Source organism: Salvia hispanica, chromosome 3 (assembly GCF_023119035.1).
Source record: "Salvia hispanica cultivar TCC Black 2014 chromosome 3, UniMelb_Shisp_WGS_1.0, whole genome shotgun sequence".
Taxonomy (NCBI): domain Eukaryota; kingdom Viridiplantae; phylum Streptophyta; class Magnoliopsida; order Lamiales; family Lamiaceae; genus Salvia; species Salvia hispanica.
Genome location: NC_062967.1, coordinates 37,574,904 through 37,636,728, shown reverse-complemented (window position 1 = coordinate 37,636,728; position 61,825 = coordinate 37,574,904). Strand labels below are relative to the sequence as shown.

The following is a 61,825-nucleotide window of genomic DNA, read 5'->3' as shown; positions in this document are numbered from 1 at the left end:
CGAGCGGAAGCGATTGGGGAAGACTGAGAGAATTTCCTCGGACTTTCTTTGGCGTAGTAGCGCAGCTCCAACTCCAAGGATTTGTTTCTCTCTCTTTCCTTCGTTTATGTGTTCTCTATAACGTGTGTGATTTGATGGGATCACCACACATGTATATATAGGCAGAGAGAGGACAAACCCTAATTATAAAACGTTAAAAGCTCTTTCCATCAAAGAGGCCCAAAATAATTAGTAAATACGTTTCTTATTGATCAAGAATATAATTGATCACAATCAATTAATATACACGTTTATTCAATCAATTGGAAACACTAATTGATTACAATCAATTATTTTAATATCAACTATTAAATTAATTGTAATCATGCCATATATATATACTCTCTAATTGAGTAGCCGAATGGAGACTAATCAAAATGTATATATATATTCTCATTTATTGGTTAGTAATAGGAATGAAGATATTCCTTCTAATTCGACCAATTAATGCCTAGTTAAAATAGGCAATATACATTATGGCTAATTAATTGATTGAAGACCAATAATTAATTGATAGCTAATTAATTAGGGAAAAATGTGTCTTGTACCAAGTTAATGTATTATATTAAAAATCCAATTCTATTTAAGATTCTATCACATGTCACATATGTGAGACACAAAACTTACATTTTAATTTTACATATCTAACTAACTTCTCTTGATGTGAAAGGAGGGTTGAGCTTAAAACATTGGATTTTGGAGATTTCCAGCCTTGTAATGAGTTTGTGATTTGTGATCAACGTCAAACCCTTTTTTAAAGACTGAACTAGAGATCAAATTAATGATTATTACCATATTTATCTGAATTTTTTTATTGATTTAAGGGTAATCTTGGAGGATCAAATCTCTCCTTCTCCATCCTTCCTTCATCTCACCGCTGCTGTCTCGGAGAAGGTCTCGCTTTCACTGCTGTGGGCGTTCAGTTTGTGGAACAGCCAACAGTCCGTACTCCGTCCCCTCGCTCCAGGCTGTTCGTCACTGAGCAGCACTCAGCACCACTGCTGTCACGGTGTAGCCAACAGCTCGCCCGTCACGTTTCTGCAGCCGGAAAACAGAAGGAAATCTTCATCCGCCGACGTAATTCAGTATCATTTTTCAGCTTGAATACATGCTGAGCAAATCAACAAAAACAATAAAATAGAGGCAGATCTAATCGAAGAGTCGATCTCCGCGGAAAACAAAAAGAAAGTGCAGCAAACTTTGCACAAAAACTTTACTGTTGTTCCCTCGATGTATTTGGTTGATTTGTTGTTTCTGTAAAATTGTGAGAGAGAATCACAGAGATATACTACTACTACCCTACGTTTCATGGGTTACTGGAAATCCGTTTTAATCTCACTCTACACTGGATGAAGTAATAAACTATAAATGTAATTTGACAAAAATACCTTCGGTTGAAGTAACTTGGCTACCTAATGAATGTGAAAATTCACTACATCATCTCATCTCATCCATTAAAAACTAGATTTGTGAATAATGAGACTCTGATTGTAATTGTATATACATGTTTCAGGTTGCATTTGCTAAGAGGGCATTTGAGAATCCAGAGTTGAGGGTGGCTCATAATGTGCATAAGATGTCGTCGTTGTTAGGAAAGGCGTTCTTCGTGGCAGATGACCTGCTCCCCCGGACCCGTTTCTGCATGCTGCTTGGCACCTTGCTGCTGCTGTTGGAGTCACCACTTGCAACAAGCTCTTAGACAGTTAGACTAATGCAAACATCACCTGCATTCATTTGTTGCTTAATTTTAGCTAAATAAGCTAGTAGTTAGAATTGAATAATATCACAATCAATCTCAAGTGTATTTTATTTAGTTCCAAATGGAATAACAGTATTCTAGATATAACTTGATGCAGTCCAGTTATTTAATCACTACTAATAGTAGACACAATCAAACAAAAATATATCTATGCTAAATCAGACAAGCTCTTAGGCCATGCCAATAATTGTAGGTATAGTATAGTTACTTATACACGTGGATACTAAATCAGACACAAGATTGAATTAGCAGGAAACATAAATTTCATAATAATGTGAATATGTATAAATGCTAACAACCTGAGGATCAATTCACATAAATTGCATCTTTATATCTTTAACTGTCAAATTGTATATATAGAGGTGCATATATGTGTATTCAAATACTGGCTAGCTAACCGTATGATACCTATTATATTTTTCAACTATAATTTTTTAGTATTTATTTGAGTGGTTTCCACATCAAGATTCTTTACTGCACTACAACATCACTAATAAATTCAATATTTATTAAAAAAATGACTTACTGACTACCTAGCTCCAGCTACATTCATGTTGAGGGGGCTAGGCCGGTGCCAAAAGTTAATCACAAAGAAACTTGCAATAATGTATTACTACCTCCGTCCCCCAAAATTTGCTACACTTTGACCCGATACGGGTTTTAATAAATGTAATGGAAAGTGAGTTGAAAAAGTTGGTGGAATGTGGGTCCTACTTTTAAAGTATTAGTTTTATAATAAAATGTGAGTAGGAATGAGTTAGTGGAATATGAGGTCCACTACCAAAAATGGTAAAAGTAATGTATCAAATTTTCAGGGACGGACCGAAATAATAAACTGTATCAAATTTTCAGGGACGGAGGTAGTAATATATAGTTGCTAATTATCTTGAATGGCTAACTTTGCTAACTTGTCAATTATGTTCTCTTTTCGTCCCTGAAAATTTGTCACTTATTTCTTTTTTCGTTCGTCCTTAAAAATTTGTCACCTTTCACTATTATCATTTTTGGTAGTGGACCCTACATTCCACTAATTCATTCGCGCTCACATTTTATTATAAAACTAATATATATAAAAGTAGGATTCACATGTCACTAACTTTTTCAACCCACTTTCTATTACGTTTCTTAAAACTCATGCCAGGTCAAATGGTGGCGAATTATTAGGGACGGAGGGAGTACATATTATCAATATAAATATAATGATATTAAAATGTCAACATAAATTTAAGTAATATATAATATTTCTGTCAACACAAAAGCATAAATATGTCACTTAAATTTCTGTTGACATATTACTAGCATCGTGTTGACATTGATATTATGTTATATATAGTTGACAAGTTAACAATTTAAGATAGTTAGCATTTGATCATATTCCTAATTTCACTGCAGCAAAATTAATCCTTGATGATTTTAGTGACACCACTAACACTATTTAGTTACACCAAACATAAGAATTTGCATAATTTTGTTACAATACTTATAAATTTTGTGACATAGGCGCCCATCACAAAATGCCACAAATTATGTTAAGTCACAGGCTCATAGCCCATCACAAAATCATACTACAGGCTAGCTAGAAATAATAGGTAGTTGGAAACATTGCTAGCAATAAAACTGGGAGATGAAAAAATTAATAATGTGGATTATATACATATGGTTTTGCACGCAAAAAAGCATAAATGTAGCTAGAACAAGTATAGTAGACAGTACCCAATAATTCATCCACAAAATGTACTTACTAATTACTATTGAAGAAGAAGGCATTAATAGGGTTGGAGATAAGTATTGAAGAGACAAAAGATAATTAAACTGTGGCAGGTACGAGAATTAGTTGAGCATTAATAAAAGAATTACTCTATCCTTCCCACAATAAGAGTCACATTTCACTTTTACCATAAATAGTAAGTAGATCTCGCATTTCACTAACTCAATTCGCTCAAATTCTATTATAAAACTAATATAAAAAAGTGGACCTCATAATCCACTAACTCTTTCAATCCACTATTCTTTACATTTCTTAAAACTCGTACTCACACTAAATGTGACTCTTATTGTGGGACGGATGTAGTAATTAACTCAATTCTAAAAAAACACACACAGAGGCAGAATGGAATGTGAAAAAAGGTGAAACAAGACATTGAAGTCCCAATGACACACTCCTCATAACCTCATTATTGTCAAGTCGCTTTTATGTTTCCATCTCCCAAATTCCACCTCAATTTCTCCATTTTTTAATTTTTCACCACTAGTTATATAGTATGGTCAACCTATTCTTTCTTCTTACCAAAACTCCATTCTATCATAAATCGACAAGTCTCCATCTCTTAACCTAACAAACTCTATTTGTCCACATTTCTCCAGCTAAGAGAATTCCATCTATCAATCAATATATAGAGCAAGATATATACACTTTGACTAATAAGCAATATCAATGAGGATGACAACGATGACGATGATGGATAGTAGCAACAACGAAGGCCGAGAATTGAAGCCACCAGTCACTGGCTGCAAGCTCCGACATCTGATGCGACGCCCAATTTTTCCACCTTACGGCCTACGAAACCCTAATTTCGTTCCAATAAGTAAGCCATTGTTTAATTAGTTTTTTCCTTTTTTTTTTGCTTCAATTCAATAGAACTATATCAGTTCGCAAACACAGTAATATTTTAGCTGGCATCATAAAACATATCAGTTCACAGTGAACTGATATATTTTTGTGATGCCAACTGATATTAATATTGTCAATTTAAAAAAGTTCGCGTTCTCACTGGAACGGCTTGTTGCAGGTGATCATGAGAGAGCGGCGCCGCCGTTGGTGAGCACGAGGTGGAACCCTACACCGGAGCAACTGCAGGCGCTTGAGGAAATGTATAGACGCGGGATCAGAACTCCGTCGGCGGAGCAGATTCAGCATATTGCGGCGAAATTGCGGCGGTTTGGGAAAATCGAAGGGAAGAATGTTTTCTACTGGTTTCAAAACCACAAGGCGAGAGAGAGGCAGAAGAAACGTCGTCAGCTCGCCGCCAGAATCGTCCACCCTACGCCACCTGGTAATTAATTCATTATCCATTAATAATTAAATCAGTGTTGATTAACTTGTTTGATAAAATTAGATGCTACATGCAATGATGCAAACATACGTTAATTAACTTTGTTTTAATTTATACTATAATGGTAAATTGCCGGAAAATGATCAAATTTGCTAATTTCGTGTCAACGTTGCAACTTTGAATTTATTGACATGGCACGTATATGTGTAAAAATTAAAGACATGACTGACTAAGTGTATTACGCAACGTCATTAAAGTAGCTAAATATTTTGCCACAGTATGCATAATTTCCTCTAGATCCGAAATTATGGTACAACTAGAAAAAATGTCAAATATAGTAGTATTATAATTGTCTATTTTTTAAAGTTGTGGGATTAACCAGAAATTGACCAACCTTGTTAATTTTCCGGAAATTTGCCTAATTGTATATGCTACAAAAATATTTTTTAAAAATAAAGTTGATATGGTTTTGCAGGACTTATCAGGGGATATTTGGAAATTGAACAACACAGGAAGGTCTTAAACTGCTGCACACCTTCAAAGGTACACTGCAAATAACATTATTTTTTTTTCACCTAGGTAATTAATTTTGGATATGTGACATATGCATAAGGTCAAGAAATTGAATAAAAGAATGAAAGTACTTTTTGCTAGAGAATTCCTCGATTTAGGTGAAAAAATCACTCAGCTTTTCATTAATTATGTGAAAAATTTACAGGATTGTGCATCAATGCAAGGTGCAGTGATTGCTGCAGATGGATGGAATCACAAGGAGGAATTGGAAGCTAAGGCTAAGGTTGTAACTGTAGGGAATGAATGGCAGTCTGATTTGGACTTATCTTCTTCTTCAAATGGACAAGAGAATACCAAACCCTATTTTAATGGCATCACCAATCAAAATCAAACTACTCTTCACCTATTTCCCAGCCCACAACTAGAAGACAGTCACATTCCTCATACATTTACACCTACTTGCTTCTTTGAGTTTCTTCCAATCAAGAATTGAAACTTTCATTCTACTCTAGTGTTATAGATGTAACAATATTAATGTTAGTCACTCAATATATATGTACCATGTTGATTAGCTATCATTTACTTACCTATACTTTGTGTTTCTATCTATCTATCTATCTATCTAATCGACAAAGTTGAAAAGATCGCAGTCTTGGAATGACTTGAAATTCACACGAAACTTGTGAAACGGGCTAAGGTTTCGAAGCCAACACTTTGTTGAGTGTTGAGGAATGAAATTGTCATTTTACTTGTTTTTTTTAGAATTTCTTTTAAATTTTGAATTTTACTATCTTTACCTTTTCAGTATTTAGGGTTTCTGGACCACATATAAAAAGTGAAGAAAGTGTTTTGTTAACATTTTTTGGATTTGTCAATATGGTTAATTGCATTTAAAATCGTAAAATTTGTCAAATTTTAATTTGTCTTGCACCTTTTAAAATTTAAATGATAAATCACATGATGATTTTTTTGGAGAAAATTCGATGATAAATTGATGGTCACATGCAAAATTTTGGTGATGTCAACAAGAATAGTGTTGTAAATATACATTAATATGACAATTAAATAACATCGTTTTGAACCTAAAAACTAAAATTTTAAAAAACAAAACAGAACAAAATTTGGCCTATTTGGCATATTAGGAATTTTTGAAACATCATAATTCGACATTCAAATTTTGAATGTATGCAAACCAGAATTTGATCAAATTTCATAATTTTATAAACAATTAACCCTTAATAATACTACAATACATTTTTAAGAAAACTATAATTTCTGTGAATTCTCTCTTGGTTCGGTCATTCTTCTAGGACATTGACGTTAGTCAATAGTTATATTGATATGCAACTTCAAATGTGTTATAAACAAAACGCACATAACTCTTTGAAAAAGGGAAAAGGGGAATATGGATGTAGTAGTTTTAGTGATTTGGTGGTAAGTAGTGCTGCTATGTCTCACCTAGACAAAAAGCATGACACCACCTTAAAGACTTGTCCATTTTCTTGCAGCACTGCTTTTGTTTTTCATTTTCACCAAATTTGAAATCTGGCATCTTTCTTTGACATGCTCCCTTGTGTGCAGCATTATGTTCACTGTATTTTCTTTTTGTATTTTTCACTGTTTGTACATTTTGAATGAATGAAAAATAGCAACATATAAAACAAACTACTACAAAGTGAGGAACAGTATAAGATTAGAACAAGTAAGAAGGATTATTTGGATTGAAAGAAAATTAAGTCTCCACTTCTTTTACTATCATAAGCAATTTAGTGCAGATGTATAGTTAATATAATGTACATATAATTTTAGTAACTCAGCCTATTATAAAACCTAGAAAACATACAGAGGCTCAGCTTCTACCTTTCTTCTTATCCTGAAATATAAACAAGAAGATTAATGGAAAATCGGGAGAGGAAATTATATAACCAATACATCGAGGCTCATCAGTTGTCATCTAGACAATTAAGACTTGTTCTCGAAACTGTAGACCAAGCACGAATATTAGCAATACATTTTAAACAAGAACTAACATTAGGAGTTGGATGAAGCCAATGGACCTCCAACGTGCCAGCTTTTACTTCGATAGGAATGAAATCTTTCTGGTCGCACGATAGAGAAGGTTTTTCGAAGTGAACACCTGTCTCGTCTCAAATAAATTTTTTTGATGCGGCACTACTTCACTGCCAATTCCGGGTTGCTGAGAGCTCACAATTCATGTAGTGAGGCATAAATATACGTGAAACGCACTAAGAATTGAGATGTCGTATATGGGAAGATCGACAAATATGAGATAAATACTCGTGTCCAACGGATTTGGACTCCAAGATAGTAGGTATCAAGCTGCAAGAGATAAATACAGTGTTCTGAACAGAGAGTAACTCAAATTTGATGACAACAAAGACCAACTCAGTATCATCAAACCAAACCACAGTAACATAACATTATACACTCATTACTATTAAAACAACAGATCACAATGTTGTTACTAAATCTATTGCATCAAACAAAAATAAGAGCACTAAAAGGCTAAGCTACTGCAGAATCAAACCTTCAAAGAAATAGGACTATCTTCTCAGCACTTTCAAAGAATTAAGTAATCATCGGTCGTCTGTTGCTGAACCAAACGAAAAGAATTGATCAAAAATTGAAGAGAAAAGAAATTGGTAGAAGAGGGATAGAACAAGATTGAATCTTTACTTGGTTGGTGGTGGAGAAGATGGAAGCTTTGCTACATTCTTGACCTAAGGGATCTTACCTCATCACCGCTGGCAACCAAATAGCCTTTAGAGCTGAAGAAATCCCCGTAACTGACTTTGTTTAAGCTTTTTCTTCTGATTTCGAAGAAGAGTAGAAGAATTGTTTTCGAGGCCTTTTGCTACTGTCAGTATCTACCTTGTATCCTCATTTACATTTTGTTTTCACCATATGAATAATTGTAGCTACATCATTTATATGTAAGACTCAAATTTGTCTGACTTTTCTCATGAAAATGTGTAATGAGAGTAATAAGAGAATGAGATGATGCTGAGAACTTTGATTACACTACATCTTTGGTAAAAATGAATTGTACAGTGAAAGGAGTGATTTACAAATCAGAAATCAAAAACTCAACTCAGTTAGATACAAGTGTTGATTGTACAAGTAGATGTATTCAACTTCTAGTGTTTGCCTGTGTAGATCAGCTAAATCCTCCATTAAAATTAGGGGTAATCATCACATCCCTTGCTTTACAACCCCTTGAACCAGTCAAAGAATACCTATAGCCACGCCAAAATCGAAGAAAATCCAGCACAAATAATAGGACAAATATAACTCTCTGCTTCTGTATCTACCGTGTACTAGTACTACCACCTAGAGGAATCGCCTTACCGGTGGCCATCTTGCATCTCCGCTCTTGTCTGCTTTGCACATGCAATCTGGGCAGGGGAACGAGTATATTGAATCCTTCGGTCTCTTCAACTGCAAGCCTTTCGAGACAGTATATACGCGCATATTTACCATCTGCCTCTTGAAGTTTTTCCACCTGGGAAAACAACCAACCAAGTAAATGAGTTTGATGAAATCAAGAGGGGGAGGCAGCCAGAAAATAAGACACTTGATTACCCAATATTTGGATTGTCAAATAACAACGCCAACTTCCGCTTGTCTGGCCTGATTGTCCTCGAATGTCCACCATACAAGTATCTTCGATGGCCAAGCAGTAATTGCAGAAAGTTCCCACCTTGAGTTGGTACAAAAACTTCACTGTGAAGGCAAACAGTGTAGTCTATAGCTGCCATTCTGGAAGAGTAATTCTGGAAATATGTAGATAAGTTCAGAAACATACATTGGTTGCAATTATGATAAGTTCAATGAAAAAAAAGTTAGCTGTTGAATCAGGACCTCAAATGGAGCTAGTTCCTCAGGAGACGCCAGTGTTTCTTTGGTTTGTAATAATGGAAACATTTCCAGGAGAGGAGCCATATACTTCTCAGAGTTGTATATCTTTCCAGATGCAAGATAGATAGAAGTGCTTTTCCCAAAGCCCATACCCCTCAGCATAAGACCTAACTGATTCGTTAACATTACTAGGAGTCAAAATCAGCTTTACACAAAATGCAAAGAACAACCTTGTTATTCAAAGAAAATATGAAACTTAATGCAGGAAGGTCATTACTAGAGCTCACTCACATGGTGATGGGGGCTAAACTGAAAGGAATAAAGAAATATGTAATACCTCTAAAGGTGTTAAGGGACAGCTTCCATTTAGTCTGATTGCACCAGGATTTATGATTCGACCTGGTTTGGTAAATTTTCCTTTCCATCCTCTTTCTCTTGCAGCATCCATGTCTACTTTTTCTTGCTCTCCACCATCGTATACGCAACAAGAGAAAGCGACCATATCCTACACAAGAGCACATTCAATACTTCACTGTGAAGAGTTTAATACATTGAAATTCCCTTGACCCACCTCCTCAAATCGAAGATGCACAGATATATATTTTCCACCATTTTTGGCACTGTGCTTTTTCATTCTTTCTACCAAGAGTTTACCAAGAGTTGATATAGGATCTGAAAATCTTAGTGCTTGATAATTTGCCAAGCATCTAAGTAGTTGTACAGCCAGAGGAGCATCTGTCGACAGCCGATTTGCAAAGGGGGACACTCTTATGATCCTGATTAGCAAGTACAGAAGGATTGGGTGCAAAGCCAAGAAGAGAAAAATTAAATAAAGATACTTAGGCATGAGGAGGTAATAAGAAAGTTTACTAGAAGTCTGTAAGCAATAGAGGTGATGCATTTAAAAATGGGAAGATAATGAATCATTCCAATAGAAAAGTTTAAGCATGGACATCTGTACCGGTTTGCATGCAAAAAGACAGTACACATAAGATCAGCATCAGCAGCATGCCATTAGATGGTTCTAACAATTAATCATGCACCACAGTGACCACCCAAGCCCAGAAATGAATAGATAGTATGGGAAGATATTAGATGGATACAAAAAATAAATCATATCATTAAAAAGTCACACATGCATATTGGACAGGTAGAAATTTGATTTTATAACAATAATGAAGTGTGGAATGACATTGAAGAACCATTAGGACTCACTTTTCTTCAAGCAGCTTTGCAAGAACCGTATCTTTGTAGTAATTTATTGATGACCATGCATGTATTCTGAAGTTGTACACGTTGCTCAAGTTATAGTCAAATCGCTCCATTATGTTTCCTGGAATTGTCTTCACTATTCGAACATCATGTTCCAGCGTCTTTACAAAAAGTTCTTCATCATATATATCACTGAATTTGCTGTGTTTTTGAAAAAACTGAATTAGTCATCTCTACTTTCTGAAAAAAAATGCCAAATTATAAGTATTTTTTATCGGCGTGGCTTTGCACAGTGGAGGTCAGATCTACCATGCTACATATGTTTAGTTAGGATACCTTAACCTAGATATCTCATATTTTATCTTCTCATATTATGACAATGACACTACCTCCCACAGTACAGCACTCTCACTACTCATATACAGAATTTTATACTTGTTTGAATATGCAATTCATTGCAGTAGTTTGTTCATAGATCCAAAACACGACAGACGTGATATTATTACTAACCTTGAATCTCTCCAAATACTATGGAAATGGAAATATGGAATTATTAGAGTTGCGTTCAGGTAGGCAGCCACAGCCACAGCATTGCATATCTATAAACACCACAACTATGAGAGAGTGATACTTCTATCCCAATCAATGTAAAGTATAGCAAGGCTCAAGTCAAAAAATGAAGAATGCTAGCAATAGTAATATATACCGATGTTCGCTGTTGATTCAGCCCACCGTTGGCCTCAACATATATATATCCATTTGACTCAGGCAAGCCTACAAGAATAATGTTTGTTTTACATATTTTCATGAATGAAGATAACAAGGGTACACAAAAGCATACGTAAAGTTGTAAAAATATAAATCCTCTGGCTCAAGCTGAAATATATGTCGGTTAACATCAATCCTGAAGTCGGCTGATCATATGTTGCTAGTCGGCTCGTCAAACAAAACATAGAACAAATCTTTCAAAGTTGACCCGATGCATTGCAGATGAATCATGTCTAAAATAACTTAGAAGAGAGCAAATAATTATGAGCAATCCTTACCTCCTGATGATTTTTTGATGCATGGTCTCCATTCACCGTTTTTATAAGAGTTTTTCCATACAGTGGATATCTACAGGTAAGTTAAAGAGAAATCTCATTAATACTCTTATCATAGAAAAGCTCAATATTCAATCAAGTGAACAAAAAGATTCTATGCACTGTGGCTTCTCATCATTCTTAATTCCCTAAGAATTCTTAGATTCTAGAATATATCAGGAGAAGCAAGTGGTGAATTCTGCCTTAAAATAGGTGAAATATTAAGTAAAACACAGAAACAATTCGTTTACAATAAATCACATATCAAAACAACAATAGCTAACACATAAACCAACCAAATATCATGAGCGCAAACAACAAGGAGAGAATCAACAATAAATTCGATGGTTGATCACTTACTAACCGCATCAACAGACGAATTATCAGAGTCCATATCCGATCGGAGCTTGGCGTAGAGCTTGGGGCTCCGATAAACCAAGCCAGGAGTATGCGTAAGCTTAACAACAGCGGGGACGATATCAGACGGCACCGCTCCCATGTAGAACAACATGACCGAAAGGTAAAGCAGAAAAACAACGATGTATACACCCCGGTGCTTGAGCAGTGGCGACAGCAGGAACCACCAGAGCCACCGCGCGAGTGATTTAGGAGCTGGACGGACTGGCTTTGCGGCGCGGCGGTATCGCGGAGAGCGGCTGCGATGCCGGGGAGACGCTGGTGGCGATCTCGGGCTGCAACTTCCGCTGGTGGGGAATTGGTACGGTTTCATCGCTGTTGCATTGGCATTATAGCAAACAGATGGCGGCGATGGTCAATTTTATCGGAAAGGATTCAAAATTGGGGAAGAAATTAGGGCAATTGTGAAGATTGTGGAAGAGGAAGAATCAGAAGAAGAGTGAGAGAAAGGAAATCGTTTAAACATTCCTTAATCATTCAATCATTAAATCAATTACTTCCATAAATCAATTTATATCCATAAATGTTTGAATAATCATTAATTCCGTGGTGTAAAGGGTTGAAATTGTGAAACTTACCTTAATTCCAGTATTTCTTTACTCCCTCCTTTCCATAAAGATAATCTCACTTTGACCCGGCACGAATTTTAAGAAATATAATGAAAAGTGAGTTGAAAAAGTTGGTGGGACGTGATCCTACTTTTAAAGTATTAGTTTTATAATAAAATGTGAGTAGGAATGAGTTAGTGGAATATGGGGTCAACTACCAAAAATGGTAAAAGTGAAATGGGACAAACTTTGTGGGACGGACAGAAATGAAAAATGGGACAATCTTTATGTGACGGAGGGAATATTTAATAATGATCACTTAATAATTTACATCTTGATATGACTGTGTAAATCGAACCCTCGTTCTATTAGTTGGAGAACTATCTTACTAATAGTTGTTGTTGGCAAGTTGGTAAACACGTGTTGCTTCAGATGAATGTACTAGAGATGACCAAAGTTTACGATTCGAACGGTTATTCGCGAAATCGTAACTAGAGTTACGATTTCGAATCGGAACCGTGAAATTTAAATGGAACTAAAATCGACACTTTTTGAACCATAGGCTGGTTTATGTTCAAAATTCTGGAACCGAAACCGTGCCGAAACCGCCGGTTTCAGAGTGCTTCCAAACTGGAACTGCAAAAAATCACTGGTTGGGAACCGAAACATTTGTGGGCCAATACATATAGGAAATAAAATAAGAAAATGATACCCCAAAATTTCATTTATCCATAAGGAGACCTTAATTGACCGCCAAAAACCCAATATATTTGCATAAATTGGATGGGCTTTGAGTTAAAATTGGAACCTTTGTAGCCCAAAAAATAGAAACAAAATAACAAGAGAGGCCCAAAACTAATGCAACATCCTCTGTTTTTAGTTCAGTTTTAAGTTTTAACAACTGCATGTATTTCAAATCGTTTTCTTCACTTGCTTAGCCATTCTTATCTCTTGAACCAACTTTAGTATATCACATAAACTCAAGAATTTAAATGATAGCACTAACATATAACCTTCCCAATTGTCTTGCTTTATTTCATAAAAATGTAGTATAGTAAGTAGTAAAAGAATGGGAAAAAACATACAAAGTTAAAAAAGAATCCCATTACTTACATTTGTGAAGCATAAACATAGTAAGAAACTAACATTGTCTGTTATTCTCAATAATGTACAGACATGACAATTGCAATAAACAGATGTTGATCATCATTGTAAGACATCATGTATGAATAGCAAGTGCGAGGGTTCGTCTACGCATAATAGAGTAGGGGTTGCACTTATATATTGCTTGCACATTTTCTACTTCTCTATTGTGTGATGGCTTATTAAGTCTTAAGCCACATTCCTAATTTATAAGAAATGCTTAGAAAATAGGGGAATCTTTTCCATGTGAATCTAAATACTCCTACGATAGTAGCTACGTTCAACATTCAAACATCAAGATGGGTGAAATGCAAAAGTGAAACACAGAAACATTATAAAACCACAACAACAAAAACAAAAGGTAAAGCTTTTACAATACATGAGAGATGAAAGCAACAATAGCAGAGGAATGAAGAGCTTTACAAACAGGATCAGGAGATGAATTACCAGAGTCCATTTCGGATCGGAGGTTGGCGTAGAGCTGTGGGCCCCGGTAAACCAAGCCGGGAGTAGTATGCATAAGCTCAACTACAGGGACAACATCATAGATCAACAAGACTAAAACGTAAAGCAGAGGAACAAAGAGGCAGAGGCGGTGGAGCTTGAGCAGTTTCGACATCCCGGTATCACGGAGATGGAAATGAGTTGATGCAGACGTTTATTTCAAATGAGTTCATGCAGACGTTGGAAGAAGAAGAAGAAGATGAAAGCGAGGTTGATGTTTTATTGAATTGAATTGAGGTGTAATTGTATTTCATATCTTTCTGAATAAATTGTTCACTTTTATATAGGCAATGGAGTCTATTCTACAATGGTAAGAATAGCCTCCCTAAATTACATTCATCTAAACAAGGTAAAACTTCTACTAATCTTCCATGATATTTGACCATATTTTCTTCCTTGTTTAACATGTTTGAGCCATCAAAATGCAAATGTATGGTTTTAGTCTAGAGATAGAGACTTTAAATGGGATGCATTACGACGTCGTTTAAATCATTTTTTTTTTGTTTATTTTGCATGCAATTTTTGAAATCAGGCTTAATCCTTTTCTTTTTTTCTTTTTTTTTTTCCTTTTTCTTCTCTCATTTCCTTATTAATGCATCTCTATTTGTATTGATTATTTACATTGGACATTATTAAATATATTTAATGAATTAATTGTGAATTTAGTAAATGATGTTTCTCGCTCAACACCCTTGTGCACAATCTAATGATCAAACCATTTTATAGCATGGAGTATTCGACATTTCCATACCCTATTACTATGAAATCAATACAAGTACTATATAAATTAACATATATAGTGATTTCCTCATTCCTACTGATTTTCTAGGAGTTAAATGCTTGTAAATTACTCCTACAAATGATTTTATCATCATTCTTTATATAATACAAAAAAATGTTTATTGTGAATAACTAATATAAAATTGGCTTCATTTATTTGAGTAAATATTAGAGAGAACATATATAAAGAATTCTAATTATATATGCAAGTATATTTTATAGTGTATTGGGATGGACAAATTAAAGAAAAAGATAGACATCTTGAGTGAGACGGAACGACTAGTTGATATTTTTAAAGGACAGACCAATATAGAAATAGTTACTAGGAGTATTTTTAAAAGATAGATAGAGTATATTTTATTATATACTCCCTCTTTTTCACAATAGGAATCACATTCGGTGTTGACACGAGTTTTAAAAATGCAAAGAATAATAGATTAAAATATGAGGTCCACATTTTTATATTCATTTTATAATAGTAGTACGTATATAAATATATTTTGGATTTCGGAATACTTAGGTTTTTAAAATATCTGATCCAGTATTATCTAAATGTTTAAAAAATGTAATTTGAACCTAAAAATCAAAAGGTCCAAATCAAAGCTCAAATTTTAATTTACTTTGAATCAAATTCAGACATTTTGTTCACCCCCAATTAATGTTCTCATCTCTTTGCCCACTTGTTTTCTCTTTATTTATTAAATATAATGAGGGACGGTGTATTTAAATTTTTAGGTAAAGTTCATTTAACTCCAACTCCTTTTAAAATTTCGTTGCTAGTGTGAAGGAGATTAAATTATGGGAAAACATTTTTATTTGGGGTGGGGTTAATAAAGTTTTTTGCTACACGTAATTATTATTTACCCAAAATAATCCTCATATATTATGATAAATTTCTCTCTAATTACTTTTTCTATAGATTTCTTATTTTATTATTTTACATTAAAATACGTATAGTATACTACATGGAAAGTTATAAACATCAAATTTGTTTTATACAAATGTTAAAATGAGTAGCGTCGCTCTCCCTTAAAAAATTTAAATGAGAGAGAGATGTGCTAATGGGATTTCTTTTAGATGCGTGGAAGTAAATTTAATGGGCTTTCTTTCTTGTTCTTAGCTTATAGTGTATGAGCCCAGTGAGATGCAGGTTTGGTTGAAGGTGAAAACAATCGTCTCTACTTAAATTATTAAATATTCTGAATTACTTATAAGGATATTTGAAATAAGTTAAAAGATGCATATAGGTAAGGTAATACTCGCATCATAAGGAATATCTTTGTCTTATAAGAGCATCCACAATGGGGCGGACGATGCGACGGACGATGCATCGTCCGCCCCTTAGTCTGCCATTGTAGCAACCCGCCCTAAGCCCATTCCTTAGTCCGCGGACTATGCATCGTCCGCGAACTATGCACACATTTTTGCACAGTCCGGCCTATAGTCCGCCCCATTGCAAGGGGGCGGACTATGGACACTTTTTTTTTTTTTTTTTGTATTTTCTTCTATATATATCACCAATTTTTTTACTTCATTTCACACCTTTCACTTTACTCTCTTTCCCATCTCAATTTCTCTCTAAATTCAATAATGAATTCCGACGATTTCCATATTTGCAAGCATAAAATATAAGAAATAAAAAATAAATACTGACAATAGGATATGCCTTTAATTTGTGGTGTTTTTATATTTTTATTTTGCTAATTGATATATTTGCAAACATAAAAAATAGGATTAATGAATTTTTGTATTGTTTAAATATTCAAATAATAAATAAAATGCTTAGGGCGGGGCTTAGGGCGGGATATAGTCCGCCCCATTGCAGGTGGAAGAGACGGGGGATAAAATGCTGATGTGGCGGTGCATAGGACGGGGCTTAGGGCGTCGTATAGTCCGCCCCATTGTGGATGCCCTTAAATAAAAGTTTCTAAAAGATTTACTTAAGGACAGTAAACTCATATAAGTACTTTTTTTATCTTTTGACTATATAAAAATTTCTCCCAATAATATTACACCTTTAACAGCGATAAATATTTATGTTGGTGATTTTTTGGAAGACAACTAATCCATTAAATAAAATATGCTTGGTATTAAACTTATTTTTATTTAACCAAAAAAGGCATTATTTGCAGTTTATTTTTTCATCCCTCTTTCGTTGCTCTATAAAAGACCTACCTTTTATTTCTTTTTTCTTCCGTTTTCATTGAAAGCATCGCCCGTTACTCTCTCTCCTAAAATACTCCGAGTAGCTCTCTCCGGTAATAAGCAAAAGTAGAACACAACTTGTGTTCGTTAATTAAGAAGACTAGCCAGGTTCGTGTTGCATGTATATTGGTGTACTCTGTATTTATTAAGGTTCAATATTTTTTCAATTTGATTTACTTGTGAAAAATCAATTACCCTTAAAAGAATGTATGAGTTTGGATCTTGATTAAATTTTATTTGGTAAAATCGCACTGAATTTTTAGCATGGTAGAATTTTCATTCATGAATTTAGTTTTGCTGAGCATGATTTTTATTTAGGGGTAAGATTAGAACCATAAGAAACGAAATTCCTAATCTAAGCCAGAAGATAAAATCCTCACTCGAGAGAGTGTGCACAATAATTTTCAAACCTGTTAGTAAAGATTCTTTACGCTTGAATCGTGTGTACCCTATTCAACCAAGTGTATTTACATTTTAATTTTATTATCATTAAAGCGGAATATACACATCCTATGGTGGTTGCAATAAGTAGATTTATACCTTGTAATGCAATTCTCTTCTCTCTCACACGCAAATCATTTAATTATTTTTGTGGTTCGTTTAAATTAGAAAATAATTTGTGTTGCTACCGATGAAAATGCGTGGAAAACTACTGATTTTTATACCCTGTATATCTATTGGGCCCATAAAGCTTCACATTCTTTTATGGGTTTCTTGCTTATTCTATGCATATAGCGTAAGCCCAGTGGGCTGCAGGTTGATAGTTGGTTGAAGGTGAAAACATTGTAAAGTCACCTCTACTGAAATTATTGAATATTTTAAATTATTTAAAAGGATATTTTGAAATAAGTTAAAAGATGCATACAGATAACAGTGGCATCATAAAGAATATTTTTGTCTTATAAAATAAAAGTTTCTATAAAATTTACTTAGGATAGTAATATTTTATGTACTTTTTTCTTTTGACTATATATATAAATAAATTTCTCCCGATCACATTACAATTATAACAATGATAAGTATTTTTTTTTAGTTCAAAGTCAACTAATCCATTAGATAAAATGTCCTGGTATTATAATTTTCTACTACTTATTTTTATTTAGCCACACAAAATTATTAATTATATTTTATTTTTCGATCCCTTTTCAGTCGCTCTATAAAGACCTACCTTTCTTTCCTTTTTCTTCCATTTTCATCAAAAGCATGGCCCCCCCTCTCTCTTTCTCCCTAACAAATATAGCTCTATCTGACGATAAGCAAAAGTCGAAAAGAGTCGATTCAAGTCACAAACTAATCAGGTTTAAGTTGTATGTATATTGAGTACTTATATTTTATCGAGGATTAATATTTTCTAGTTTGATTTACATGTGATAAAATGTTTCTCTTTAGAGAATGTGTGAATTTTGGATCTTGGTTAAATTTTATTTGGTAAAATCGAATTGAATTTTCAGCGTGATAGAATTTTTTGTTCATGATTTTAGTTTTGATGAGCGTGATTTTTATTTTATTATATGTAAACACACATATTTTTTTGGGTTGGATTTAGGGGGGAAGAGATACAAGTATATATAATAATTAGAAAAATCATAAGAAACAATACTCCTAACCTAAGCCAAGAGAGAAAGTCCTCACTCAAAAAAGTGTGTAAAAGAATTTTCTGAGCTGTTAATAAAGATTCTTTATGCGTGCATCGTGCGTGCACCTACTCAATGCCTCAACCGAGTGTATTTGCATTTTATTAATATTAAAACGAATTACACATCCTAATTATCATAGACTTATAGTTGCTTAGAGCGATTCTCTTCTCTAACATACGCAAATCATTTTATTATTTTTGCCGTTCATTTGAATTAGGTAATAATTTGTGTTACCGATGAAAATGTGTTCAAAGATGGTTTGATCTTTATAGAGTCCTACTTATAAAATTGTTACTATTACTATTTACCATCCGCTAATGGTAAGTTGACTAATTTTTTTCACGTGGCAATAAAGTCCCCCCAATATTATTTAAGTCAATATAGAGTTTTAGACAATCTTATAGCAACCATTAGGTGATTTTATATCTTACAATAAGATTATTTTTCCTCCAAGACACAAATTATTTAATTTTTTTCGTTTGTTTGAATTAGATAACTATTACTTTGACTAAAGACTGAAAACACATTTTAAAAGATTGCTTTATAGTCTTTTGGTTGAAAAATTGTTTTTATACCAATTAGACCATTCCATGACGGTAAGTTGACTATTTTTTTCACTTTGTTTACACGCACTTCATTAGTCGAATTTATTAGTTGTTTATTTGAATTAACACCGATTATTATAAGTTGATTCTTTTCCTTTTCAATCCTAACTCATAGTAATTCTTTCTGCCTGCGAAAAATCACATTGTTTTTTTAGTTGTTGCACATTCGTGAGGCAACTCATTTTTCCAACTGTTATATTCATTTGTCATCTTTATTTCATTTTTTATTAATAATCACAATTGGATTCTTTTCATGGTTCATAAATTATAAATCATCACTTAAAAGATGCACAAAAATCACAATCTTACTGTCACAAATTAATAAATCAATACACAAAGTTATATACATGTCTGTAATTATGTATATCGCTCTCTATCGCACGCACGAACACATCCGTGTGTGTTCCTGTGCGTTCGTGCAAGTAGACTTATATATTTTTATTCTTACTCTACAAAATAGGTCAAATCACAGTTCTAATTTAAGCTATGATGGATTTGACTTCATGTTTATTCTTGATTGAGTTTTGATATTGCACAAGCATTCTAATTTTGATATTGCACAAACTGATGCATCTTTAGTTGGCAGATGACTAATTGTATGGAGAATCAAGTTGCATCCTCGTTGTATGATTCGTTTGGGGAGCCAAAAATTGCGCCTCGAGATGGGGATGAATATCAGGCTGAACTGCCTCAGTTTCTTGGAGATTCAAACACTGTGTCTCACTCAATGGACTGTGCAGATGATGAGACCAGTGGTAAAGACTATCGTTTGGTGCCTGAAATCTGTGATGAATGCTGGTCTGCAGCTGAGAAGGGTTGTTTCCTTGTTGGATTGTACATATTTGCAAAGAACTTTGTCGAGATAAAGAAATTTGTTGGGACGAAGAATATGTTAGCTGTGCAGTCGTACTACTATGGGGCGTTCTACTCGTCGCTGGAGTGTCATCGTTGGTTCAGCGCTAAGCACAAGAGATGCAAATTAGGCCGGGGATTGTTTTATGGGCTAAGGCTGCAAGAATTTCTATCTAGGGTGCTACCAAGAGTAGGGGAGTCTCGGAATGCTCTAATAGAGGTGCGTTTTTTCTTGATTGAATGCCAAACAGTGCAGAAATGTGCTCATTTAGTGCACTTTTGTGCATTTGGTTGTATTTTCTTTCTAGGTTTCTAAATCATTTGAGAATGAAAAGATATCAGTGGCAGAGTATGCCTTCCGTTTGAAGGCGATGATTGGTACAGAGTTGCTCGTGGAAGCCGTTGGCATTGGGAGAGAGCATCAAGACCTCACTGCAATGGCTACGCGGCCATGATATGCCATCACAGAAGGTTTATACCTCACTTACAACAGCGGAGATATCGAACTTGTTGAGTGGAGAGCACCGGCTGAGCAAGGCCAGATCGAATGATCTGTTCTGGGAGGCAGTCTGGCCGCGTCTGCTAGCTAGTGGTTGGCATTCGGAGGAGGCCACCAACTACAGAGACGTTGCTACTTCAAATGCAAGTCCTAGCCTAGTTTTTCTTATTCCCGGAGTGAAGAGATTTTCGAGGAGAGAACTGGCGAGAGGTGATCAATATTTTCATACTGTGGCTGATGTGTTGAGAAAAGTTGCTCGAGAGCCTGCCCTGCTCGAGCTCGACCAAGAATCCGCGGATGAAGAAGCTCGTGCGACTTCCCCTGATGTAAGAACCGCGTTAGTGCACAAGAAACGCACCACTCGAGGTCAAGATGAAGATGAAGTAAGCAAGAATCTTGATATATTGCCATCCACTAGCAGTAGCAGCATTGAACAACAGCAACAACCTCAGTTTTTTAGTGACCTCAAATTCCCTCCAGAGGCCGAGGTTGCCTCCTTTTCTGCTGATATCATCGCTTCAAAAAACAATGCTAGCTCAAACCAAACAAGGTTCAGCACGAGGCGTAGGCCTCCAACGATGAGGGTTCTAGAAGCTTTTGCGCACGGACACTTGAGCGTGAACAAGAAGCAGAAGAAGAAGAAGAAGGAAGACGGGCAATGAGCAAGCGAGTCAGAGGTGGAGGCAGTTGAAAGTTGAAACTAAGATATTGATGAGGGCATGACTCAAGAATTTAAGTCAGACTCCAACTGATGGAGGATAATGAGTTATTGGTTTGAATCCAAAAAATATGGCTGAATTTAATTTTGATATACATCTACCTACTAATAAAATACGTACTCATACAAATTATTGGTGGTATTCATTGTGAAAATTTGTTGTTGAAGATGGAGTCAGTATTTAGGATGAAAGAAATTATTTGTGGTGAATTGGGATAAATATGGTGTGGGATTTGGAATGATAGGCAATGGACTAATGGTATCCATTTAAGTATTGTAGAAAGGAGTGAATGGAAATTGCCATATTGGTGTGGTGTCGTGGGGTGTCAATTTAAGCATTTTTATTTGTTTAGTTGGTGTATTTGCGTATTTTTTTGTTTGATTAGGTAAATGTTAAAACAAAATTTGAAAAAGAACAGTTTCATTGGTTGAAGGAGTATGCTCTGCTATGAAATTGCATGAAAGATGATTAGTTGAGTGAATCTTGAAACGTTTTCAAGATATGGATACTTATAGAAATTAGTTGTCGCGATCTATGTATGCATATGCTATTGAAGTTAATGAGAAAAGTGGATGGCATAAAATAAGATAATCAAAAGTGGATAAAGTATAAAAGAGAAAAAGTGAAAGCTGATAAGATATTTTAGAGAAATTTTCCATTTTTGGATGAGACTATTTTTTATGGATGGACTAGAAATCTAGAATGGAAAGACGAAACACTTTTTCGTGGATGCATTGAGTATTTTATTTCGCCCCCTCCCGTTTCGTATCCTGGATCCACCACTAGTTACAGCGGTCAAAATGACATTCATATTTCAGTTATTTCTTGCTCTATCAGTCGATCACACTGAAATGATTGAATTAGTGTTAGAGGCAGTGGTAAGCATTCGATTTTTCACAATCAAATTTCAGCTAATCTGAATTGATGTGAAAATCCGAAATTCGAATTATGAAATCCGATCTAAAATTGTACAAAAATATAAAAATTCAATACCAGAAATATAAATTTGAAAATTCAATAAATTCAATACTGTAAAATGTCATTAAAATTGCTATAGCATAAATTTTTTATATTTGTTATACTTATATTCATATTATTTTATCCGTCCTTTAAATATGTATCTTTTGATGCGTGCAAGCTTTAATATGCAATTGGTAAAATAAAATAAAGATAAAATGAAAAAGTGTATAAATTTAAAAGGCGGGATCAAAATGAAAATATATACTCCATTTGTCCTACTCAAAATGTCCAAGAAATATTCTTGAGTGATACAAGATTTTAGGAGAGGAGTTGGTTAGTAGAGTAAGTAGAGAAAAAAAGGTACCCACTCCGTTCCACAAAGTTTGTCCCAATTTGACCCGACACGGGTTAAGTAATTGTTTGACTTTGTATTAAATGGAGGTGTGTAGTGGAATAAAGATCTCACATTAAGGAGATTGGGAGATGTATTTAATGTCTATTTTTGGAAAGATTTTAATTGGGACAAACTTTGTTGGATGGACAAAAATAGTGAAATGGGACAAACTTTATGATATGGATGGAGTAATATTTAAAAGAATATGAAAGTGTTTAAAAATGTAGAAAATGTCATTGACGGCTCCATTTATTTATCTCCTCCCGATGTGTTCGGTTGTTTCTTAGCTTTCTATTTCCACACACTCTATAATTTATTTGAATATGATAAATTGATAATGATATGACCGATTTCTTGAAGTAGCAGAATGTTGCTTATTGGAATTAAGAAAAAGAAGTGACTAATTACACAAGGGTTTTAGAAATTTTATATTGGGCCAACATATCTCTTTTGGGGCGTCTGAGGTCCAAGACAAATCAAAGTCCATAAGCGTCGGCCCAATGTAGATTCAAATAAGTTGAGATTTTTTTAGAATAATTGTCCTCTAGTACGGGCAGGAGGGGGCATCCGACCCCTTCGACGGGTGATTTCCCCTTACCCCATCGGAAGAAGAAGAAGAAGATAGTGAGAAGAAATGGATAAATCAGCCGAAGCTAGAGTTTTTTCAATGATTCGAAATGGAATGCGCAAAATTGCTATTTGATATATAATTAACAAGGATGTTAAGTCCTCATGTCTTTGTGTATTTGTCGATGAATTTCGATATGATTGATATGGTTGATTCAAATAAATACTTCATTCGTCTCCCTTAAAATATCAACTTTTTTTTTAGTTTGTTATGGATATTCTTTCTTTCAAATAAAACATACTTTTATCATTAAAATATTTAACTAATTACTTTTTCCTCATGTCATTGAAAATTGTGGCCATTTGAGTGGAATCCAGAAATCACTTATTAGTTCTACTATTCGTCATGAACAATCCATCTCCTCAAATTAAACCCAATTTCATTCTCTTTAATTGGTCATCGCTCTTTTTCTATTTTCTTTAAAAGGGGAAGTTAATATACAAACTTAACTTAATTATCATAAACAACGAAAACAAAAATTTATTTCAAGAGGAGAAATGACGCACATAACTAATTCTTAACACTTTACATTTGACCACATAACTAGGGTTGCTTTAATTAACTTGTTATCTCTGTAAATTTACAGTCATAGAGTATAACTAGTTAATTTGACTTTATATTATGATGATTGAACATTATATTATTAAAAGCCAATAGTATAATCACCAAATGAAATTGATGAAAAATACTACTACTACTACTACATATAGGAGGATAATTAATTGTATTTATAAGTAAACAAGGTTCCTAGCTAGATTAACTCATTGAACTAGTTTGTAGTATTAATTAACCCAATATGATTTACTCATATGGCCAGGCTAGTGTATCTTGTTTGGATTTATGGACATATATAGAAGTTGCCGAGAATTGCGTTCATTTCTCTTATGCGAGACTTCCATATTTCACCATCTTATAAGCAATCAATGTCACAAATCATGTCCATCTTTGTGGTTTTATTTACAAATAATATTAATTTACTTAAGAACGGAGATGGAAATTTGTGGCCATTGAACAAGGGATGTAATTGTGAACAAGCATAAATTACATGTGGTCGTTCATCATCTTCAACACATTGCGATTATACATCACAGAAGTTTATATACTGTATAAAATTTTATAATCTTATAACAGACCATATGTTATCCTCATTTTGTAAGGGACTAGAACTAGCTAGGGACTAGTAGCATTTATAGAATGTGAAATAGTTATAAATTGATCTCACCTTCTAGCCACTGCAAATTTTAAAGCTATCTTTTACAATACAAGGTGATATCAATGAAATGTTCCACTTCAGTTGGAACCAGTTGTTTAGTTAGTATTGCGAATCTCAAACTAAACCGACTCATTTTAAATAGAGTTCAAACGTATCAAAACTGCTTATACCTACTCAAATCAATGCAAGATCTTTTAGTGCTCCTTCCGTCCCAAGGAAGATGGCACCTTCCTTGGGCGGCGCGGTATTTTATGTAATTTTATTTTGTGTGTTAGGTGGAGAAATAAAGTAAGATAGAGTAAATAAAGTAGAGATAAGGGGTTTGCATTTTTTAGTAATGAGTCATCTTGAGTGGGACAAACTAAAAAGGAAAGTGAGACGGGGAAGTACTATTTCCAAATTGTGCTGTTTGATGGCGTAACCACAGAAAAATACTGATGAGATTTAAAAGCAGACTTATTTATTATATCATCCAAGTTCAAATATATAGCATCAATATCTGTCAACTGAATTATTTGTCAGTACTGACTGATTGAATATCACACATACAAATATATGAGGTGTACTACGATACATCTTTTCCTCATTAAATTCTAGTCATGATAAACTCCAACTGAGATAGATGCACCATACATCAGAATGCATTCAAAATTTTGCCTACACATATTGTGTTTCATCTGGAGCTTCAGGGATGAGAGAATAAGAGAAAATGTAGTAACATTTAGCTGATGATTCTTGACCACATGTCATTGACAAGATTCAAGTACATACACAATCAACACCACATGTATATTACATAGCGGGAAGATATTGTATTAATTACAGCACAATAAACATCAACAATAGAGCCCACATAACAATGTCATTCAATAAATAATTGATTTTCATTTAGTTTTCACCTTCCAAAACTGCTCACTTCATCTAAAGGAAGCAATGCCTCCATTGTGTAGTACTACTTGATTATACAGATAATACAGTCATTAATGAGACAGATACTCGTATTATATGAGTGGAAGTGTGCTTCTAGTATACAGAAATCCTAAGGCTTCCAAGATGCACGTAAATAATGATTTTTCGGCAAATTTTGTGGATGAATAAGGAGAGGCATGCTTACTCCAAGAGTTTGTTGCAAGTGCCGACTCCAACAGCAGCAGCAAGATGCCAACCAGCATGCAGATATGGGGTCTCAGGAAAATAGTCTTCACAAATGAAAAGAGCACCACCTATTATTGATGACATTTTATGCACATTATGCGCCACCCTGAGATCTGGATCTTCAACAGCTCGCTTCTCAAATGCAACCTAAACAAATAAGCCAATGTCATACCTGTCAAAGACTTTGCTATTGCAACCCAAATTTCACTGCGGCCCAGGGATCTACAGTTCAGATTTTTTTAGAACAAGCTTACAAGTTCAAATGGTCATTAACATAGATATCCTTATTACATAATCCATGATGCAGTTGGAAATATGATATTTCGATGATGAAAGAGAGGTAGGTCATGCATTTGTAATGGAGCCTATCTTTAACTGTTAAATCTTTTAAAAGGGTTCTCAAGATTATGCCCCTGAATCCAAAAGCTTCAATCCAAGTATAGAATGTGGACTCATTGATTGTCTTCAATAAAGTTAGCAAAGTTAACTTCAAATACCTTCAACTATGCTATTAAGATTGCCCAATGAGTCTTAAGTTAAAGAAGTAGTATACCTATAGAAAAGTGGAATATCTTGCTGTATTTATTACATGCTGCTCTTATCTCTCTTTACCTCAGGCACAAACAAGAAAACCCCCAAACTCAAGACCGTTTGCCAATGGGCTAACGATAAGCTGGCCAAGATATATTACCATGCCACTCTAATCTCACAGAGAGGGAGAGAGCAACAAGATTTGAAGTTACACCGTATAATCATCAAAATTATGTGTGTCTGAGGCAATTTTTATTGAGGCATAAATAATTAGTGACTGATAATAATTAATAGCAAAAATCTGAGCAACATACAAAAGATCCATGTTAAATTTCCTATTTGAACTAATATTTTCCTTCATAATCTCTGTTACTATAATCACTGGGTGTTCTTTTGCCTCTGTAACTAAAATATTTTTCTTTCCCCTGAAAATTATATGAAGCTAGAGAATAGGTCACAAGTGCAGACAATACTGTAATATGAGAAACATCTACAATCTCCATTGACTAAATACCAGTATATAAAGATGCAAGTTGCCTCCATCAATCCTGTGTGAACTGTTGTCACCATCAGAGGCTGTATCGGTAGAACCAGAGCAGATGTGGCCATCAACAACTTTGAGTTGTCATTCCTAAGTGCTCTTGTTAAACACTGCAAGGAATTATGTGCGCTTTAAGAGGGTGAGCTAAGAAAATAAACAGCGTGACAGAGAGTGCAACAATAAAAGAATTTATGAAAGATACCCTTTTATTTGTGTACAGATTTGTCTTTGCACGTGATCAGGATGTTCGGAGATAAAACTTATATTAGTTTCTGTTCTACATGTGAAGTTTACCATTCTTTAGTCGGCCTCTTGACTGGTTTTCATATCCAGAAACTAGTTTTGACAATCATGTTGATTATTTTTCTGCTGAAAGAATATAAAGCTAAAGCCTAAAGTATGGGCACTCAGTAAACTTTTTCTTGGCTTGATATTGCAACAGTGCAGAAGCGAGAGAGCATAAAACACCACAATAGACTAGATGGTACAAGTCACTATAAAGTAATTAAACTAAAAAGACTCACCTTCCTTACTAGAAAACTATAGGTAATGGAATGTGTTCTATGGCTAACCATTCTCACAAATAGTGGTTCATATTAGGAACTTGTCAACTTTTGGTATCAAATTAATTATCTTGAACACAAAATTGTATTGACTTAACATACTACAATCGAATTTTATTGACTGAAAAAAACTCTGTATCGACTTTAAAATATCCATTCATCCTTAGTTCCTGACAATTTTTACACCCAACTACATAACTTCTTATTTGGTAGAAAGTAGACAAAAATTAGGGCTGTAACTCAAATAAATTGAGAGAAATGTAAACCCACAGGATTAAACAACCAATGTTGATGTGGCAATCATCGTGTAGTCAGCCCATCTGAGATACTTCCTCCATGTCCCTCTTGAAGAATGGTACAAACTTGATGCAACTCCTACCCCAATTAGAGAATTCGCGTATATTTTACAATTAAGATTTCTCCTGCACCAGCCAAAAAAAGTGTTAACCAACCTCATAATTTTGTTTAACTTTCTGCTAATTTATCTGTGATAATATGACATAATCACCTAGGGGCCTGAATCCCGAGGGCAATGAATGGAAGTGAAGTAAGCACATTGACAACTCTTTCCGCAAGGCTTCTATCTCCTAAAAGGAGCAAAAAACTATTAGTTCAGAAACTGAAGGCCAAAAGTAAAATGAGGACAAGTTGGTAGAACTTCAATTAGATTAAAGTACCATTAGTACAGCAATGGATCGGCCTTAGGAAAGCTGGTCTTTCCTGCCAAAGTTTCCTGATAAAAAATGTACCTAAGGTTAGCAACAGAATAACTTATTTACTACTAAGTTTGCATATAAAATGGCGCATAAGAAACAAGACCAACAATGAATGTGAAATTTAAATACAGACTCACAGAGGTACTGGCACTTGGCTGCGGCTAAGGCTGGAAGTTCCACAAGCTGATCGATTCAATTCTCTATGTGGCTTTATCTCCTGAACTGTAAATGGCGAGTGAGGCAATAAGTGAACCCCGTGCACTCCATTCAAGGCCTTACTGGGCTTCAATGAACCCTCGGGACTCATTTAATATGGCAAATTTGGCAATCAGTCGAGAATTCGCTGATTGCCAAAGGTGACATATAAGCCTCAGTATGGAGAAGGGGGGATTCACCTATGCTTTCCACTACAATCCATTCAAGCATTACAGCATGTTATTAAGTGGATAGCCAGGAGAAACATAGACAAGGGGAGGTCTTGCTGTGCAGATATAACCTAAAAGGGAAGGAAGTCTTAATTCTTTCTCCGTTTATTCGTATCCTGCTTCTATTAACACCTTTTATTATTATGATTCAAAAGAGGCAAGAAAACATTTATCTTTCAGTGAATATCCTAATAACACGATCAGAAAACATCAGTACAGGTGACGGAAGTTCAATTATGCAAATAGACTCCGTCTCATTTCAGATCACATCTTCAGATTCAATGAACTGATTTCTCTCTTTAGAGACCAAGTTCATTAAACAGATCACAGCAACAACAGTTCACAAAAAAAAACCATAAAAACTGACGGTGTCAAATTCATCAAAAAGCATACTACATCGAAATTAATATGACGACAGTAATCTAGCTAAGAAGTTCAGAAACAATCATCGATAAATTAGCATCCTTAAGCTTTCCATCAGCAGCATGAAAATTCTGAAATTAACAAACTTAACTGAACAGGAAATCGTAAAGCGGCTAGTTATCAACATCTTAAAAAGCCGTGGATGAAAAGAGAGAAATACCGCGGGAATTGAACTTTGGTGGAAACTTTGGCAGAAAATAGGGATTTACTGTATCATTTATTGTTAAATTATATGGGCTTGATTGAAGAAATTCTAATTTGGGAACAACTGGTCCAATCGATTTGGACTTTGGAGAGAGACAAAATATCTCTCTGGAATATTTTTCTCCTCGCTTATTTCCTATAAAATGAATAATGATCATGGTAAAGCGTTGTTGGAATCCATAAATCAGAAATTAGAATTATTACTGTAACAATAATATGAAGAAGTTAATTATTGATATTTTCAGAAAGGCAGTATTTTTTTAGGTGTTAATTATTGATATTTTCAGAAAGGCAGTATTTTTTTAGGTGCACCTCAGTTTGATCTTTCACACCACTTGCTTGTCTCTTCCTTTTCAATTTCATTATTTCTGGCTCTTATTATTCTAAGAGTGAACTACAAAAATAGTTCCTGGACTATGCGTTTATCTCGCCAATGAACCCTGAACTTTAAAAATATCTCCAGATAATTCTGGACTAAATGTTTATCTAAAAAATGGTCTTTTTCACTGTTTCGTGACAAAAATACCCTTTTGGGGGATTTTGAGGGGTTTGGGCAATTTGGTCTTTTTACATTTTAAATCTGATATTATTTCAATTATGTACCAAATCTGATATTATTTCAAAATTATCATTCTTCTTCTCTTTTGGCATCCTTCACTTTGTTTCTTTATTTCAATATTAGATTTAATTTTATAAAATTAAATTTTAAATTTTGATTTTTAAATATCAATAATTTTCTTTAATTATTAAAATTACTATTAAATAACAAATTAATAGTTTTAATCCATATGTGATAGTGTCTAATATTTAATCAATAAGGTACGACGACACCTTAGTTTTAATCAATATTTAATAGTTTTAATCATAAATAGATCATATAACACGATTTAGTCAACTTCATAATATTTTTAGTCAAATTCTCCTATACATTAGATGCATATTTATTTCGGAATAAATCGTGTTATATGATCTATTTATGATTAAAACTATTAAATATTGATTAAATCTAAGGTGTCGTCGTACCTTATTGATTAAATATTAGACACTATCAAATATTGATTAAAACTATTAATTTGTTATTTAATAGTAATTTTAATAATTAAAATTTTTTATTGATATTTAAAATTAAAATTTTAAATTTAATTTTATAAAATTAAATCTAATATTGAAATAAAGAAACAAAGTGAAGGATGAGGGAAGAAAAATGATAATTTTGAAATAATATCAGATTTAGTACATACTTGAAATAATATCAGATTTAAAATGTAAAAAGACCAAATTGCCCCAACCCTCCAAAATCCCCTAAAAGGGTACTTTCGTCACGAAACAGTGAAAAATGACCATTTTCGAGATAAACGCTTAGTTCAAGGTTGTCTGGGGATATTTTTAAAGTCCAGAGTTCATTGACGAGATAAACGCATAGTCCAAGAACTATTTTTGTAGTTCACTCTTATTTTAAATTCCTTCTTATAAATTGCAAATAATCTGAAAGTATAGAGTTCACTAAAAATTTAAAAATATACATACTTGAAATGAAATTTCAGTAATTAAAAAGAGTAATACTAACTGCTAAAATCTTCAACTTGCATTTTCTAATTTATCGATGAACATAAAATATAGGAGTAGTTAGAGTGATTGGATGAAATTGTGTAATTTTTCCAATTGTCAATCCGCCTCTTGTCGGCAAATATTCGCAGATGTCGAACTCTGACAAGTCTATGTGGATAATTAATTTTAAATCAATATTTTATACGGAGTATTTTATACTACTATTTCTTACAATAAATTAATTAAAATATATTCTCATCCCATCCCATCCTGAAAAATAAGAACTTTGAATTATTTTTTTAATGCAAAATTAGTAATACAAAAGATAGATAGAAAGAAAATTTCTAATTATAGGGTTTAATACAAAATGAATAGAGTTTTTATAATTAGAGGACTTAGGAAGTAGTACTTCATCCGTCTAAAAAAATAGTCTCATTTAGTCATTTTGTGTATCCAAAAAAAATATCTCATTTTAAAATTATAAACGTTATCTCATACTCTATTACTTTTTCACATTCTCTCTCTTATCTTTTTTATTTCTCTTTCCTACTTTATCTATTTTTTCTCCCACTTTATTATTTTACTAATTTCTCAATAATTCCTATTGTCCATAAATGAGACTGTTTAGGAAAATTGTCATTTAAATCATAATATTGGGTTAACTTTTGGATAAATTTAGCATTGTTCTTGATTATTAGGGTCGGTTTTAGATTATTATTATTATTATTATTATTATTATTATTATTATTATTATTATTATTATTATTTAATTTGTGTACATATAATGACAAAAAATACAAAAATCACAATAAATTTCATCAAAATTTTAATTATGTGGTTATGATTTAATTAACTAGTTTTATAAGTTACGGGATTGACTAGAAGTCTTTAAGGCAACCAAAAATTGTGATTTAAATGACAATCTTTCCGGACTTTTTTTCATAGAAGAAAAGAATATCATTTTTTTCAAATCTCCCAACGAATTCTCCATCATCCCCAATGCTATCGGGATAAGGCCGCTTGAGCTCCTCCGCCTCCTCTCCCTCGTGCTGATAAAATAAGGCGAATTCGAAACAATTACTCCCCCAGTCCCCGATTAATTGTCACTTTTTTCCATTTCGGTCCATTCCTCAATAATTGTCACACTCCATTTTTACCATAAATGGTAAGTAGGTCTCACATTCTACTAACTCGTCACTCCACTCACATTTTATTATAAAACCAATATAAAAAGTTGGTCTCACATTCCACTAACTTTTTTAATCAATTTTTTTTGCATTTCTTAAAATTCATGCTCGGTCAAAGAGTGACAATTAATCGGAACAGAAGGAGTATAATTTATAGGAAAAATAATAGCTTCACAATATTTTCTTCATCATCTACCACAAACCATACCTCTCCATGAAGAGAATATGATCCCGAAAATTCATATTTTGGGGAAGAGTTTATCTAGAGTGGATTTGTGAAATTGACAAAGCTTGAATCTTTAGATCTTAGTTAAAATGGGTTTGAATTTAGCTTGTATTCTGTGATTGGGCCCTCAGTTCTATAGAGGGGCACGAGCCCTTGCTCGTTTGGAGTCGATACTCATTAGCTTCTCTCTTATTACAAGGGACTTTTGCTTAAGTCGCCTATAAAAGTTAATTAAAACAAGAAAAAATATTACTAAAAGTATCCTATGTCATGTTTTGACTAGACATGATACAATTTATGATAATTATCATAGTTTCAATTAGTTAAAAAATATATTTGGGTGTTTGATAGATAAAGAAAATTATGAGTTATCTTATTCAAGTGTTTGGTGCAACAAGTGATAAATAAGGATTAAAATTATAATTATCAAAATTATCCTCATTAATTTAATTTAATTCCTAAATTTTCCTTATGTTGCCCTAATATTCCCTATAAAATTAACGGCCGCAGCCTCTCTCTGTTTTAGCACTTTGGATTTGTCATTTCGTTTTCATCATCTATGAAATGTTTTGTTTTGCATAATACTTCTACTGCTCCATATGCACTTCCTTCCCCATCGAAAATTTTGTTGATCTTTGGATAGCAATTTGACTCCATATATTGTCAATTTTGTATTGACACATGCCAATCCAGAATCTTGATTTATTTGGACAATAATCAAAGCATAAGCATTGACTAAGCTTTGATTATTTTGGACAATTTTTTGTATGTGCATATTTTTATCAAGTTTTCCGAAAGCATTGATTAAGGATGAGGTATGATAGACTGAGGAGTATAGGGGGAGGATACAAAGTGTGGTGGGGAACTTGGCGACGCAGGGGGAGAGATTTCAGTCTCTGTTGAGCTTGATTCAGAAATGGATTCGCCGGAAGAAATGGAGTCGCCGGAGGGTTGAGTCGCCGGAAGAAATGGAGGGAGGCAGAATGAGAGAATTGTGGAAGAACTTCTTTTCGCAATTTTTGTGAAGTGACTGAGGCGTTCATGTTTTGATTAGGATTTGCAAATTTTTAAGTTATGGGTAAATATGTATTTTCCTAAAATTAACTAGGCTTCCATGATAAGTAACATAAGATTTTTGGTAGTTACAAATATGATTAAAACATAGGATTTTAGTTGGACTTTGTGCGGGCCGGATACAAAACATGGGCTAGTATGTTTGGTAACATAACTACCAAACACACAAATAAACCCAGATTAATCTCTTATCTTGGCGAAACATAGCTACCAAACGCAGCCTAAAAAAAAGCCTGATGCGCACACATATGTTGCGACGATAGTCAAACCACTTAATTTTTTAATCTATACATATATAAAAAGCGAGTTTTGGTCTTATTTTTGAATATTTATAAATTTTGGGTTCAAACTTAAATACTTATAAATTTTGGGCTTGAATGTGAATATTTACTTATAAATTCTGTTACAATTGTTTTAATAATGAACATTTACAAATTCTTAAAACCATTATATTTGGTGTTATACTAATTAAATGTTATATTACCATTGATTATATGAAAACAACAGAAAACTTCTCTATGCGTTATTTTTAATTAGCAATAAAATGATCGCTATTCAATTGAAATGACTAACCAATTAAAAGCAATTTAATTATGTCATTGATTATTTTGAAAGAGTAATAAACTTCTTTAGGCGTTTTTTAAACCATCAGCACTAATTTCTCTAAATAATCATTAATGACTATTCAATTGAAATGGAAGTTTTAGGGTCTCTAACTAAACCACAATTTTATTTATTTTAATTGTCATTATTAGCTAGATAAATTAGGCCTTTTTTATTTTTGTGATGTACGGTGGGTTAGGGTTTAGGATAACTTTTTATGTTTTTTTGTTTCCCTATAAATATCTATTATTTTCTAGGGTTCATTTCCTTCTTATCTTCTCTTATTTGAGCATGAATCCTCTGGAGAAAGAAGAATTTTCTAAACCATGGAATTCACATTCCTTCGTGATCTAAAGCCTAGTACTACCAAATTAGTTACCAAAGTCGGTGTGTGCGTATTTTTGAATTGACTAAATATGGTGATAAAACAAATGTCATTTACTTGGAATGTATTTTCCATGATCGTATGCATGGTGTTGTTTTTTTTTTTTTTTTTTTCCTATTACGTTCTTTTTGTTTGTTCGTCTAAAACCATTTATATGCTATCAAATGCAGATTGAAAATGTTGCTGGATATGCACTTTTTGGTAAATTTTTTATATTATTATTATTATTATTATTGTTGTTGTTGTTGTTGTTGCTACTATTGTTATTAATATTATGTACTTATTTATCTTGTCTCGGTGTCTAATTTTTGTAGATATAATTGGTGTTGTTGTCGACCTCGACAAGCTTATCACACAATCTAATTCTCGGTTCATCGATATTAAGATTGTTGATTCGCAATGAGTATTGAAACATCATTTTGTTTATATTTTTTATTTAATACACCCTCCGTCACACTTTAGGAGTCTCGGTTTACCATTTTTGGGTGTCCCACTTTAGGAGTCCAGGTTGGAATATTCCATAAATGGTATTAGGCCCCATATTCCACTACCCTTTTTCCACTCACATTTTATTATAAAACTAATATAAAAAAGTAGGACCCACATTCCACTATCTTTATTCACCAACTTTCCTTTACATTTCTTAAAACTCGTGCCGAACTCAAACGGGACTCTTAAAGTGGGACGGAGGGATTATAATTTTTTGAGTTGCTTTAGTTGCAGGCTTAATATAGTTTGTTGTCCACTATGGGAAAGTGTTATAGATTCATATCTTGAGCAAATGGAAAATACCGTAGGACAGATTCCTGTTGCATTAATATAGTTTTTGTATATTGTTTCGTAGAATTTTAGATTGGAGATGCTTCGTGTGTATATGTTTTTGGATATTATTAAATCAATAGTTATACAACCTAAATATTTTATAGTGTTAATACTTTTTACATTTAAAATTACATTCATAGCAAATCAATTCAATATAAAAAAAATTTGGTGTTATTTTCATATATGTTTATCCTTTAGTAAATAAGAAACGCATAGTTCTACTTATGACTTAAAAATACATAAAAATTAAATAATTGACTTAATTTATTTTGAGTTTTTGTATAGAATGATTAAATTATATTATTAGATAACGAAATTTTTAGATTTGGATGTATTATTTTTGATATAATGATATTGTTTCTAAATTTATTAATTAATTTACAATCTAAAATTAATATTTTAAAATATTTAATCTGTGCATCGCACAGATGTGATACTAGTAAATTACTAACATCCGAGATTAAATATCACTTATTCATGAACAATTAGTTTATATTACATGACATGGGGATGTGATCATATCATAACCCATATTTATGGTGATAACCTAATAATCCTCATTTTATGGACAAAAAATATCATTTTATGGAACAGAATATCATTTTATGGAATAAAAGTATCATTTTATGCATGCTGAAAAAATATCATTTTATCATGTATAAATATCATTTTTAGTAAAAATGATACTTTTGACCCATAAAATGATAGGGTTATTAGGTTATCACATAAATATGAGTTATGATATGATCGCACCCCACATGACATGACATGTGAGGGTAAGTACAACTATAGATAATCCATTTAATTTTCAATTTATTAATACCAGAATGATACCACTATATATACAGGGGCTTTCCGAAAAAATCACGGACTATATAAATTTTAGCTCTTAAATTTTAGTTTTGAAAATACACTCTAGAAATTCAATTTGGTAATAGTGATTGTTGCACATAAATTTGTACAAGCTACTTAGAAAAATGAGCGATTTCTTTATGGATAATTTCTTATATTTTTTTATCATAATTAAAATTTAAAATATTATAAAATTAAATGAGATAAAAAAGGAAATATAAAATACAAAAAAGGAAAAAGTACACGGCATGGTCAACAAACAATATCACATTAGCGGCCCAATCGTGATCTAGGCCCAATCTCTCCCCAGACCTCAAGCGCTTGAACTATAAACTATATATATAATCAAAATACAATATTGAATAAATTTATGCACATAACATTAATTTATGACTCGACAATCTATAAAAGACATTAACGGTACAACAAACTCATCTTATAAAGACATAAAATTAGAGACACAACTATTTGTATTGAATTTTTTTGAAATGTAAAGCGCAAAGAAAGGCAAAGGCGTCCTTGAGTTAAAGACATATTTGTCAATTAACATCTTTTGGGACACTTTCATATGTTTTTCTTAATTTTAATTAATTGGACACCAAGAATAAAGATAATTTTTATATATATAGTAATATATTTAAAAATACACATTAGCATATTTAATTGCATGTGTAGTTTTTTTAGTGAAAGAAATTATTTTATCTAGTGCTCCTCAGGATTGACCTAGAAACGAGTATGGAGTTGGAATTTGTCCCCTCATCCCAAATAAGAAAAGAGAAATGTTTTGGAGACATAATGGCATTGCCGTAATAGGGTGTAATTAGTAATTTTGTATTTAATTTTATTTTTTATTAAAATTATAGTTTATCAATATACCTTATTGCCCCTACATATATAATTATCTAATCAAGGAGTGTTAGTTAAGATCTACTCCATAAGAGTGCTTCATTAACGGAAATATATATGGATTTAGCTGGGACCCACAGCTTTAAATTAATTGATCCATATCATTTTTTTACATGTGCTTTAAAAACAAATGAATTAAAAAGATAAGAAAAAATGTCAACAATTTTCGTTAATAATGACAAAATAATTAAACATATATTCAAAAATGTTAAAATTTCGAATGCTTAAAATTAATACAGTACTATATGTTTATTTAAAAATATACAGTTATACTTTATATTTTTTGTTGTAAAATATTAGAATCCTTAGTTCAATTCAATATTACATGTAACGCATTTATATTTGATATAAGATATATTAATTCTAAATGAGGTTACAGTTTTGATTATAAGAATTCATAATTTTGAGTTTTTTTTATGTACTTTTTCCAAATTTTAATTTCTGTAAATGTCTAATTTTTGGGAACGTTATAATTGGATCTCGATCAAAATATAATCACATGATCTTAATTCTTAACTTGTTATTCAATATCTTAAAGATATATAATTAATAATTTTCTTTTATTTATAAATAAACTTCTTGGCTCATTTCGCTATCATGCAATAATTTTAAAAAATTGATACGATATGATTTATTCATACTAATTGAATTTAAGGTTTTGAGTTCAAAATTTTAAAAATTTTATAATTAATTCTTTACTTTTTAAAATAATATTAAATTATATAAATTCTTAATTTTGGAACTTTACAAACCTCTATCAAAAAAATTATCACATTTTAAACTCATTTATTTAATATTTCAAAGCTTCATATTTAATATTTACTCTTTTTTATAAAATATAGTACTAGAGTCTTAGCTTAATTCTTCATGCAATAAATTAAAATTTGAGAAATAATAGTATATTAATAATAATTGAGTTCACATTTTTAATTATAAGAATTTCATAATTTTTAATTTTTATTTTTAAATTTGATTTTTTAATTATTACAATTTTAAATAAGTAGAAAATTTGTAATTTTGTAGAATATATACTCTCAAGAAAATACAGATATATAAAGAAAAAAAAATGAAAATATGTGTGGTTATGTTAATCAGACATCACATTAATGTACCATATTAACTGAAATTCTTCACATTAAAATCCCCTAAAATTAGAATTATCCATAATTACACTATTAAGAATATATTAGTCAAAATCTATATTATATTTATGGAAAAAAACCATAAGCATATTATGGCATCTGAATCACTACCCATAAGAAAATGAAAGCTGGCGATTATGAAGTTAAGAAGAATAGCAAAAACAGGCTGGTGGGGAAAGTCATTTATGATGATGGATGGTTGCATCAACCAATCAAATGCATACCATATTTATTACTAATGACGTCATTAATAATTATCAATGAAGGTCACCTCCATTCCCCTCAACATCCCATTCAGATCTCAACCTTACCAAAAATACGAATTACACTTGTGAAATAGCAATACCTATGCATGTGTGTTCCATGTGCATTGTATCAAAATATTTAAAAGAACAACAGAATAGAAGAGATTACTTATAAGTAGCAGAGCTACATAAGTTAAAAAATGCATATAAATTACTAGTCTGCAGTGTCAACTCTATACACAAGCCACTTAAATAACTAATACAACTTATGTTAACTATAGTACAATCTATATCAACTACACATACAACCTAATGTAATCATGTTAATAATCTGTAATGCAAAATGTAAAACATACCATAAGGAAGGAAAGTGGTCCAGCAAAGGCATTCTTCTCTGTGATCGACCAATTTTGTTTTACAAATTTGAGCACTGTTATTATATATGAACACCAATTGACATTCCTCACGTTATCCAGATCATCAATTATCTCTCCAATCTTAGATTTTACCATTCCACATGTTGATTGCTCAATCAATGTTGATTCTAGTAAGACCAAGAACATCCTCTTGAACTGTCTTCCTCCTTGAAGATCTTCCAACATAACATCTTCAACTATGATTCACGCTTGCTGGTTTCGTACCACATTTCTCTGCTATCTTCCTCATGAAAGCTGCATTACTTTTACACTTATCTCTGGAGTAATTAATGTCACCTCTTGGAAATCCATATACAAGCTCCACATCCTCTTCAGTGATATGAATTTTTTTTCTCATTATTAAGCTTTATCTTGCACTTATTTTCATCAAATTTTTTTGATAATGCTAATGCTAATCTGCTGGGAATGTAATCGATTTTGAAATGTAGGACACTCTCGAAACCCAACTCCTTCACAGAATTAATCTGTTCCTCATTCAGTCTGCTTATTGCATCAACAAAATACATCGGCTTCCTTTTCACTAGAAGCCTTTGAGATAGATTCTCGGCAATAACAATCTGTTTTCCATCCTCTACACTTCTCGGCAATAACAATCTGCTTATTGTATACCTCCTGCAATTTTTGTTGAACTGTTATTAAGCAAATGGGAGAGTTCTATTTATACAAAATTTGGAGGAGATCGATGGAGTGGAGAGAGTGGGATTAAAATGGGTGAGAAGTGGAGTGATGGAATGAATAATGGAGAGTTGAGAGAGTGGAGTAATGGAGAAGAAGCTACCGTAACAGTGGATGTTATCTTTTTCTGTAATTAACCTTAATTTATGAAATTAATTAAATAATAATATTGTCATTATCTATTTTATCTATTATTTTAGAAACACTATCAAACAACATAAAAAATAAAACTGATATTTCTTAATGTCTACCAAACGTGTAGAATAGATTAGTAATCACATTTATTAAGATAATTTATATGGATATAATTTAACTTAGGATTATTTTATAAAGCTACCAAACTATGCCTTAATCTTATGGATTAGTGGCCCATATTGCATCTCATTTCTCAATTTAGCTAAATAATCTCAACCTAACAAGACCACATATATATATATATATATATATATATATATATACTCCATATAATTGATATTAGACAAATAGACACCATTTAATTTTAAAATAAAGAAATTTTTTGTCATAAATCTACATATGATTAAATAAATTTATTCTAGATTTACCCTACGGGCCATAGGCTCTACTAAATAAAAATATTTATCACAAATATATAATTAATCGGGTATTAGTCGGGTACCCTAATACGAATTTTGGATACCCGAAACACATCTGGTAAAGTGTCGGGATTGGATATACCCAAAACCCACGGAATAAATTTCCGGGTCTACTTACACGACTTTTCGTATTTGATTAAGTATTCGAATTGTTTATATAACAGAATATTCTGATATACACTGCCCATTAACACAACCCGACCTATTTAAAGTTACTAAAATGAAAAATTAAAATTCCTTTCTTATTCTTGAATTTGGGGGCTAGGGCACGCACATTCACTCCTCTCCATGGGCATCGCCAACGCCATCGCCAAATCTGTTCTTCGATATCTGAGTTCGATATCTGAGTTCAGCTTCTGATCCCTCCGTCGTCGTTTTCAAGGCTGATCGGCGGCGCCTTGACTCCTCTAATCTGATCTCCGGCGGCGAAGAATCGAAGGTTAGTTACATTACATGAATTGTTTGCTCGGCCCACGTTCTTCTCCTTAGGTTGTTAGGATTTGATGTGAATTTTATTTTCCTTAATTATACTCCTGATTTAATTTATTTATATAAGAATATCTATAAATATGTATGAATTTTATCTTCCTTAATTATATTCCTGATTTAATTTATTTCCATGTCCCATTAGGATTTGATACAAGAATATTTGATACAAGAATATCTATAAATATGTACGAAGCTATCTTGTTCCTATCCCTAATTTATTCTTACTTTTCTTAAGCTGCCGTCAAAGTAATATGGAGAGAGATCCTTCCAAGAAAGGTTTGCAAGAAATATGGATAGCCCAAGAAATATGGGGAGAGATCCTTATGAGACTCCCGATCAGATGCCTTATGAGGTGCAGGTGTGTTTGTAAGTCATGGCGCAATCTAATAGAAGAGGATCAGTTTGGGACTCCAAAACAATTGATGGCCTTTGTTAATCCTGACAAGACAGGGTATGGAGTCGCTGATGAGGACGGCCAGCCACTTTTCCGATTCTACTGTCTCCCTTCAACTCCTCCTCACCATCGTTTGGTAATTAGTTCAGTTAATGGTTTGCTTTTGTTGTGGGATGGATTAGATGATAATCTTGATGCTCTTTTCGTAGTCAACCCAATGACTTGCGAATATACTGAGCTTCCTCCTCTACCTACTCGGAGGTGTCTTTATGGATTTGGAGTGAGCAAATTAAGTGGACAATATAAGATATTGTGCATTGATGAATCTAGGTTTTCTCATGTGTACACTCTATGAGGAGAATCTGACTCTTCGTGGAGAAGGATCCCAGCACCACTGACAACTAGATTGCCTACAACAATGCAATTGCGGGACTCAGTTACACTTAGACCATCATTTGATTATGCTATATTTTTTAACGGAAACATTCACTGGGTTGCTTGTGATTTAGAGAATAATTTTTTAGTTTGTTGCTTTGATCTTGAAACAGAGTTGTTTACCAGTTTTCCTCTTCCACCCCTTGATCCGCGTATGTTGATTCATCCCGAGGATAAACGTTTGGCTTTCTTATATTTGGGATATCGCCTATACATTTTAGAGGATCGCCTATGTTTATGCGATACATCATATCCTAGATATGTTGCCAAAATTTGGAAGATGCACAACTATGGAGATGCAAGCTCTTGGATAAAGGAATATGACTTCAAGTCACCAACATTCTATACAACTCCGCTCAAAGTATTGACGAATGACGACTTGTTTTTTACTGGCCATGGTGGATTATTTATCTACTCCAAAAACACCAAAGCTTGTGCTGGACGCAGTTTTCTTCATCAATATTACTATTATTACTTTCCTAGTACCACTATTTACATCCCAAGCTTTTTTTCACTCAAAACATTGGGAATTCACAATGTTCGGTTATTATGTTTTTATTAGGAATATTTTTGTACTTTTATAGATTTTTGTAAGTTTGTTTCATTAGAAACTATTTTTTAGTGATAGTAGAATTTTGTACTATTTCTTTCAGATTCAATCCAAATGTATCACAATATATACTTCGGCGTGATGTATTTTGTATTCAAAACTTGGCAAAAGAATTAAGAACCTTTGATATTAAGGCTAATTTCACAATCAATTTAGTGAGCCCCCGCAATACAAGAACCTTTGATATTAACATCTCCTTTGCCCACAATTTCACCCTTCAAGTCCTCCACTCTCTCTCTCTCTCTCTCTCTCGAGAGAGAGAGAGAGAGAGAGCTTATACTAATGCGATTCTTGCTCTGATCATCCTCTGTTTCATCAACACCACATTTTTGTCCCATGCATCTGACACCCTTTCACCAAACCAAACTCTCTCCGGCGATCAAACCATCATTTCCTCGGGTGGCGAATTCGAGCTCGGGTTCTTCTCTCCAGGTAACTCTTCCAAGCACTACTACATAGGCATATGGTACAGAAAAATCACTGACAAAACCGTGGTCTGGGTTGCAAATAGAGAAGCTCCTATTTCAGACAAGAACTCTGCCCTACTCAAGGTTTCACAAGGTAATCTGGTGCTCGTAAACGAATCCCAGATCGAGGTCTGGTCAACTAGCTTAAGCACCAACTCAACAAGTTCTGCATCTGTTTTGCTTCTTGACTATGGGAACTTGGTTTTAAGACACGGGTTGGGCTCGGGTTTATGGGAGAGTTTTGATAACCCTTCTCATATATGGATGCCTGGTGCAAGACTTGGGTATAACAAGATTACTAAAAAGAAGCAATTTCTGACATCATGGAGAAACTCAGAGGATCCTGCTCCTGGACTGTTCACATTGGAGATGGATCAACAATAGCCAATATATAATGAGGAGGAAGAGTGAGCAGTATTGGGCTATGGAGCTTGGGATGGTGTGATTTTCAGTGGAGTGCCGTAAATGAGGACGGCGATTAGGCAAGGCTACCACTTCACGTACGTTGACAATGAGAACGAGAGCTACTCGTTCATGATTCGCGATCCGTCATTTATCGCAAGGCAGTTCTTGGATGTCACGGGGCAGTTGAAGCAGCAAGTGTGGACAGAGTCTGGCTGGCTCGGGTATTGGTTTAGGCCGAGGCAGTGTGAAGTTCCTGCATATTGTGGGGAGTTTGGTGTGTGCAATGAGCCCTCACTGCCAATCTGTAGTTGTTTGGAGGGATTCAAGCATAGGTTTGAAGGTGAGTTTGGTGTGTGCAATGAGCCCTCTGGTGGTTGTGTGAGAGAGGATGGATTGGTGTGTGGGGGGAGGGAAAAGAATCAAAAGATGAGTTTCTGATGAGACCGGGCTCTCGACTGTGGAGAGTCGAGAGCAGAGGCGATTGTGAATCAGGCTGTTTAAGTGATTGCTCTTGCACGGCTTATGCATATGATGAAGGCGGATGTTCGCTTTGGGAAGGAGGGATTTTGAATCTGCAATGGGTTGGTGAAGGAAACAGCAGTGGGAGAAGTATCTACATTAGACTTTCTGCTACTTCCTCAATTTTCCGATGCCAAATGAGCGATAAGGGTGTTAAAATTGCCACTGCGGTGGGTTGTTCCGTGGCGGTGTTGGTCGTCATGTCAGCAGTCGTGGCTGTACTGTGGAAGAGGCGGAGACAAAGTATTAGGACTAATAAAGTGGTGGAGGGTTCTTTGGTTGCCTTCAAATACAAAGATTTGCAGAATGCAACTAAGAATTTCTCAGATAAGTTGGGTGGAGGGGGCTTTGGTTACCTGATTCAACCGTTGTGGCTGTGAAGAAACTCGAGAGCGTTAGCCAAGGCGAGAAGCAGTTCAGGGCAGAAGTCGGGGCCATTGGCACGATCCAACACGTGAATCTTGTTAGGCTTCTTGGTTTATGTCGTGAAGGTGCGAAGCAGTTGTTGTTAGTCTATGAGTACCTGCATCTCTTCAAAGCCGACGAGTCTAAAGTTTTGGGGTGGGGAACGAGGTATCAGATCGCGCTGGGAATAGATGGAGGAGTGCAGGGACTGCATCATTCACTCACAACGATGCGAGGAACTAGAGGCTACCTCGCACCAGAGTGGTTAACAGGAGTCGCCATCACAGCCAAAGCAGATGTTTACAGCTATGGGATGTTGCTGTTTGAGCTCGTGAAACACGGATGATGATATTGCTAACAGCTTCTTCCCTTCATTGGCTGCAAGTGTGATCGTGAATCGAGGCGACATGCTTGGTCTTCTAGACCCTTTACTGAACAGGGACGCGGACGAAGAAGAGGTGTCGACACTATGCAAAGTCGCTTGCTGGTGCGTTCAACGCGATGAAAACACGAGACCGTCAATGAGCCGGGTTGTGCAGATCCTTGAGGGAGTTTTGGGTGTGAGCTCGCCTCCGATTCCACCGGCTCTCACAGCTGCAAAACAAGAAAACACAATGTTCTTCACTGATTTCTCCACATCAAGTGTGCCCTAATGGCCTAATCCCCTCCCCAGAAAAGCTCAACAACGCCAAATTAATTCTCTACTTCACATATTTCAATTTTTCAATGCAATTTCAATATGTAATTCAATTCAATAGTATGTTTGCAGAAATAAACTGTCTTCGATTAGCCTCCAATTTCGGTGTTTGTAACTGTCATCATCATCAATTTCACATCCAACAAAATCACAATTCACAATGCATACCTATCTAGAGAAACAGTTATCTAATTAAAGCTTAGATTCCAGATTGAGCTGATCAAACTTCAACATATTCTTGTTGAAAACGTGTGAAATATGGAGAGGCTTTTGGCCTTTCATGTGGCCCAAGTCTTTTGGCTTTTCATGTCCTGTAACCTCCATTTGGTTTATGGTGTATCTTAATGGCAAAGACTTTTGAAGTGGTCTCTCCTATATAAATAGGTGGGTTTGAGAGATGAGAAAGAGACCAATAAAAAAGCATTCTCTCTTACGAGTCGTTGACATTCGATATTCTCGCTATTGATATGTGAATTATAAGTGTTATTTGTTAGTTGTTGACATTTTAATACGAGTTGTTGACATTCGATATTCTCGCTATTGATATGTTAATTATAAGTGTTATTTGTTAGTTGTTGACATTTTAATACGAGTTGTTGACATTCGATATTCTCGGTATTGATATGTGAATTATAAGTGTTATTTTTTAGTTGTTGACATTTTAATACGAGTTGTTGACATTCGATAATCTCGCTCTTGATATGTGAATTATAAGTGTTATTTTATTGAATGTTGAAGATTTGAAGATTTGAATGTTAAAGATTTGAAGATTTGAAGATTTGAATGTTGAAAAAGATTTGAAGATTTGAATGTTGCAGAATGGAAGATTTGAATATTTGAAGATTTGAATGTTGAAGATTTGAAGATTTGATGATTTGAATGTTGAAGATTTGAAGATTTGATGATTTGAATGTTGAAGATTTGAAGATTTGAAGATTTGAAGACTTAGAAAATTATTTCAAATGTATTTTATTTTTGTCCTCTACATTATTAATGAAAAGACAATTATACCCCCGTATTGACATAATGTGATAGCTGTTGACATTAAGTTAATCTTATAAATTACACTACAACAAATATATTAGATAGCGACGCAAAATCAAGGGCGCAATTAGTTTGCGTTGGGGTTTTTCTAAAATAGTTGAAATTAAGGACGCTTATACAAAGCGTCTTAAATTAAGTTTGAAATTGAGGACGCATAAGGTAATGCGTCTCTAGGTATTACCTCCCTCCCTGAAAATTTGACACAGTTTACCATTTCGGTCCGTCCCTGAAAATTTGATACACTTCACTTGTACCATTTTTTGCAGTAGTCCTCATATTCTATTAACTCATTCCTACTCATATTTTATTATAAAACTAATACTTTAAAAGTAAGACTCGTATCCCACCAACTTTTTCAACTCACTTTCCATTACATTTCTTAAAAAACTCGTGTCGGGTCAAAAGTGTAGCAAATTTTGGGTGACGGAGGTAGTATAACTTTATCCTAGCATTAGCATATCTTTATTGAAAGAGAAAAAAGAGTAAAATTACAAAACCGGAGCAAATCTCCCCCTCTCTACGGAGGATGATAAGGAGTGGACAACCCTAGACGAAAAGGCCCACTCGACCATCATATTGAGCCTGTCTGACGATGTTATCATCGAAGTTGCGGATCAGGAGACGGCTGCTGCTCTTTGGACAAAGTTGGAGAGTCTATACATGACGATGTCTCTAACCAACAAGTTTCTCTTGAAGCAACGTTTGTTTCGGTTACGAATGCAGGAAGGTACGCCCCTTCGGGATCATCTGGAAAATTTGAATAAAATTTGGCTAGATTTGCGTAATGTTGAAGTTAAAGTAGAAGACGAGGATGCTGCTTTAATTTTGCTTGTGTCTCTGCCTGAATCTTACGAAAATTTTGTTGAGTCTTTTATGACTGGCAAGGAAACTCTTTCGTTGGAGGATGTTCGATCTGCTCTCCACATCAGAGAGGATCGTCAACAGGCAACGAGTTCAGCCACAGAAGATCTGCCATCGGGATTATCTGTTACGGGTAAAGGACAGAAGAAATTTGGACAGAAGAAGCAGAACTCAAAAGGTTCAAAAGGTCCTAAAGGCCCTAAGCCAGATGACATCTGCAGATATTGTAAAGAACCAGGGCATTGGAAGGCTGATTGTCCAAGGATAAAGAAGAAATTGGGCAAGAAGGAAGATGCTAACGGTTCTGCGACTGTGGCAGAAGCTGATGACACAAATTCGGAAGAAGAATTGGCCTTGGTTGCGGATGAACAGCCACACTGTAATGATGTGTGGATTTTGGATTCTGGAGCGTCATATCATCTCTGTCCTCACAGGGAGTATTTCAACACTTATGAGCAGATAGATGGAGGCAATGTTACCATGGCCAACAGTGTTGTCTGCAAGGTGGTTGGCATCGGCTCAATCAGGATTAGGACTCATGATGGGGTCTTCTGCACCTTGAACGATGTTAGGCATGTTCCACAGATGACGAAGAATCTGATATCCCTGAGTACATTTGATAGTAAGGGGTTCAGTTTCAAAGGTGAAGGTGGAGTAATGCGTATTTTGAAAGGTTCGAAGGTGGTTCTGACAGCTTTGAAACGGGGTACCTTGTATGTTCTGAGAGGTTCCATCGTAGCAAATTCTGCTGATATTGCATCATCCGAGGTTGCAACCAAGGATATGACCAAGCTGTGGCATATGAGGCTCGGTCATATGGGAGAACGTGGCATGAGAATCATGTCGAATCGTGATTTTCTTTCGGGTCATAAGGTGCAGAAACTTGATTTCTGCGAACACTGTGTGTTGGGGAAGCTTCATCGCAGCAAGTTTCCAAAGAAGGGTGTTCATCGAACGAAGGGGACACTTGACTACATTCATATGGATTGTTGGGGTCCCTCACGTGTTGAGTCTATTGGAGGACACAAGGATTTTGTGTCGATGATTGATGACTACTCGAGAATGACTTGGGTGTTTATGATGAAGCATAAAGGTGAGGCATTCAAGAAGTTCAAAGAGTGGAAGACTCTAATTGAAAACCAGACTGGGAAGAAGATCAAGCGATTGAGAACATATAACGGTCTGGAATTTTTTTCGTCTGATTTCGATGAGTTTTGTAGGAGTGAAGGGATCGTTCGCCATCACACCGTTAGACATACACCACAGCAGAATGGTGTGGCAGAACGCATGAATCAGACGTTGTTGGAGAGAGCAAGATGCATGCTCTTCCAAGCCGGTTTGACTAGGAAGTTTTGGGCAGAGGCAGTAAACACGGCTTGTTATCTGATTAACCGTGGACCTCACACTGGCATTGATTGCAAGACACCGTACGAGGTATGGTGTGATTCACCTGCAGATTACTCTATGTTGAGAGTTTTTGGGAGTACTGTTTACTATCATGTGAGTGAAGGTAAATTGGAGCCAAGAGCTAAGAAGGGAGTATTTGTTGGTTATAGAGATGGAGTGAAGGGGTACAGAATTTGGTCATCTTCAGAGGGTAGAATTATTCTCAGTCGGAATGTGGTATTTGATGAAAATTCTATGCTTAACTCTACTGTGAAGTCTATTGCTACAGAGGATTTGGATGGTGTTGATGAACAGGTGGAGCTGCAAGTCACTCACGATGTGAGTGAATCACAACTCCAAGGTGGAGAAGATCAACACACTACTGCTGAAGCCGCCGATACTTCTAGTTCGGATGTTCATCCACAAGCTCGTCAGAGAAGCATTGCTATTGACAGAGCTAGGAGGACAAATGTGAAGCCTCCGTTGAGGTATGGTTTTGAGGATATGATGGCATATGCATTGCAGGTTGCCAATGAGGTCGAAGATGAGCCTTCGGCAGATGAACCACCTACCTACAAGGAAGCTATTTCAGGTAGTGAGCGTGCCAAGTGGCTCGCTGCAATGCAAGAAGAGATAGAATCACTTTTGAAGAACCTGACTTGGGAATTGGTTCCACGGCCTAAGGGGAGAAAGATTGTCACTTGCAAATGGATTTTCAAGAAGAAGGAAGGCACTACACCAGATGAGGGCATTAGATACAAGGCTCGTCTAGTTGCAAGAGGGTTCACGCAAAAGGAGGGGGTTGACTATAATGAGATATTCTCACCAGTGGTCAGACACACTTCCATCAGAGTGTTACTTGTGATAGTTGCACATTATGATTTGGAGCTTGAGCAACTAGATGTGAAGACGGCTTTCCTACACGGATTGCTTGAGGAGGATATCTACATGACTCAGCCAGAGGGATTTGTGGTTCCGGGCAAGGAGGATTATGTGTGCAAGTTGAAGAAGTCCTTGTATGGACTAAAGCAGTCTCCGAGGCAGTGGTATAAGAGGTTTGACAGTTACATGATCAAGCTGGGATTCAGCAGGAGTCCGTATGATTGTTGTGTCTATCACAACAAAGCTGACGATGGTTCTATGGTCTATCTTGTTCTATATGTGGATGATATGCTCATAGCTGCGAAGTCGAAGTCTGAAGTACAGAAGTTGAAAGCTCAGCTTAGTGCTGAGTTTGATATGAAGGATTTGGGTGTTGCGAAGAAAATTCTGGGCATGGAGATTTCTAGAGATAGAGAAAAGAAAAAGCTTTCTCTGTCACAGAAGAGCTACATTGAGAAGATTTTGTCAAGATTTGGCATGTCTACATCTAAGGCTATTGATACTCCAAGTGCCACAAACATTCATTTGTCATCTGATCTTGCACCGAAATCCGAAGTTGAGGAGGAGTACATGTCTCGAGTCCCGTACTCTAATGCAGTAGGGAGTTTGATGTACGCCATGGTCTGTACTAGTCCAGATATAGCGCATGCTATCAGCGTTGTTAGCAGGTTCATGGGAAATCCTAGAAAGGAGCACTGGCAGGCTGTGAAGAGGATTTTTCGTTACTTGAGAGGTACGTCTGATGTTGGTCTCATTTATGGAGGTGATACTCACTGTTTAGTGACTGGTTATTCTGATTCTGACTACGCTGGAGATGTCGATAGTAGGAGATCTATGACCGGTTATGTTTTCACTCTTAGTGGTTCTGTTGTTAGTTGGAAAGCAACTTTGCAGGCTGCAGTTACTTTGTCTACTACTGAAGCAGAGTATATGGCGTTGACAGAAGCTGCTAAAGAGGGAATATGGTTGCAAGGGCTAGTTGGTGATCTTGGTTTACATCAAGATCAAGCTGTTGTGTTCTGTGACAGTCAGAGCGCTATTTGTTTAGCCAAGGATCAAGTCCATCATGAAAGGACTAAGCATATTGATGTGAGGTATCATTTTCTAAGAGATGAGAAGAGAATTGAGGTGAAGAAAGTAGGTACTGCTGATAATCCTGCTGATATGTTCACCAAGTCAGTCCCGCAGAGCAAGTTCCAACATTGTTTGGACTTGCTTAATGTCATGAGCTGTTAGTTGCCCGTGGAGGGCAAATCTGAGGCAAGAATGAAGAAGTTTGTTCGTCTGGTGTTATGATGATGCGTCTGCAAGGGAGAATTCAAGTCAAGGTGGAGATTTGTTAGTATGCCTTGAATTTGTATAGGATTAGGTTTCCTAATTGGGATAGGATTATGTTTCCTAGGCCCAGTCTGTCTTATGTGTGCCTATATATATGGGAGTAGAGCACATAATCTGTATCTGAAAATCGCAGTCATAATACAATTTGTTCTCCGTTTTTGCCCGTGGACGTAGCCAACACAACGTTGGTGAACCACGTAAATTCTGTGTCTATTTACGTTCTTTTGTTTCTTGATTCACAATTGCCCTATTTGTCATAACAATTTCCGTTGTAATTTTCATTTCACTTATTGTTATTATCTTCCTTTGATTGTAATAGTTAGAGTACCGCCTGTAACGGCTTGGGAATTTTATCCCACAATTTCTAACAATCGCAAAACAAATTAGTGTACTCTTCTAAGACAGGATTATACCAATCGAAGTTGGAGGAAACATGAAATTCAAAGCTGGAATGAAGCAACGAACAGTCGCAATGTTGATGCGCAATGAAGTGGTTAATTCCTTGAGATCTATTCTCTTGAGAATTGTATTTATCGTTTGTCATTTGACAAGCAAGACCAATTTAGACTTGGTAGTAATAATTGGGATGCATGTGGTGTTGAATATACCAATGCACATATGGTTCAATATAATTGTGTACTTATTGTTGGAGACAATATTGTGCAAATTATTTGAACGTGTTGTTATAAACAACAAAGATCACGAGGTGGTCGCAATGGTCTCCGACGTGGACCATGGTAATAATCCAAATGAATGGTTTGTTGATACGGGTGCCACATGTCATGTGTGCTCCAAGAGAAGCGTTTTTTCTACTTACAAATCTGTTGGAGGTAGAAAAGTACGCATGGGAAACCAAGCCTCTTCTGAGGTGGTTGGTGTGGGTAATGTGTTCCTAAAATTAGGATCTGGAAAGGTTCTTACCCTCAAGGATGTGCTGCATGTCCCAGACATCCGAAATAATTTAGTGTCAGGCTCACTTCTAGTAAATCATGGATTTTCACTAGAATTTGAGTGCGAAAAGGTTATATTGACCAAGAATGGAAAATTCATAGGTGAAGGCCACCTAGTGAATGTCATGGTCATTCACCGTGGAAAAGGAATAAGCAATAAGGAAAATGACACATCCTCTTATTTGCTTGAGAGCTCTGATTTATGGCATAATAGATTGAGACATGTAAATCTAAATGCTATAAAAAGATTAGTAAATCTTAATTATTTACTAAAAGTTGATAAGTTTAACTCACAAGAAAGATGTGAAGTGTGTGTTGAAGCCAAAATGGCTAAGCTGTCGTTCCATTCGGTAGAGCGAAGCACAAAACCTCTTGAGTTAATCCACACAAACGTATGTGATTTGAAATTTGTGCAAACAAGAAGTGGTAAAAAGTATTTCATCACATTTATAGATGATTGCATAAGATATTGTTACCTTTACTTATTAAGAAGTAAAAATGAGGCAATTGAAGCGTTTAAAGACTTCAAAAATGAAGCCGAAAATCAACTTAATTGTCGAATTAAGTGTGTTCGAAGTGATAGAGGTGGCGAGTATGTAGCGCCGTTTGCAGAGTTATGCCATGCAAGTGGTATAATTCACCAAACCACGGCTCCATATTCTCCTCAGTCAAATGGTGTTGCTGAACGCAAAAATCGAACACTAAAAGAGATGATGAATGCTCTGTTGATCAGTTCAGGTTTACCCCAGAACATGTGGGGGGAGGCTGTGTTAACGGCAAATTATATCCTGAATAAGATTCCACTAAAAAGTAGGGATGTGACTCCCTATGAGTTGTGGAAAGGCAAGAAACCTTCGTATTCATACCTCAAAGTGTGGGGGTGCTTAGCGAAGGTAGAAGTGCCACCTCCGAAGCAAGTTGCAATAGGCCCTAACACAGTTGATTGTATTTTTATTGGCCATACATTTAATAGTAGTGCGTATCGTTTCCAAGTCCATAGGTCAGCTGTGGCGTGGCTGAAGGAACAACAATTGAGTCAAGAAATGCTATATTCTTTGAGAATGTGTACCCTTGCAAGAAGCAGGAGGATCGTTCTAGTGAAAGAATGATGGATGAATCCACTAGTTCTAATTCTCCAAAAAGGACGAGGGCAAGTCCTGAGGATGCAGAACCAAGACGTGGTAAAAGACTTAAAATTGCTAAAACATTTGGTCCCGACTTCATAACTTTTATGTTGGATGACGAACCAAAGTTGTTGGCGGAAGCACTGTCTGGCCCAGATGCTCCATTCTGGCAAGAAGCGATCAATAATGAAATTGAATCAATTATGAGAAATAACACATAGGTGTTAGTAGACTTGCCAGAAGGTTGTAAGACCTTAGGGTGCAAGTGGATCCTGAGAAGGAAATATAAAACTGATGGTACTATTGAAAAGTACAAAGCTCGCCTAGTTGTGAAAGGCTTTAAGCAGCAAGAAGGATATGACCTCTTCGACACGTATTCACCCGTTACGAGAATCACTTCCATTCGGGTGCTTCTTGCGATTGCTGCTTTGCACAATCTTGAAATTCACCAAATGGATGTGAAAACTGCATTTCTGAATGGTGAATTGGAGGAAGAAATTTATAGGGGTGGGTCGATACGATATATCGTATCGAAAACGTTGTATCGTGTATCGTATCGAAAAAATCGATATGAAAGAATTTCATATCGTTATCGTATCGAAAGTTTCGATATATCGAATTTCGATATATCGAACTTTCGATATAAAAAAATTTCATATCATTATCGTATCGATATTTAACGATATCGTACGATATATCGTTAAATATCGATATATATCGAAAATAAAATATCGATATATATCAAAAATATCGATATATCGAAAATTTTCGATATATATCGTATTTTCGATATAAAACGATATATCGCGATATAAGGAAATTCATATCGTTATCGTATCGAAAACTTACGATACGATATCGTATCGTATCGAAAATTACGATATATCGAAAATTCGATAATTTTTCGGTATTTTTCAATACGATACGAGCGATATATCATTTTTTCGGTATTTTTTCCCAACCCTAGAAATTTATATGGAGCAACCTGAAGGGTTTGTAGTACCTGGCCAAGAAAGGAAGGTATGCAAGCTAGTGAGGTCTCTATATGGATTAAAACAAGCGCCTTTGCAATGGCACTTGAAGTTTGACAATGTGATGTTGTCGAATGGGTTCACTATCAACGAGTGTGATAAGTGTGTATACATTAAGAACACAAATAATGGTTCATTATTGTGTGTCTTTATGTGGAAGATATGTTGATTATGGGCAGCAATAGTGCCATTATCAACGAGACCAAAAATATGTTAAAGAGAAATTTCGACATGAAAGATATGGGTCTAGCTGATGTGATTCTCAGAATCAAGATTAAAAGAAATCCTGAGGGAATAGCTTTGACTAGGGGTGTAAATTCGGGTACCCGCGGGTACCCAAACCCGAAAATTCGGGTACCCGAACCTGAAATCTCAAAAATGTCATACCCAATACCCAACCCGTATGTGAAGTCGGGTACCCTAATACTCGATGCGGGTACACAAACCCAACTAATGAGGTACCCATAAACCCGGAATTATTATATTAAAAATTTATTCTTTTATATAAATTAAATTGTGATGAAAATAGAAATTATTAAAAATAACACAATATTACTATTTATTGATTATAATTCTATATTATATAAAATAGACATTAACAAATAGACACTACTTAATTTTTTTTAAAAAAAAAATTGGTATAAATTACAACATAAAAGAGATTAAAATAATTTTTTAAGACATTAAATGAACGTGTAAATAAAATGGAGAAAGCATAACTAATTAACTATATATTTTCAAAAGATAACAAGTAAGAACATAAATAATGCAACATGAACCGAACACGAATGTAAAGAAGTATTAAAGTCGAGATAATAGAATAATAAAATGTCAAAGCAACCAAACATAATCTAAATAATATCAAAGCAACCAAACATAATCCAAATAGTAAACTAAGAACTTTATAACCCAAAATATTTATCACAAATACATAATTAATCGGGTATTATTCGGGTACCCTAATACGGGTTTCGGGTACCCTAAACCCGAAGAATCCTAACATTAACTACCCAAATCCGTACCCGAACCCATAATTTCGGGTTTCGGGTACCCAAAACCCGTCGGGTATTGGGACTGGGTCGGGAATACCCGAAACCCGCGGATTAAATTTTCAGGCCTAGCTTTGACACAATCTCATTACATTGAGAAAGTGCTTAAAAAGTTTCACTCATTTGACTGTGAGCCAGCTAAGACTCCATTGAAACCCAACGTGCATTTGAGTAAGCACACGGGTGAGCCTGTAGCTCAAGAAGAATATGCAAGGATCATAGGGAGTTTGATGTTTATCACAAACTGCACCCGACCAGATCTTGCGTGTACGGTGAATAAGCTGAGCCGATTTACGAGCAACCCAAGCAAGGAACATTGGAAAGCTCTGCGTAGGGTTTTGAGATACTTGAAGTATACTCTTAACTTTGAGCTGCAGTACACAAACTATCCCCAAGTACTTGAAGGGTACTGTGATGCAAATTGGATCTCTGATTCAAAAGACTCGTTTTCGACAAGTGGGTATGTGTTCACTGTGGGGGGTGGAGCTGTTTCGTGGAAGTGAACGAAACAGACGTGTATAGCTCGATCCACCATGGAATCTGAGTTTATCGCTTTAGACAAAGCAAGGGAAGAAGCTGAGTGGCTTAGAAACTTCCTAGAAGATATTCCATATTGGAAGAAGCCAGTGCCGACAGTAGTGATACACTGTGATAGCACAAGTGGAATTATCACAGTTGACTATGTGAGGTCAGTGGATAACTTAGCGAATTCGTTAACGAAATGGTTAAACCGTGATCAAATGCATAAATTGCTAAAAGGAATGGGACTGAAAACCACATCTTAAAAGATGATTATAGTGGTAACCCAACCATACGATTGGAGATCCCATGGGCTTGGTTCAATGGGAAAACAAAGCTATATGACTCTAGTTGTAACACTCGGAAGATTTTTTAATCTTCGCTCATTCTTTAGAAAGCATTGAGTGTTGTAACCTGCATGTGGTAAGAGGTTAAGTTTTGACTTTTAATGATTCTTAGAAACCTCAAGGAGGTGGGTATTGCAGGATACCTGGAAAAAAATCACCTATGTAAGTGAAGAAGTGTGGGCCGCTTCAACATGTGAATCACTTATGAATCCAAAGTGGTGTTCCATGGCCAGTAAATGACACAAACGTGAGAACTGATGAGTTTGTAAATAGTATTGTGTCAATATTATTGTCTCGGTATACACCAAGGAGGAATGGTTCAAGGCATCGCGTCCACCAGGTTGCCGGTATGCCCGATAGTGTTGACTATGGAAAGTTCAAAGCCCCAAGCTACTATTCCAAATGCAATATTGTTTCTCGAAGATTGAGCGAAGAGTCTGCATGCACGCAAACACGTCTTGTGTTGATTTGAGCTGTCAGTGCTCTAACCAATGTGGGGGATTGTTGAAAACGTGTGAAATAAGGAGAGGCTTTTGGCCTTTCATGTGGCCTAAGTCCTTTGGCTTTTCATGTCCTGTAACCTCCATTTAGTTTATGGTGTATCTTAATGGAAAGACTTTTGAAGTGGTCTCTCCTATCCTATAAACAGGTGGATTTGAGAGATAAGAAAGACACCAACAAAAAAGCATTCTCTCTTCTCTCTAGTTCTCTACATTATAGTAGCATTGCATAGCTCGATTCTCGGAACTTCATCAAGTTCGCCGGTGCCTAGCGGGTTTGATGTGCTTCTACACGCTAGGAGGAAGTCGTTTTATCTTTGGGGACAATACATCATTCCGTGAGCACTAGCCGGGGCGTAATTTGTCTTGCGGAAAGAGGGCTTCCCTCAACTCGACTTATAGTTCGGTTTGTTTTATTATTTCCGTTGTAATTTTTATTCCACTTATAGTTATTATCTTCCTTCGATTGTAATGATTTCTAACAATTCTCTGACTAAACAGCGAAATGGAATTCTTCCAAATAGAAAATTGAATAGTGTGAGAAGAGGTACTTACTGAATCAGCTGCATTGCGCTCTCTCTCGTGTTAATCCGTGAGATTTTCGCTCTTCTTGGTAGTTTACAAGTTCAGTTTTTCTCTTTTTTTTTAGTTTTTTAATTAATTATGCAAAATGTAATTTTTCTTTATAATTCTTCGTATTAACTTTAATATGTGAAAAATATGAAAAACAAATGCACTATGCATTGAATTTTTAATTTGATTTATGCAGGATTTTTAACTATTTGGTTTAAGATTAGACATTGATGTCTAGAGCTGATGGCTTTGACTTTTTTAAAAGTATAGAGTTTGGGGATGCCATGAATATTACTCTTTTTGTCCTACAAAGAATGTCTCAGTTTTCCATTTTTGTCCGTCACACAAAATTTATCTCATTTTACTTTTTATTAATAGTGGACCTTATATTTCCCTAAACTCATTCTTACTAACATTTTATTATAAGTAAGACTCACAATCCACTAACTTTTTCAACTCACTTTTTTATTACATTTCTTAAAACCCGTGCCCGGTTAAAGTGAGATAATCTTTATGAAACGGGGGAAGTAATACGCAACTAATAAAGTTGGTGAGAAAAAAATAAAATTAATGGAGAATGGAGCTCACTTATAAGCATGGAAAAATTACTAAAATGGAATCAAAATGAAAAAAAACGGATGGAAAAATTACCAAAATGGAATCAAAATGAAAAAAAAAAAAAACAGATGACTATTCCTTAGAGCATCCGCAATGGTGCTTAGGCCAGCAATAGGCCAGCCATTCTCTCCCCTGCCACGTCAGCAACACTAAAAAATCTACCTGCCACATCAGATTTAGGCCAGCTATAGGCTAACCATAGGCCAAAGCCGCAATAAAAATAATTCAAAATATACTACATTTACGGAATTAAAATTACGATTAAATTACCGAATTAAATTTACGAGACATATACGGGAAAATTCATTAATTTTATTTAAATAAAAAAAAGTACATTAACTAAAAATCATAAAAATAACATAATAAAAAAAATTCGGGCTTCCACACACGAGCCACCTTGAATCTGTTATAGTTTGCCGCTAGCCGAACGGGGGTCTCGACACGGTTGACATGTTTCTGTTTTAGGTCTTAATTTTGTATTGGGCTAGTTGTTGTTGTCCATCGCTAGATGTTGCTCTTGTACAGAAATTTAGAGATAGAGAAAATCGCGTTTATATAGTTTTTCAAAAATAAAAAATAAAAAAAGAATTAAAAAAAAAAATTAAAAAGAATTAAAAAAAAACAAAATTCAACGCGCTGGCCGATCGGGCCGCCACAATGGCGGCCAGCGCATCGGCCATCGCCGAGCGATCGGCCAGCCCACGCCGATCGGCTCGCCGATTTCGCGCTGGCCGACTCCAATGGTTCGGCTAGCCGATCGGCCAGCCGTGACAGATCGGCTAGCCGGTCGCTAGCCGACCATTGCGGATGCTCTTATAATGGAGTTAGTCAAACACAAATGGGTATATTTTATGTGGCCGCCGCCGACGACATGTGGAGCTATATAGTAAATGATAGCATATAAAAATCCGACTATTATTATACCGAACATAAGAGCATCCCCATCCGTGCTCTTAGCTAAGAGCACGGAAGTGGGCCCGGACCCACTTTTACTGCTTGTCCTTAGCTAAGAGCACAACACCCACATCCGGTCGGAAAAATAGTCGGCAACGAGCCTTTCATGGGCTCCCTCTCGATCACGAGGGATGTAGCGACGTTTTGCTCTAGTTGGTTGAGGAGGAGGGGCGGGGGTATTGGCGGCGACATAGGCTTCATAGACGGCATGATATTGTTCATAATATTCTTGTTCTTCGCGCTCCGCTTCCGCAATGAGATTGGTGAAATCCATTTTTGAATTTTTTAGAGAGAGTTTGGAAGATGTAGATGATTTAGTATGAAAAAGTATGAATGAGAGATAATTTGATGTGAAAAGTGGATGATGAATGTGTGTAAGTGGATGATGAATGTGTGTATTTATAGATGATTTTGGGATTAAAAAAAAAAAAATTCACAAAAATCCAAAAAAAACGTCTATAAACGGCTCTATTTTTTTGGGAATCCAAAAATATTTTTTGGTATTATTTTGAATTAATTATGAATTTAAAGAAAAAAAAAATTAAAAATCGAATTTGCCAACGGCATAGCCGTTGGCCAATAAAAACACGCCACGTATGGCTGCTCAGCGGCACGGACGTGCTCTTAGCTAAGAGCAGCGCCGTGCCGCTGGCACGGACGGACGAGCTCCAGCGGCGGACGGACGAGCTCTGTCCAGCGGCACGGACGGACAAGGCGACGGACGAGCACCGCTGCGGATGCTCTAACACGTAACAAAATAATATAGGCATTTCATTTAAAATTAATTTTTGGTTTTTGTCTCCTGTTGCATTTAATTTTGCGCTCTCATGCAATTTCATAGTACTCCATATAAATATCTTGCGAAGATTGTTGAGCATTTTCTCAGCCCTATTGTTGAGTGATGCAACCGATAGAACATCAATGTTTCCCATCACACTCTTGATAGGCATATCAAGCTTTTTCTGGGCATGAACGTCCAATGAAGTAACCGAGATAAAATCTTTATTTTCCATTGCCTTCTTGATAGGCTCGTCGGGTTTTCTCTCAGTCCGAATATTGAGTAATGTGGCAGGATACACGATGAGCATCAATAAGAGAATAGGCATATTAAAGTGCTTCTTCATTCCTTTTCTTTAACTCATTATGTTTAATAGCAAAATTTATATTTATATGTTACAGCATGCGAATATTGTGCTCCAATCATATCAACGGGTATAAATTATTAGTAGTATTATTACCACTTGCAAAAAATTGCATCTAGTTAGCCTAATCATGGATTCATGGTTGTATGAAAGCATTGAGACAGTAAGCACAGGTGGTGTTCAATTTATTAGATAAAATAATACTGAGGGTGTTTGGTTTGCAAGATTGTATCCCGAATTAAATTAATAGTGTGTTTGGTTCATGAGATTAAGTTCCTCAACTCAATCCTAGATGGATAATCATGGGATAATTAGTCTTAGCTAACCCCCTATGACTAAAATAATCTCACAACCCAATCCTAGATTATATCTTGGTATTATTTTATCTTGTCAACCAAACAACACCCAAGATATAATCTAAGAATAAGTTGTGAGATTATTTTAATCATAGCAGATTAATTACGACTAATTATCTTATGATTATCCATATAGGATTAAGTTGTGAGATTGAATTTCATGAATCAAACACACTACGAATTTAATCCTGGAATAGCAAACCTAACACCCCATAGTATTTAATTGGACTGATAAATTCAACTTTAATGGGTCTGATTAGCTTCGAACTGTGGCTCGTCCATTCGAATGTGCCGAATCGAAACCATACAACTTAGGAATAGGCTAACTAGAAACGTTGTCCAAAGCCCAATTAACGGATATGGCCCAACATCCAATTACTTTAATGCTCTGATAAAATACTCAGGCTCATAATTAATTATACTTGGCATTGTCTCAATGTTAATTACTCAATTTGTATCTACTATACTGAACAATGCATAAGAATTAATTTTATACTCTGTCGAAATTAAGTTATAGAATTATTTTTGGGCACAAATATTTAGAACTTGTGTTAAAGTGAGTTAAATGATCATAAGAAAATAAAATCTGTACTTCCTCCGTCCTAATAAAGTTGAATAGTGTAGTATTTTTATTTTTTTTGATGTCCCTACTAAGTTGAGTCGTTTCTTTTTCTGATTAAAAACAAAATATCCAATCACTGTTACTTTAATATCTTTTTATCTTTATCTTTCTTACTTTATTCATCTCTCTTACTTTTCATACAATTTTTTAATCTCCGTGTCCGAAAATTTTGACTCAACTTAATTCCGATGAAAGGGGTAGAATAATATAAGAATGATTAGATATTTTATTGTTTTTCAAACAAAGGAATGACTCAACTTAATCGAGACATTTCGAAAAGGAATACGACTCAAATAATTAAGACTAAGTACTCCCTAAGTTCTTTCATAGTTGAGTCATTTTACCATTTCGGGAAGTTCCTTCATAGTTGAGTCATTTCCATATATGTTAACTTTTTTCTCTCTTTTACTTTACTCTCTTTTACTTTATTCTCTCTGTTTTATTTACTTGAGGGAACATCTTTTTTGGTCCACGAACTTTGACAAAGTATCATTTTAAGTCCGTGAACTTTGAAAATATCATTTGAGGTCCATCAACTATGAGTTAATATCATTCGAAGTACTTTTTTACTATTTCAAAATTTTTATGGACGAAATTACCCTCAATACCTTGAAGGGTGCATATTTTTAATTAATTTATCGAATACTCATATTTTTTTTTAAAATTTTATAAATATAATTTGGCCTTCAATATTATCACTTAATTTTGTGACATGCAAGAAAAGTTCTTTCAACTTTTTATAATTAAAGAATTTTAAATATTTTTGAGGTATAGAATTTTAAAATCTAGATCTAGATTTTAATGGATGAGATTAAACCATGCCTCATGAATTTCGCTACTTCATTATGTAAGCAATATACTTCAAATCAGGGATATTTCGGTCAAATTACGTCTAGGGTAAAAAAAATTCAATGCTGCTTCTCCTCATTCACACCGTGCCTCTTCTTTCTCATCTCTCTCGCTCTCTTCTTCTGCTCAGTTTCTTTATTTGTTATTTTGGCTGCTGAATCTCTATCATGGAATTTCACTGTTTCGCTTTGTTGATTTACGTCAGAGGGAGAAGGTTGAAGAATTGCTACTTGAATCAAGTAAAACTCCTGCAATCATCTGCCATAATCTCAAAAAGATTTATCCAGGCTGGGACGGAAACCATGGTGCAGGCAAAACATCATTCATTAATATGGCCAGTTTACAATCTTGCAGCCCATCACATGCGTAGAGGGTAGTTAATTGGTTTTTAGGTATTTTAATTATATCAACCATGCAGAAGTATCGAAGCTCAATTGCCTACTGATGTTTTTGGTCCTGCAGATGATTTGGCTCATAAAGCCCACTTCTGGAAGTGCATATGTTCAGAAACAAGATTTATCGATTGATATGAACAGAATATACACCAGCATGGGTGTCTGTCCCCAGCATTAGTTAGCATCGATTTGCTATCATTTGGATAGGATATTTGGTTGAATTTCAGAATCCTTCGTTGAAAAAAAACTGATTGTAGCTTACTACGGGAAACTTTAACGGGATGAGAGCATCTACTTTTCTATGGAAGGCTTAAAAATCTCTAGGGGGACTCCTTATTACATGTAAGCCCATAATTTTCCTGCAAGAAATGACAGGGAACCATATCAACTCTAATAGCCAGTTCATGTTTGGCTGTTACTTGTAATTGTCGATCAAAGATGTGTTAGTGAGTAGGAAGTTAGCAAAAATATTTGACTCAATTGATATTTATATATTTTATCCCGAAATTCAGCCTATTATTTTGTAATGTGTTAATAAAATAATATGGTAACAAATAAATCTCACTAATACCAAATCATTGAAAAGAATAACAATATATTTTCGGGTATATAATTTAATTTGATTCAATTGATGTTATCCAATATTAAAGATCAAGATGATTCATTTCTTAATAATTTTTAATTAAAATTAGGAAGTTGGAATACTACATCGATCAACTATTTACAAAAGCGACACCGTTAAGTCCGGGCCTCGCTACTGCCCAATTAATCAATTCCATTTAAGGCCGAGCAAGGCCCAATTGTCTAATTAGCTGGGAGGCCCAATTAATTCCAAAATCCAATTGTAGTTTATTACTCAATTTTTGCTAATCCATTCTCGATCTTATTTTGTCCGCTTTAAAAGCTTATAAATATGTCTCTTTATAAGATGTTTCAAGAAAACAAACTC

General features: G+C 34.8%; 3 protein-coding genes, 1 long non-coding RNA gene and 2 pseudogenes across 6 annotated transcripts; 4 read left to right on the top strand and 2 right to left on the bottom strand.

Annotated features, from left to right (window-relative positions):
- LOC125210075 overlaps positions 1-1,746 on the top strand; it is an 8,351-nt pseudogene extending 6,605 nt beyond the window's left edge.
- A 2,361-nt stretch (positions 1,747-4,107) lies between these two features.
- LOC125208907 lies at positions 4,108-5,996 on the top strand. Its single transcript, XM_048108433.1, has 4 exons — positions 4,108-4,383; positions 4,588-4,851; positions 5,327-5,394; positions 5,570-5,996. The coding sequence occupies exons 1-4, from the start codon at positions 4,233-4,235 to the stop codon at positions 5,855-5,857; spliced, it is 771 nt and encodes a 256-aa protein (XP_047964390.1). The 5' UTR covers positions 4,108-4,232; the 3' UTR covers positions 5,858-5,996.
- Positions 5,997-8,383: 2,387 nt separating this feature from the next.
- LOC125209139 (protein ESMERALDA 1-like) lies at positions 8,384-12,417 on the bottom strand. Of its 3 annotated transcripts, none has more exons than XM_048108746.1 (10): positions 11,902-12,417; positions 11,502-11,571; positions 11,162-11,229; positions 10,966-11,054; positions 10,459-10,656; positions 9,815-10,019; positions 9,581-9,748; positions 9,247-9,414; positions 8,968-9,158; positions 8,384-8,887 (listed from the first exon to the last, which is right to left on the bottom strand). In XM_048108746.1, exons 1-10 carry the CDS (start codon positions 12,265-12,267, stop codon positions 8,716-8,718), a joined length of 1,695 nt encoding a protein of 564 aa, XP_047964703.1. In that variant the 5' UTR covers positions 12,268-12,417; the 3' UTR covers positions 8,384-8,715. The 3 variants fall into 3 exon arrangements, with proteins under 3 accessions (XP_047964703.1, XP_047964705.1, XP_047964704.1); XM_048108748.1 differs by having other exon boundaries at positions 11,898-12,016; XM_048108747.1 differs by lacking the exon at positions 10,459-10,656.
- A 13,067-nt stretch (positions 12,418-25,484) lies between these two features.
- On the bottom strand, positions 25,485-28,570 carry LOC125211027. The gene is made up of 6 exons (XM_048110700.1): positions 28,285-28,570; positions 28,109-28,164; positions 27,940-28,018; positions 27,715-27,853; positions 26,842-26,978; positions 25,485-25,943 (listed from the first exon to the last, which is right to left on the bottom strand). The coding sequence occupies exons 1-6, from the start codon at positions 28,452-28,454 to the stop codon at positions 25,868-25,870; spliced, it is 657 nt and encodes a 218-aa protein (XP_047966657.1). The 5' UTR covers positions 28,455-28,570; the 3' UTR covers positions 25,485-25,867.
- Positions 28,571-40,116: 11,546 nt separating this feature from the next.
- On the top strand, positions 40,117-41,925 carry LOC125216771. The gene is made up of 2 exons (XR_007175456.1): positions 40,117-40,354; positions 40,640-41,925. It is a non-coding gene; the product is annotated as an uncharacterized LOC125216771 (long non-coding RNA).
- An 850-nt stretch (positions 41,926-42,775) lies between these two features.
- Positions 42,776-44,436, top strand: LOC125210074 (annotated as a pseudogene).
- The last annotated feature ends 17,389 nt before the right edge of the window (positions 44,437-61,825 follow it).

Excerpts from the sequence above, each read along its gene's own strand:
- LOC125208907 (XM_048108433.1), top strand. The coding sequence starts at position 4,233 with ATGAGGATGACAACGATGACGATGATGGATAGTAGCAACAACGAAGGC. Across the intron at positions 4,384-4,587 it reads CCCTAATTTCGTTCCAATAA|GTGATCATGAGAGAGCGGCG; the intron begins GTAAGCCATTGT and ends GGCTTGTTGCAG. Across the intron at positions 4,852-5,326 it reads CGTCCACCCTACGCCACCTG|GACTTATCAGGGGATATTTG; the intron begins GTAATTAATTCA and ends ATGGTTTTGCAG.
- LOC125209139 (XM_048108746.1), bottom strand. The coding sequence starts at position 12,267 with ATGAAACCGTACCAATTCCCCACCAGCGGAAGTTGCAGCCCGAGATCG. Across the intron at positions 9,749-9,814 it reads TGCATCTTCGATTTGAGGAG|GATATGGTCGCTTTCTCTTG; the intron begins GTGGGTCAAGGG and ends GCTCTTGTGTAG. Across the intron at positions 9,159-9,246 it reads AGGAACTAGCTCCATTTGAG|AATTACTCTTCCAGAATGGC; the intron begins GTCCTGATTCAA and ends ACATATTTCCAG.
- LOC125211027 (XM_048110700.1), bottom strand. The coding sequence starts at position 28,454 with ATGAGTCCCGAGGGTTCATTGAAGCCCAGTAAGGCCTTGAATGGAGTG. Across the intron at positions 28,019-28,108 it reads GATCCATTGCTGTACTAATG|GAGATAGAAGCCTTGCGGAA; the intron begins GTACTTTAATCT and ends TGCTCCTTTTAG. Across the intron at positions 26,979-27,714 it reads TGATTGCCACATCAACATTG|TGTTTAACAAGAGCACTTAG; the intron begins GTTGTTTAATCC and ends AATTCCTTGCAG.